We start from the raw sequence: 68,249 nt of genomic DNA, 5'->3' as shown, positions 1-68,249 counted from the left end.
GGGGAGGGTGAATCGTCTAGGAACCAGCCTCCGTTTCCTGGTGCGGTTCACTTCCACACAACCTCACAAAAAGGGTGCCGTTGTTGCCAGGACAGAGCAGGCTGCGAGGCCCCTAAACCCAGGGGTGCCACAACCTCTGCAGGAGATGCAGGAGGCGTCTCCTCCTGCCCTCTCTTTTCGGGCAGGGCTGCTGTAACCTCACCCTCGGGGTCTCCTCGACAGTGGAGGAATGAGCAATTCAGCATGTTTGGGTCAGGGGGGAGGCATGTGCTGAATGTGCAGAGGGGGCCAGGAATGTCGGGAGAAATCTCAGCCCTCCAGGAGGCCTGCAAAGCATTTAGGAAGCTGGTTTAGAGCGTGGCAAAGAATTTGTCCATGGAGCCACCCTTCCTTCTCCGGATTTAAAAACTTAATAAATACTTTATAGCAATAGCAATAGCAATAGCAGTAGACTTATATACCGCTTCATAGGCCTTTCAGGCCTCTCTAAGCGGTTTACAGAGAGTCAGCATATCGCCCCCAACAACAATCCGGGGTCCTCATTTTACCCACCTCGGAAGGATGGAAGGCTGAGTCAACCCTGAGCCGGTGAGATTTGAACCGCTGACCTGCTGATCTAGCAGTAGCCTGCAGTGCTGCATCTAACCACTGCGCCACCTTGGCTCAATATTAAACCAGGGTGCAGACCAGACTCCCTCCTCAAGCTTCAGCGTCCAACCTTTTTCACACTGCTGCTTGGAAGAGTTTGGATTAAGGCTGCCAAAGTCTCTCCTTTGGGTCTGCTGAAGTTGCAAAGCTGGACTCTTGCAAAGCAACACCGCCCGGGGGGTCAGAAAATGGGCCTCTGGGCATGCACAGAGGGGTTTTCTTTCCCCACTCTGAGAAAGCAGAAGTGGTGGGGGGAAGGGTTGGCCCAGAAAGGCTGGGGCTTCCGGCAAAGCAGCTTCCAGCTTCCTTTTGGGGCGGGGTGGCTGCCCCATGGCGTGCCTAGCCGTCCGCCAGCCCTTCCCATCGGGCGTATTAATAGCTCCGCAGAGAGCAAGGTCAGGCAAGGACAGCCGGAGCAGCGCCTGCGCCACTTAAAAGGGCGAGGGCTTCTTCACCCAGCCGCCCTTCCTCCTTGCTCGGGGCTCCCTTCCCGGCCCAATGCAAGCGACTCTCCCTTGCAGAGACTTTAAGAGGCCGACCTCTGCTTTCTCCAGGGGTTCTTACGGGGGGGGGGGGGCACCTCCAGATCTGGAGGTTGGAGCTGAAGACTTTTTTTATTTCTTTTCCCTCCCCAACCCCACAGATACGTTTGGCCACCAGGTCTGCCTTTCTGGTGAGGAGGGTGTTTCCTCCTTCGACTTCAGCTAGTCCAGAATGCAGCCGCGCGAGCGATTGTGGGTGCAATAGCAATAGCAATAGCAGTAGACTTATATACCGCTTCATAGGCCTTTCAGGCCTCTCTAAGCGGTTTACAGAGAGTCAGCATATTTCCCCCAACAATCTGGGTCCTCATTTTACCCACCTCAGAAGGATGGAAGGCTGAGTCAACCCTGAGCCGGTGAGATTTGAACCGCTGAACTGCTGATCTAGCAGTAGCCTGCAGTGCTGCATTTAACCACTGCGCCACCTTGGCTCTCGCTTCACCCACGTAACACCTATCCTCCGCGAGCTGCACTGGCTGCCTGTCGATCTCCGGGTGCGCTTCAAGGTGCTACTTATCACCTATAAAGCCCTTCACGGTAGTGGGGCCTGGGTATTTGAGAGACCGCCTACTGCCAATTACCTCCACTAGACAGATACGATCGCATCGATTAGGCCTCCTCCGAATTCCATCTTCCAGCCAGTGCAAACTGGCAACTACCCGGAGGAGAGCCTTCTCGGTGGCTGCTCCGACCCTCTGGAACGAACTCCCCGTGGAGATTCGGACCCTCACCACCCTTCAATCCTTCCGCGCCGCTTTGAAGATCTGGCTGTCCCGGCTGGCCTGGGGTTAAGATTCCAACCCCACCCGAATTGTGTGACTGTTGTGCTCTCTTTTAATATGTTGTATTGTTTCCATATTGGAATACTGTTTGTCTTTCCCCCCCCCTCCCTTTTTGAATTGTGAGCCGCCCTGAGTCCCCCCAGGGAAAAGGGCGGCATACAAATAAAGGAAATTCAAATTCAAATTCCTCTCCCCTTCTGTGCCCCTTCAGCCAGGGAGCATGGGCACCCCTCTGTACTTGAGAGACCGCCTGCTGCCAATTACCTCCCACAGACCCATTAGATCTCACAGGGTTGGCCTCCTCCGGGTGCCATCTACCAGCCAATGCCACCTGGCTATTACCCGGGGGAGGGCCTTCTCTGTGGCAGCTCCGGCCCTCTGGAACGAACTCCCCGCGGAGATTCGGACCCTCACCTCTCTCCAGGCCTTCCGAAAAGCCGTCAAAACCTGGCTTTGCCGGCAGGCCTGGGGGTGATGAGTTCCCTTCCCCTCTCGACATGTATGGTTGTGCGACTGTTGTTTACTTTTATTATTTGTATTTTGTTTTTTATATTCCCCTTTTTCCCCTTTTGAATTGTTCGCCGCCCTGAGTCCTCCCGGAGAAGGGCGCATATAAATAATAAAATTCTATTCTATTCTATTCTGTCTCCAGCCCAAGGGGCAAGTCCAGATTCTCAACGCTGCACCACACACCAGAGAAGCGACAACGCATCCGTCTGCCTTGTCACACTGCGCGTCCGCTGGGCCAGGGGTCGTCAACTTGCTCGGCTTTAAGCCGGGCGGACTTCGACTTCCAGACGTCCCCAGCCAGGAAGCGGGAAGTTGAAGTCCACCCAGCTTAAAGTGGAGAAAGTTGAGGCTCCTCTGGATACGTTTCCTCCACTCCTGGGGATACAGGGAAAGAAAGAAGGGATGGAGAGTGTTTTGCAAAACATTGGGGAGTGCCTGAACTCCTTACCTGTCCTTTAAAACCTTTGGTGCTTCCGTGCACACGCATGGCACATACAGTGCCTGCGCAATGCTCCGACGAGCAGCTGGAGCGTCACAGAGGGTTGTGGAAGCGTTGCTGGCAGCTACAATGCATGCGCGCACCATGCGTGCCCACGTGGGTGACGCCGGGCCCCTTCCAACCATACCGGTTGGAACGAGATCTGGAACCCACCACTGGATCTCCCCCACGAATGCTGCCAGTCTCGAGGGATGGTCCCTGCTGGAGCAATGATGCCACGTTCTGCCTTGACTGAGTCATGCCCCCCCCCGTCCCCTCCGCCACAGGGCCCATTGGGGAATGTGACCCCCCCTGGGGGAGACTTTTGTGAGCCAGCAGGTGAGTAAATGGGAGGAAGGCAGGAATCATTGACTGGCATATCCTGGGAGAATAGAAAGGAATTTCACAGTTCACCACCAGCCAGAACGGGGTCATGTAAATGTTAACCCTGTTAATTAATTGCTCAGCCCAAGACGGATGGATGAGCGGGTCTCACTACGAAAGGCCGAACGGCTATTTTTCTTGCTCGGCTTCTCCAGATGAAAATCCAGGCAGAGAACCAGGCGTTGTGGCTTTCTACCTCGGGGAGGCTGGTGGCCTACCCCCAGGGGAGATACCCTGAGTTTACTACCCTGTGCAAATAGCACACACCGAGGGGTAAATGAGCTGGACATCAGCCCTGTCACAGCAACACAGTCGAATGTGTCTTCCTGGGAAGGTGGACCAGACATAGCACCAGAAAAGACCTCCTGGCTAAATGAGGAGCAAATTCCAAAGTCTAATTCGTTTGTTGCTGCCGGCTTTGCTGGAAGCGATATTCCCAAGGAGCAATAAACATTGAGAAAACAAACTAGGTTCAACCAGGATAGGCCGAGGGAGAACTCAGGAGTCCTTCAAGCTTCCTGCAAGCAGCTCCAAGCCCTTTTCCCCCCCATCCCCATTTCATTGTGGTGGGGCAGATGAAGGAGTCTGGCTCCTGACTGTGCTCTCAACCAGGATGAGTGGCTTTCCCCCCATGTTCTTATTTGGAGTAGCTGGCAGTCAACGGTCCAGCCTGAATGTTCTTGTGAAAAACGTCAGATGATCAGTTTCAAGAAGCGAGAGGTGATTTCGCAGCAGGGCTGGTGGTGTAACCCCACCTCTTTCGGCATTAATAGAGAAAGGAAAAGTTGAGCGTTTATGCTGGGAAAAGAAATATTGCTCAATTCTGTAGATAACCACAATGCCAGGAACCTTCCGCCCCCACTGCTTTTATTCTCTCTCTCTTTCTCTCTCCCTTTTTCCCTCTCTCTCTTTTCTAAGGAATAATTATAAACAGCATATAAGAGCCAAGGTGGCACAGTGGTTAGGGTGCAGTACTGCAGGCCACTTCAACTGACTGCTATCTGCAATTTGGTGGTTCTAATCTCACCGGCTCAAGGTTGACTCAGCCTTCCATCCTTCCGAGGTGGGTGAAATGAGGACCCAGACTGTGGGGAAAATATGCTGACTCTGTAAACCGCTTAGAGAGGGCTGAAAGCCCTAGGAAGCGGTACATAAGTCTAACTGCTATTGCTAATTGCTATTGCTATCTCGTGGAAAGGCTCAAAGCATTCACATCTCTGAGGATCAGTCAGGAATGCCTGCTCCAACTAGGCTCAAAAAAGAAGATAGCAAGGAGACCATTTCCAAAACACCCAATCAGATCCATGCTGGTTGGGAATTCTGGGCCACAGCTGGAGGCGAGAGTGGCGGGTGAGCAAACTCTAGTATAAAATGCTCCTGTGTGGGATCTAGGTTGCACACTCCTCCCCTCCCTCCTCCTCCACTCCATGAAAAAGCTTTGTGTCTTCCCCGAAACTGGTCCCTGGGGCCGAAAACGTTGGGACCCCTGTTGTAAGACACAGCCCGACGATGTTCTGGGATCTCAGCAGAGGAATAACTTTGGCCTGTCTTCTCGGAGCCTTGAAGGTTCTTTCTCGCAAAGATTTATAGCTGCAATAAAGTCGATCTGCTCAGATCTTGGAAGCTATTAATGTAGCCTTTCCAACTCAAAGCCGTATGATCTTTGCTGAAAAATTCAGGAGGGGCCCTTGAACAGGTGTCAAGGGGGGCGGCTGACAGCAGCTTCCAGAACACAAAAGGACACAACTCACACGTACTTTTTTGGGGGGTGGAGGCCCTTCGTACACATGTGTGCATTTATGCCTTTGGCAAGCACACCCCGTGAAATCGGGGTTTGCCAAAAAAAACGTGGGGCGGCTAATCCAGAAGAGCAAATGGAAGCTTGTTGTAAGCCCAGTTCATGAGGTGGCATAACTCAAGAGGGGCAGACTTGCAACTGGAGCCAAGAGTAAATTCAGAATGAAAGGAAAGACCTAGGAATTGCTAACAAAGTGGAGGGAAGCCAGAATTCAAATGATTGCCTCTATTCAGAATATTTTTTTGCTTAAAAACTAGCTGAAACAATAGATTGGTATACGAAGCAATGGATGCTGGATCATAAATGGTGGGAAATCTCCCTTCTGATCATACCAGTCCAAGCGGAATACGGAAAAACAGGGCTGGAAGGGGCCTTGAAGGTCTTCTAGTCCAACTCCTTGCTCAAATAGAAAACATGGCACCATGCCATACAAATGCTTGTCCGGTCTCCTCTTAAAAACCTTCAAGGTTGGATCATCAACCTCTTCTTCTTAGACATTGCGCCTCTTGTGTGGGACGTTGTGTGTTCTTCACACTTGGCATGAGTAACAAAGAGAAGGTTGTTTTGCACGTTCTGAAAGGCAACACAACATGGACACACGAGGATGTAACATGGGCAAAGGGAGGTCTTTAGGAGGTCCAGCACCTACTGCGGAGACACAATGTTGGTGTCACCTCTAGTTGACAACCCGGGCGCCATGATCAAAGAGCAGTGGCAACCTAGTCAGAAGACTGAACAGATGATCCTTGGAACCCATCCATCCCCCAATTTATCTGATCCCAAAGCTTGTCTGGTTACGTTTTGACCAATCACACTGCCCTTTGAAACCTGATTTTGATCCCTGTTGTGTTCTGAGAATCGACCACCTAAGATCTCCAGACTTTTATTTGAAATCTCTGGATCTTGACTTCTTGTCCATCTGCTAACTGGGCTCCTGGTCCCACACTTCTGTTCCCAGATGTCTGATGGCTCGGGCACCTTCTCTACCCAGTAGTCCCATGGTTATTTTGCCACATGGTGATCTCTGACCTTCAAGGATGGGCCACTGTGGGCATGGGCTCCTTCTGTCATCCATCCTTCCATGTTTTGATCTAGGTTGCTCAATTCATATCCTAAACTGGCTTTTCCATTTATCGTTGGATTATATTGTAAGATAATGAACCATTAATCAGCGGAACAGAAGTTGCCTCCAGAGATTGTGGATGCTCCTCCAGCACTGGAAGTCTTTAAGAAGATGTTGGATAGCCATTTGTCTGAAATGGTGTAGGGTTTCCTGCCTAGGCAGGGGGTTGGACTAGAAGACCTCCAAGGTCCCTTCTAACTCTACTCTACTCTACTCCATTCTATTCTTCTATATTCTATATTCCATTCCATTCTGAATTCCATCTTCTCTTCTCTTCTCTCTCTGACCAGTATCCTATGTGCGTGCTTTTCTAAATACTTCTTCCCAGGAGCAGGGCAGACTAGCTGTCTAGCAAATACACAACCTTAAATTAAGGATTATGCTCAATGGGTTTCTCTCCTACTGTAGGCCGCTGAAGAAATAAACACGTTGGAGGCCCTCTCTGATGCCTCTCGGAAGATGATAATGAAGAGTGAAATTGAACGGGGGCCCCCGAAACAATTTTACACGGGCAGAATCCAGCTCCTTCGGCCTGCCAGAAACCTAATCGTCCTCTTTGATCTAAGCTGAGCACGCTGCCTGTAATTGCACCTTGCCACAAAAACCTCCCCTCTGTTGAAATGTACACAGGTATTCCTTGCGTCGGAACACAATGAGCACCTTGTTCCTGGGGGGCTTCGGCCGGGGCTGCGCAGATGGTCCTGGGCTGTTGAGGTGGCACGGGAGGAGGGGACGGAGGAGGCTGGCGGAGGCTTAGCAAGGCTTTGTGTCCTGATTCTCAGCTGCCTTTCAGCAAAACCTGCCCCGTTTGCGTCTCCATTCAGCCCTGGCTTTCTACCCAGGTCTGCAAATTACAGGAGGCGGGGCTGGTGGCAACGCTATGATTTTCTGACGCCATCCGTGCCCACGTCTCTCCCGGCTCCCATTATTCCTGCGGCTGGGTATTTATTTGTAGGTCTCCCATGATCTTGCTTGGGGGAGGATTTAATTACACTTATTGGACGGCTCTGCACCCTCTTTTCTCAGGCAAAAGGGGGCCGGTCTGATGCCAATCCTCACCGCTGGTTCCTTCTCGGGCAGCTGCAGCAGGATTCGGCAGGATGGGCGTGGCCCGAAGGTGGAGACATCGCATGGATGCAGTCAAGTTCTGTGCCTACAGCTCTTCTTGATATTCCAGCGTGGCCAAGTCTACCAGTCCAGTGGGGCGAGAGGCAAAGCATCGCCAAGAGAGATAGAAACTTGTTGTGACCCACCAGTGGTCAGTGGAGCTGGCAGCAGATTCAGAGAATAGGGAGGTTGGGGAGGAAAATGGGCCAGTCCCGGAGTCTGGGGAAGGCTCTGATGAGGGCTCTGTGTCGGAGGCAGAGAGGAGGGCAGAGCCGTATGCCAGTTATCGGCTGCCTTCAGAGTCAAACATCAGCGAGGCAGAAGAACAGCTGGAGCCTGTTCCCAGTGTGCACACGCGCAGAGTTGCCAGAAGAACAGCTAAAGAACAGGGGTCGACTTGGGAGTAAGGCCACAGGTGGACGGTGAATGGCCCCTCCCAGAGGAAATAAAAGAGGAGCGAAAGGGGAGTGGAGTTTGCAGGAGACAATTAGTTCCCTTAATTGGTTTGTGACTCTCTGAGACTCCTTGCCAAGTTCTCCAGAGACCGGCCTGGCAGCTCTCCAAGCCAGATAAGGTCTGTGACTATAAATCCTCCCTTGAAAGACTTTGATGTATGTGGATGAGCAGAATTCACAGTCAATTAATCAGAGGTTTTTTTGCCAAGACAAAGAGTTCGCTTCATGCTCTCGGGAAGCCTCGTTTAGAACAAAACTAGGAGGTCTCTCCAGATATGTGACGCCACATGGACAGAATGGAAATATTGAAAAGGCAGAATATTATATTTCCCTGGATCAGAAATGGAGAAACATGTTGTTGTTTTTTAGGCGGGAAGCAGGCTCACTCTTAATAGACCCCACCTTTGTCAATGGGCCACTCGGGGCCCTGAGCTAGTCTACTCTACATAACAAAGATAGGATTGGCCTTCTACAGAAACTCACCCCAGGGCACCTGGGAAGAAGCAATGCTCAACCAAACCTGGGCTCAAAACACAGCCTAGAGAGTTGCCCCCACGTGGCCCCATGGGAGTCTGACAACCAATCGGAATACATTTCCTACGCAGGAAGAGGAAACAGAGAGGTGGGGCCGAACAGATAGTATGAAGCCAGGAACCTTCAGCCCTTTTCCATCTTCTCTTCTTCACCCCAACATCTGGAAGCATCTGATGATCCCCCTTTTCTGTTCAGGAGCTCAAGCCACGTGACCCTCCTGTCCACCATTAAAACCATCTTTCCAAGCAGCCTCCGTGTCTCCAGTGTCTTTTTTCCCCACTTGGAGCTGAACCCAGAGGGACGTTTCTTCCAACGCAACCAAATGACCAAATGGGGGGGGGGGGGGGCTTAAGACATCAAGCCCACGAATTCCACGGCTAATCACAAACGCAACAAGTGCTTTAAAAGTGCCTCTGGATGCCCCCACTGACATCCTCATGTTGACATCAGTTGCAACTCTCATGTTTGATCAGGCTACGACATGAAGCAAAGGGAGCTTACTTGGGTGGGGGGAGAGGGAGGGGGGGGGCTGGGAGAAAAAAAAACCATAACCGAGATGAATGCGTGCGGAGGCCGTCTGGCTTTCCCCTGCAGCTGCAACTTAATTCCTTGTTTTCATGTACCCCCCCCCCCCCCGATGAAATAACAGGATTGGCCGTTGAGTTGCAACGGGAGGGGGACAAAATCCCATTTGCTCTGCAAAGCAGTTTATCACCCTGAAGAAAAAGGGGGAGGAGGGGGAGGAGGGGGGTTTGAAGGGGAGGGAGGGAGAGGAGAGGGAGCCGTGGCATTATTGCTCATTTCAGTGGCTTTGTTTCCTGATGGGCACAGCCAGGGATAATTTCCGAAGTCTTAACCTCGGAGCAGAGCGCAGGGGTGTTTGCCATCTCTGGCCCCAAACAATGAGAGCATTGTTTTCTGGGGGGGGGGCAATGCCCGGAGTCCAGATGCATGTCTAGGGTCGGCCCCAGCTGGCCCGTTCGGCCCCATGGCAGCTGCAGAGTGAGCGCCGTCAATTAGCTGGCATCTGCTGCACCACGTTTACCAACCCCGCGCCTGACGGCTCAGCGGCCATAGAGGCACGCTCAGCAGGAAGGGAGGAAAGGGACGAGTTGAGGGGGATGCGCCAGACCAGGCATCGCGCACACCTGAGAGGCAGAATAATTGGCTCGGCCTCTGATGAGGAAACCCAAACGTCCTGAGAGCAAAATCCTGTTCTGGAAGGGTTGCCACGTGGTGACAATCCTTCCAAGAATACAGTGGTTCCTTCCATTTCAGTTCATTGATTCAGGAGTTCATAGCAATAGCAATAGCAGTTAGACTTATATACCGCTTCATAGGGCTTTCAGCCCTCTCTAAGCGGTTTACAGAGTCAGCATATCGCCCCCCACAGTCTGGGTCCTCATTTCACCCACCTCGGAAGGATGGAAGGCTGAGTCAACCCTGAGCCTGGTGAGATTTGAACCGCCGAACTGCAGATAACAGTCAGCTGAAGTGGCCTGCAGTACTGCACCCTACCCACTGCACCACCTCGGCTCCTATTTCTTAGACATATATACAGAATCAGCCTCTTGCCCCTTCCTTCCTTCCTTCCTTCCTTCCTTCCTTCCTTCCTTCCTTCCTTCCTTGCTTCCTTCCTTCCTTCCTTCCTTCCTTCCTTCCTTCCTTCCTTCCCACTTATTTAGCAATAGCACTAGCAGTTAGACTTATATACCGCTTCATAGGGCTTTCAGCCCTCTCTAAGCGGTTTACAGAGTCAGCATATCGCCCCCAACAACAATCCGGGTCCTCATTTCACCCACCTTGGAAGGATGGAAGGCTGAGTCAACCTTGAGCCGGTGAGATTTGAACAGCCGAACTGCAGAACTGCAGTCAGCTGAAGTGGCCTGCAGTACTGGCACCCTAACCACCTGCTTCACCACTCCTACAGGGGGGTCCCTTCCCTCCCCCCACCCCCAATTTGATGAGGCATCCCTAAATTGCGAGTGTCATCTTTGCATTCCAGATCTGGACTCAGATACAAGCTGCCGATGCAGACCCAGAAAACTGTCCCCTCTTGGCGAAAGTGGACGGCCTGGGTTTGAACGTGACCATTCCTTGGTCCATAATCCCCCTAGTCCCATGAGCAAGCAGGCCGGGAGCGATGGGAAGGGGCATCCAGCCTGGGCAGAGAGTGCTGGATTGGGGAACCCTTGGTGGGGATGTGGAGGCTTCATAGAGGCCTCTCTTCCCCTGTCTGCCACCGTCGCTTTGATCTTGAGTTTAAGGCAAGGGAAAGGCAAATCTTGAGCGCCTGGCCCTCCTTCGGATCCAGCAGGAAAACCCTTCTTCATCTGGGGAAATGTGCAAGCAGGGATCCTGCAGCTGCGATTGGCCTGGCCAGAGCCAATCGGCTCCTTCCTTTCGTTTGACTTGCTCTCCCTCTCCTGCCAAAGTCAAATTCACTTCACTCTGCTCTGCTGCTCTCCGCTGGATCTCCCTCTCTCCCTCCGCTGGCCGAGCTGCCTCCGGGGCAGGCAGAGTCTCCCCGGGATGCAGCAGCCTCTCCGTGGTGACATCACGGCCAGATGTTTGGCAGAGCCACACCCCCAGGGGGGGTTGGAGGAGCTCTAACAGGCTGGCTCACTTCTGCCCACGCCAGCATGCGAGGGAAGAGCTGCCGGGGGTGCAGGAGGCCAGCGATGGAGACGGTCTGCTTCGAGTGGCCAGCTGTTCTGCGGGGGGTTTGCCTGTCTTGATGCCCTCGCCGGCAGCCTTTCCTCTTGAGAAAGAGGGCAGGAAAGGGGCGAGCCTTTTGCCCACGGAGTCCTTCTTGTGAAACCTGCTCTCTTCTCTTCTGCCCCTGCCAAGCCTCTGGAGGTGTGGGTTTTGCGCACCCCGAGAGGCGTGGAAAATGGCCACAGCTGCCTACTTCGCTGCCGAGTGCCTCGTCTCCATGTCCAACCGGGCGATCATCCACGGTCCTCCCGAAGAACCAAGACCTCCACCTGTTGGGGTGGCTTCCCCTCTCGCGGACTTGACTCCCAAGGAGAAACCCGAAGGGAAGGAGGCTGCCAGAGACAACGGGGCGGGGGGGACCTCAGTGTATGCCGTGGCCAGCATTCTGGCCGACCTCAACCAGCACCTCCCGAAGTCTTCCTCGCTCCAGCTGGAGAAGGTCCAGAGGATGGAGCGGGAGGAGGAAGCCAGCGCTCCTCTCTTGCAGGCAGCGCTCGGCCAAGACCTGGCCTTGCCAGCCAGCGACTCTCGGGGAGAGAGAGCAGCCACACCTACCCACTTGGCTGCAGAGAACCAGCCCGGCCCGAAACAAAGGAGCAGGAGGGGACGGTGCCAGCTCGACCCAGAATTACCCCAGAAAAAACACAAGTGCCACTACGTGGGGTGCGAAAAGGTTTACGGCAAGTCTTCGCACCTGAAAGCTCATCTGAGGACCCACACAGGTGAGCTCTCTGCTTGGAGGTGGTGTTGGTGGTGGTGAGGAGGAGGACGGGAGGGACTGGTGGACTTCAGACTTCCAAAACTAAAGTTGAGAGAGGTTGAGGAGAGTCCTTTAGCGCTTCGGGCTAATGTAGACCCCCCACGGCTGGGGTCGCCATTCATTAACCCGTTGTTAATGAATGCAGGTGGGGAATTTCTACCTGTCCCTTCCCTTTCTTCTCCCTCCTCCCCCTCCCTCTTGCCCGGTTCTCACCTGATGGCCAGCTCAAGACCCCCCTCCTGACCTTTGGCTCCCTGGCCCAGCAGAGCGGTTCTTTCTGAAGTTGCTAGCCTCTGGCCCTTGGGGGAGAGAGCAAGGTGGGGGCATGTGGTATTTGAGGGCTCTCTGCCTTGAGTATCAGCCACTTAACCCTTGGTCGCCTCCTCCTGAGGTTCTCAGTTGTACCCATTATGAGCGACTTTTTCTCCATTTCTCCTTGTTGGAGACTGTGGGAGGGGAGACCTTCCAGAACCTCGTTGTTGGCTAGAAACTTTAATGCTAGAAAATGTAAACAGGGCAGGTCCTGTTCTTAGTTAAACCAGGATGGGCATTTCTTCTCCCTACCTTCATTCTAATCAGAAAGATGGAGGTAAGAAAACCGCCTGTCTGTCTTTCTCCTCCCGCTTCAAACTTCCTGCTGGGTTTCAATCTGTGCCTCTCGTGGGCACTGCCTCGGTTTGTTCACATCGGTTATTCGGTGGAATAACTTTGCATAATTCCGGGGGGTGCCACCCAAGGAATTGGGTAACGAGGAGCTGGAAAATGCCTCCTTCACGTCTTATGGGACACCACCCAGCCAGAAGTTGCTCTCTGGAATATCTGGGTTTAGCAGAGGTATTTCTGCGTGAATACGGATTATGCTCTGGGTGTATTTTCTGTCCCCTGTCCTCTGCTCACTTGTGCCCTCCTTTATTTTCTTCTTTCTTTTTATCTTTCTGTCCTTCTTCCCTCCCTTCTCCCTTTCTCATCTTCTTTCCTTTCTTCCTCTTTCATCTTCCCACCCTCCCTCCCTCCTTTCTTTCTTTCTTTCTTTCTCTCTTTCTTTCTCACTTTCTTTCTCTCTTTTTCTCTCTTTCTTTATATCTCTTTCTCTCTCTCTCTTTCTTTCTCTTTGTCCCTTTCTCTTTCTTTTCTTCTCTTTCTTTCTCTCTTCCTCTCTCTCTGTCTCTCTCCCTTCCTTTCCTTTCTTCTCTTGCTAAAAGAAGGTGGCTGTCTCAAAATAGGACCTTCTCTGCTGTCCAGTCCCCTCTTGATTTACGGCATCCTGTAGTGATATCCTGTAGAAACTAAACTACCACTGAAAATCAAGACTGCATTTGTGGGACATTTCCTTGCAAGAGGCTTCTAGGGATATCGATGCGTATTATTATTATTATTTTTAAAAACCCTGTCCAAAAGCCAAGTCTCCTTTCCAGCAAGGGCGCCTGGCTCTTACATGATTTCTGCCGAGTGACGCTGGCCGGGCTGAACGGTGGTGCCACTTTCCAGGAAGAGCTGTTGTTCTTGTTTGCATTGTGTTTTCATCACCCTCCCTAACCGTAGCTTTCATGTGGAGGGAAGTTCGCCCGTCCCTCCCTTGCCACTCTGACTTGGCAGGCTGTCCTCAAATCACTCCTCCTCCTCCTCCTCCTCCTCCTCCTCCTCCTCCTCCTCCTCCGGCCTCAACTTCTCTTTTGCTTCCTTTCAGACCCAGCAGACAAAGAGGGTTGAAGCTCGTAAACCCGGCTGGATAGAGAGGCAGTTGAAGGTGGGGGGTGGGGGGGGAGGGGAGCTTGGCAGCTGGTGCCCTGGGGAGAGGGAGGGTCCGACCCAACTAGTTCACGTCACTCGGGAGCCAGTTGGAGACGTGGAAGTCAAACAGGGTCACCGGCTTTTAGCCACCTTCTTCTCATTGGGGCTGGTCTTGGGAAGAGATAGTAGGCCTTCTCCTTTGCTCCTTGGCGGGAAGCTCAACCAGGGGTGGTTGGGTTGGGTTGACTTGGCGGTCCAAGGGCAAAGGGTGAGCAAAATCAGGGCAAAAGGCAAAGGAAATGACACCCTCACCTTCGCGGGTAGAGTCAGTACTATACATGGTGTATCACCTTCAAAACTGAGCTCTTCCCAGGAGCCGAGACTCCGCCAAAGGAATGCTGCTATTTATTTAAGTAGGGTTGGTGTTTTTTTTTTCTCCATTCAGTTGAAATATTTGAAACTTAATTATGCTCTGCAAGTTGGAAAAGTGCTCAGCAATTCAACGGTTTTAGTTAAAATATAAACATACAAGGTTGGGAAGAATTCACATGAAAGAGATATTTTAAATCCCTGGTTTTTTTTTAAAAAAACGGAATTATGATTAACAAACAATATCAGGTTTTTGGATGTGGATTACCATAAATCCGAGAGGCATAATGGGGGAAAAGCAGATATAGAAACTACAGGAAATCTATTACCATGTAAATAAAGAGACAGGTATAATAATCAAAGGAGGAGAAATGGGGAAATTAAATCTATAATTCTACCAATCAACATTTCCTTTCCCCCATCCTCCTCCTCCTCCTCTTCCTGCTCTTCTTCTCCTCCTCCTCCTTCTCCTTCCTTCCTTCCTTCCTTCCTTCTCCTCTCCTCCTCTCCTTCTCTTCTCCTCCTCCTCCTTCTCCTCCTCTTCCTTCCTTCCTTCCTTCTCCTCCTTCTTCTCCTCCTCTTCCTGCTCTTCTCCTCCTCCTCCTCCTTCTCCTCCTCTTCCTTCCTTCCTTCTCCTCCTCCTCCTCCTCTCTTCTCCTCCTCTCCTCCTTCCTGCTCTTCTCCTCCTCTTCCTTCCTTCCTTCCTCCTCCTCCTCCTCCTCCTCCTCTTCCTGCTCTTCTCCTCCTCCTCCTCCTCCTCCTCTTCCTTCCTTCCTTCCTTTCTCCTCCTCCTCTTTCTCTCCTCTCCTCCTCTTCCTGCTCTTCTTCTCCTCCTCTTCCTTCCTTCCTTCTCCTCCTCCTCCTCTTCCTGCTCTCCTCCTCCTCCTCCTTCTCCTTCTCCTTCTCCTCCTCTTCCTTCCTTCCTTCCTTCCTTCCTTCCTCCCTCCCTCCTCCTCTTCTTCTTCTCCTCCCTCCCCATCTTTATTTCTTTCTTGCTTTCGTATTATGACATTTCCGCGTGGTCCATCGTGAGTGGAGAGTGCTGTTTCCTAAGCAACCTTCTGCTGTAGTAAATACAGAATCTCTGGGATTGCAAACAAACCGACACTACGCAAAACGAAACAATAATGACAACTTTTCTCCTAGAACCAGAGCGGGAACTGCCTGGCTAGGAGCGGATAGATTCCAACCGAATTCCCCTTTGAGAATGGCATGTTTCGTTCAAACATCAATCTGAGCTTGGTTCCTTCGGGAAGTTGCATGGTTTTGCGTGAACCTTGGCCAGGTGCTCGGAGGTTTCCTCGAATGCACCGAGTGATGAAGTAATAAGGGTGCAAATGTTGACTTAACCCAAGGCTTGTTCTAAGCTTCTTGAAATAGGCACCTGCTGTTGTCCCTGAATCCCTTAGCTGCCTATTGACTTCTGCTGATCTGGCCTTGGGTGCGCTGCAACCCAGGCTGCATCCACAGAGGGGTAGAATCACGAGATAAACCACTTTTGGTCAAAATACAAAAAAAAAGAGAAGATGTTGGGTCTCTAGAAAGAGTGCAGAGAAGAGCTGCAAAGATGATTAAGGGGCTGGAGGCTAAAACATAACAAAGAACAGTTGCAGGAACTGGGCATGGTCTAGTGAAGAGAAGGACTAGGGAGGACTTCCAATATTTGAGGGGCTCTCATAGAGAATCCCCAAAGTATCTGCAGGGAGGAGAAGGAACAGATGAAGACCAATCAAGGAGAGATACAACCTGGAACGAAGGAGAAATTTCTGGACAGTGAGAACAATCAGTGGGACAGCTTGTCCCCAGAAGTTCTAGGTGATCCATCCCTGGAGGCTTTCAAGAAGAGACTGGACAGCCACTTGTATGGAATGGTCTCCTGCTTGAGCAAGGAGGGTTGGAGTAGAACAGTGTTTCTCAACCTTGGCCACTTGAAGATGTCTGGACTTCAACTCCCAGAATTCCCCAGCAGTGGTTAGGACAGTGTTTCTCAACCTTGTCAACTTGAAGATGTCCGGACTTCAACTCCCAGAGTTCCCCAGCCAGCATTCGCTGGCTGGGGAATTCTGGGAGTTGAAGTCCAGACATCTTCAAGTGGCCAAGGTTGAGAAACACTGGACTAGAAGACTTGTGAGGTGCCTTCCAGCTCTGTTATTCCGTTCTTCTCCTCTATTGTCCCTCTGTCCACACGGGAGCAAAGTACAGGATAGGCACAGAGTGCGCCGTGTTTTAACAGCCAGTAGAAAGAGGATGTCTTCAGGCTTAGAAAAAGGTCTCATGGAACGGTTGATGATGGCCAGACAGACTTTCCACTTGCTAGACGGGTCTACTTTCTCTCCGCCCTCTTTTCGTTTCTCTCCAATTCAGTGCTCATAAAATGACTTTGTTGCAACAAGAACAAAGAAACCTAAACCACATCAGATGTGAAAAGCAGAAAAAAATAGATCACGGGAAGAATGAAACTGAAACCCTCCTGAAAGTATCAAGGGGCACAGAGAGCAAACAGAATTTTTTCAAAAAAGACAACAATTTGAAATCATAAAGCACGCACAAGTCCCATTTGCAAGAAAAAAAAACATGGTTCTCGTTTTACAGAGTGGATTGATACGTCACAATGTAAATCTGGGCTCCTTGATAAAACCTTCAAAATGGACTTTCGATAGCTACTTCCACCCGCTTGGCTTTGTTTATTCTCAATAATGCACTTTCAAAGCAGACTTTCTGCAGGTGTACAATTGCTGTTGTTATCTTTAGAAGATTTTGGTGTCTGTCCTGTCCCAGCATTCGGTTGAGAAGACGGCCTTGACATGTCCATGGAATATCTAAGACAGTGGGTGTCCAAGCTTGATAACTTGATGAATGGAAGACTCCAACTCCCAGAATTCATGCTGCGGAACTCTGGGAGTTGAAGTCCAGAAGTCTTCCAGTTGCTACGGTGGGACACCCCTGATCTAAGATCTTCCAACTTTTTCAGTGTTGATCCAGACCAAAACGATACTTGTACACACCTGGTATTTCTTCTTTTGCGGTGATTTTTATCATTGGGTCTGCTCTGAGAAGTAGACAGCAATGAAAGAAAGAAAGAGAGAGAGAGAGAAAGAAAGAAAGAAAGAGAAAGAAAGAAAGAAAGAAAGAAAGTTGGTCTAAGGCAGCAACCAAATTCTTCCTGAAAACAATTGCTTGTTCCTCCCTCTTCAGCATGTTTTATTGCAGGTGGACATACAAGAGGAATGAAATACGATTCCATTCTGGAACATTATAAGTCACTGGAGCAGGCAGGAATTAAGGACATTTTACCAATCGTCTTTCGGTCCGCCCACAAGCACTAAGATTCCATTTGCTCCTCTGCCTACGTTGGCTTCCCGGAAGCCATTCAGTGGGATGTGGATCAAGTGAGCAGTGAGTGGGAGTGAGGAAAAAAGCAGGAATCCCATCTGCTTTCAGGAAGGCAATTCCAGCCGGAATGGAGCAGAAGCAACAGGTGTTTTGAGAACTCAACAGAGGAGAAGATCTGTAACTCAGAGTTGAATTGTGGGGGTCCGTGTTGCTCTCTAAGCTTGGTGCTTTTCTTGTCCCAACTAGGGAACAACATCAATGCTAGAAGGAAGGAGGTTTGGGAAGAGAGAGAAAGAGGAGGAGAGGAGGAGGAGGAGGAGGAGGAGGAGGAGGAGGAGGGGGGGGTATTGTGGAGTCCTTGGTGCTCTCTGAGCTTGGTGCTTTTCTTGAAGATGTTTCATGTCCCAACTAGGGAACAACATCAATGTTAGAAGGAAGGAGTTTGGGAAGAGAGAAAGAGGAGGAGGAGGAGGAGAGGAGGAGGAGAGGAGGAGGAGGAGAAGTATTGTGGAGTCCTTGGTGCTCTCTGAGCTTGGTGGTTTTCTTGCAGATGTTTCATTACCTAACTAGGGAACACATTCAGTGTTAGACGACAGTGGGGTTGGTAGGGAGGAGGAGGAGGGTCGTGGGGTCCTTGATGCTGACTTTGGCTGGTTTTCTGGAGACATTTCATGACTCAACTAGGTAACATCATCAGTGCTCATGTGGGTGGCTTGCCTCCCACCGTAGCTCTGGGCTTGGTTGTTGGCTTGCAAATGTTTCATTACCCATCTAGGTAACACCATCAGTGGTAGCCCCCATTTGCATGCTGTCTGAAGGTTTGAATGTGGCCCCAATTCAAGAGAATATTTGTAGCTCAGGGTTGAACTGTGTGGGGTCCTTGGTGCTGGCAGATGTTTCATTACCCATCTAGGTTGTATGATGTGACCAGATATGGTAACGAAACTTCTGTAAGGAAACAACAAAGTTCGGAGAGCATCAAGGACCCCACAGTTTTGGGACTTTCTTGCATAGCGCCAATGAGCCCAGATTGGACCCTGGAATGAAGGAAGTCTTGCCTTCCTTGGGCTGGGATCTGAGGGACACAGGAAGGAGGTCTTCACTATGGAAGATTAACGTTCTCTTCTTCATTGGGTCTCCACACCTTCCTTGCTTATAAATGAACAGTGAGGAGGCAAGGGCTGGCTCATTAGATCCAGAAATGTCAACACTCAGCAAAAAAGAGAGAGAGAGAGAAGCTTTTTGGCACAGAACGCTACCATTCCTCAAGCAAGCGTGTTTTCCTTGAACAGCTGGGAGAAGATAAAAGACATATTTGGTTTTCACTGCCCCAATCCATGTTTGACAAACATTTGTCCACCTCAAGCACACCAGAAGTTGGTTACTGCAACATGCAAAGAAGGAGAACAGAATCAACAAGAACAAAAATAACACGAAAGCTTTCCCCTCTCTTACTATGTAGAGCAGGGGTCTCCGATTTTGGCAACATTAAGGCTTGTGGACTTGAACTCCCAGAATTCCTCAAGAGTGGTGAAGTCCAGAAGTCCTAAAGTTGCCAAAATGGGAGAGAGGACAAGCCCCTGGAATGGGGTAAGACCTTTCAACCCATGGACATCTTCTGCGCAAAGCAATAGCAATAGCAGTTAGACTTATATACCGCTTCATAGGGCTTTCAGCCCTGTCTAAGCGGTTTACAGAGTCAGCATATCGCCCCCAACAACAATCCGGGTCCTCATTTCCCCCACCTCGGAAGGATGGAAGGCTGAGTCAACCCTGAGCCGGTGAGATTAGAACCGCTGAACTGCAGATAGCAGTCAGCTGAAGTGGCCGGCAGTGCTGCACTCTACCCACTGCGCCACCTCGGCAGAAGACATAGCTTAAAGTATCTAAATGGTGTTCAAGGCATCAGAAACTATTTAAACCTGTTCGTGCCTTGACACCTTGGAACAGTGTTGGGTAGCTCCTTCAGACCCCAACACGATTCAAAAATAAACCCCAAAACCCCCCCCGCGGCGTCACAAAAATATGCCGTGTTTTCTGGCATTTCAAAGTTCTTGTTGGATATTTTTTTTTAAATTACTTTTATGTCTTTTTTGGCACCTGGTCTTCTCCAAAGTGGCTGCCTCTTCTAATCCCGGGGTGTCAAACTCAATTTCATTGAGGGCCGCATCGGGGGTTGTGTTTGACCTTGGGCGGGAGGGCAGAAGGGGGCATGGTGGGGTGTGTGGCCAGCTCAACATCACTTGTGTTGGGGCCGCCTGTGGTGGCCTGTGCGCTCTGCCCAAACTCTGTTTCCAGCTGCGATGGCTGCCTGCAACCCTCTGACAGTGAAAGCAGAGTTGGGAGTGCCATCCATGGACCCCACGAGCTCCGTTTCCGGCTGCAATGGCCTCCTGCAATCCACTGCCAGCGAAAACAGAGCTTGGGAAGGCTGCACACTCCCCTCCTGAGCTCCGTTTTCACTGGCAGAGGCACCGCGGGCTGGTCCGTGAGCCGAGGTGGCGCAGTGGTTAGAGTGCAGTACTGCAGGCCACTTCAGCTGACTGCTATCTGCAGTTCAGCGGTTCAAATCTCACCGGCTTAGGGTTGACTCAGCCTTCCATCCTTCCGAGGTGGGTAAAATGAGGACCTGGATTGTTATTGGGGGTGATATGCTGACTCTGTAAACCGCTTAGAGTGGGTTGAAAGCCCTATGAAGCGGTATATAAGTCTAACTGCTATTGCTATTGGTCCTTCACTGTTTCCAGGGCGGCTCCGCGGGCCACATCTAAGCCCCCCCACAGGCCAAACCTGGCCCCCTGGCCCATGAGTTTGACACCCCTGCTCCAATCCAAGAAACGTGCCAAACCCTCTCAATTTCCACAACTGCAAATCAGGCAGGCGAACAGGGGGTCTCTAACTGTGCAGCCCGTCCAGGAGGCTGGGTGTTGGCTGCCAGAAACGTTCGAAGTTGGCACTCGCCGTCACCCTTCCCTGACTCTGTTTTCAAAACCTGTTGGTTATAGTCACACTTTATATTTTGAGGTATGTGCTGATAAACAATCCTTCCGTTGGAATCTGGACACCCAGAGTGCCAGCCTGGTGTGGTCCCGGGTCTTAATTGCTTTGAGCTATATAATTCTCATTGTAACTGAATTAGCCGGAGACAAAAGGCGAAACCTGAAGAACGTTTTTTCTGTCCTCAGCCCTCTCTTTGTCCAGCCCCCTCAATTCCACTTTCTTTACTGTAACGAGGAGGCGAACGGCCTCCGGTATGAGTTCCTTGGCAACATTTGCTGGAGATAATGGCAAAGAAGTGCCAAGGGACTAATTAGCCTTGTTAACATATCAGGCTCACGGTGGAGACGGGAGGTTTTTCCCCCTGCTCTTTCGAAGAGAAAACGGAGAAGGCACCACGGAGGCTGATATTTGGAATCTTTTTTTTTTTTTTGTAAAGCAAGCAAACAAACGATATGCATTTTGCTCAGCAAGCAGGTTGAAGCAGATCCGCCCAGCTCTCTGGAGTTGGAAGGTACTTGTGGATCTTAGCAACTTCACTCCAGATCCTACGTTAGGGAAGGAAGGAAGAGTTTCAAGTTTAATTTTATTTATAGGCCGCCCAATCCCGGAGGACTCCGGGCGGCTTACAGAGAAGGGAGAGAGAAAAAAAAACAATAAAAGAAAATAAAAATAAAAAGAATGTTTTCCGAATGGGCTTACGGCAGCCAAGAGCAATTGTGGGAATGTCAGCAGGCCGTTTTTAATTCCATCTGGCCAGGAACTTATCCGGCACCGTGTCAATCTCAGATCCACCTGAGTTGAAACCCAGTTAATTCGAGGCCTCCATTGCTGGTTCCAACTGCTTTTGAATCAGGGAAGGGAACCGCGTATTTAATTGCTCCCTTTTGAGCTTGTAAAAAATTGTCTTCAGCTGCTGCTGCTGCTCTAATCCTGCTTCGTGGTCTCTGGAGAGTCCACACAATCAAGTATGTTTCCCAAAATAATATCTCACCTCACCTTCTTCAGCCTGCTGTGCTCCTAATAGGCGGGGTTTTAACTCTTCTGTTATCCAGTTGAAGCAAGAGAGGAGCTGCTGAAAGGAGGCATCGTCTTAGCGGGTCCTTCGGAAGTTGGGGTGTTTGGATTTTGGAAAGAGGTGGTCTTGGAGGTGACCGGAGGAAACTAACAGGGTTAATGACCTCCTTGGACCCTCTCCCTACGTCAGTGGTTCCCAAACTTGGCAACTTTTAAGACTTGTGGACTTCAACTCCCAGAATTCTCCAGCCAGCCTTTTCTGAAGGCCATGAGGGTGGGAGAGGTCCGGACCTCTGGGGGTAGCTGATTCCACAGGGTTGGAGCAGCCACAGAGAAGGCTCTCCTCCGAGGGCCCGCCAGCCGACACTGTCCGTCTGACTGCGTCCTAAGGAGGCCCACCCTGTGGGATCTTATCGGCCGTTGGGAGGTATGCGGCAGTAGGCGGCCTCGCAAATATGCTGCTCCTGAGCCATGTAGGGCTTTAAAGGTAATGACCAACACCTTGAATTGCGTCCGGAGACCAATTGGCAGCCAGTGCAGCTCGCGGAGGACAGGTGTAATATGGGTGTATCTCGGTACACCCAATATCGCTCGCGCGGCTGCATTCTGGACTAGCTGTAGTCTCCGAACGCTTTTCAAGGGTAGCCCCATGTAGAGCGCATTGCAATAATCCAGCCTTGAGGTGACAAGGGTGTGAGTGACTGTTTGAAGTGCGCCCCGATCCAAGTAGGGCGGCAATTGATGCACCAGGCGAACCCCCCTGGTCACAGCCGACATGCATGCCCTACATTTTAGGATGGGGAGGGACACAGCAAAATTTCTCTCCTCCTCCTTGACAAAAATTGAGCACAAAGCATTTCATTTAGACCCGTTTGAAAAAAGTAAAAAGTTTTTTTTTTTTACATTTCGGCACACATGTGTTGAACGCCTGTTTTGTCTGGCTGTGCGTGGCTGGGGCATGTCCAAACCTGGAACGCGAGAATGCGTCTGAGGTGGCCCACGTGACTCCTTTTTCTGTTTTATAACTTCAAGTGGGCCTCTGCGTCTCCCTCCCCGGTTTCACTCCCAAGTAATCCTGGATTAACTGCTTGGATCTGAAATGCTGCTGAGGGGAGCCGAAGCCACAGCCGAAACGGAGGGTATGCGCTTCAGGAATCCTTCTTAATAGAGGCTCCCTGGACGGTTCCAGTTTTGGTTGTTTACCCGTCTCCCTTTTTTTTTGGCTTTCGCTCGAGAGCAGCTCACGTGGTCGAGTGAGATCACGATCTTACTGTATGCTGGTGAGACAAAACAGCCAGACAGAGAAGGTTATTTAAGTGCAGGCTGAGCAAGCCAGACAAATCTAGCCTGTGTTTTGCAAAGCTGGTCGTTTCAGCAGTTCAAGTCCAGGAGATTCACTTGCGCCTAGCCTAGGGGGAGAAATTGGACACGTTAGCAGTTGGCTGAACTTGGGAGAAGTCTTCTAAGTTATTTCAACACTGAAAGGGAGAAACATTTCAAATTGTTCTGGAGAAAAAGATTGTGTAGCGCAAGGCACGAGTTACATTCTCTTGCACAACCTGGAGTGGAAGGGATTTCTGCAAGAGCAGACAGATTTTGCATGTTGAAGCTCCAGGGGTTTGGTGGGTCCTACGTAATTTACCAGAAGTACACAGTCAGCAGGGCAACAAGAAGAGACTTCGCTTTCTTTTTATCTCCTTCTTCAGAAGATAGTTTAAAACCACCGACCTCAATTGCCTCGATGCCACTTTCAGCCTTATCTGAATTTGCACACTTGACTTCAGCAGAAACCATGTCTTCCTATTGTTGGAGGCTGGTGGTTGACTTGCATTTCCTGCTTGAGGGCCAGAGAGGGGCCAAACATTTGAAGGGTGATGACAGCGCACGCAATTATCATAGTCTTGTCTCTCAAAAAGAAGTCATCGGCCACTTTCTAGAGTCACAAATGCAAAGTTACGCGGGGGAAACTGACGGTATGTTTTCCACATCTGGGTTATGAAGCAACTAGAACAGTGTTTCTCAACCTTGGCGACTTTAAGTCCTGTGGACTTCAACTCCCAGAAACCCCCAGCCAGCAGAGCTGGCTGGGGGGATTCTGGGAGTTGAAGTCCATAGGACTTAAAGTCGCTAAGGTCGAGAAACACTGAACTAGAAGGACATAGAAGGGACCGATCAATCCTTTTGGGACTCAACAAAATTATGACCAGCCTTTGGCTGGTCCTGAAGAAGTCAGCCAAGTTTGGATGAAGTCATTGTTTGTCTAGAGAACCATCTGGATGTCTCAGAACTGAAAGCTAAACTCAAATAAACCACCACACAGCAAAAGGGAGACAATGGGAAACCACTTCCTTATCGGGACCAAGACTTCTATCCTTGAAGCCACCAGAGAACAAGACCAACGAGAAGGCGGCCCAGTCCATTTCAGAGACTGTCAATGAAGCAACCCTCAGAAAACTTCTCTCCTTAAAGCCATTCCACACATTTGTGTTGTGTCTCCACAACAAAGGAAAACCAATTTCCCAATTCTCAACCCCCCCGCCTAAAATCAGAAGATCAAGTCTAAGGGAGGGTCCCTTTTCATTTCAGAGACTAAAAGGAACGAAGCGATGCGTTCTGTGTATTTGAAATGGGTCTCCATGTGTGAGGGAGCAATGGAAAGACGGTTATTTGTATTTGTATTTTATTATTTGTATGCCGCCCTTCTCCGGGAGGACTCAGGGCGGCGAACAATTCAAGGGGGAAAAAAAGGGGGGGAACATAAAAGACAAAATACAAATAATAAAAATAAGCAACAGTCGCACAACCATACATGTCGAGAGGGGAGGGAACTCATCAGCCCCAGGCCAGGTTTTGACGGCTTTTCGGAAGGCCTGGAGAGAGGTGAGGGTCCAAATCTCCGCGGGGAGTTCGTTCCAGAGGGCCGGTGCTGCCACAGAGAAGGCCCTCCCCCGGGTAATAGCCAGGTGGCATTGGCTGGTAGACGGAACCCGGGGGAGGCCAACCCTGTGAGATCTAATGGGTCTGTGGGAGGTAATTGGCAGCAGGCGGTCTCTCAAGTACCCAGATCCAATACCATGAAGGGCTTTATAAGTTACGGTTATGGCTCTCAGGTGCCCAATGCTGTCATCTTTAGATGGGGCTCACTTAAAAGAGGCTGCAAAACTTAACTGGTAGATTCAGCAAGCAGATCTTTAGTTGAATAATTGGGGCAGTATCTCTTTCAATTAGTTAATAGGGTGGTGGGTTCTTCTTTACAAAGCAGTGCATTCCTGGTTTGTTACTTTCCCTAGGGAAATAAAGATAAATGGTGGGCAATGACGTTTCCTTCAAAGAATTATTGAGAACATTTGTCTGCTGAATTTTGTTGTCTTTTTTTTTTTCAACATCAGAGAAAAAGGCACCCTAGGGCCAAACTTATTTTAATTAAGGCATGGGATTAATCTCAATTTAAGAGTAGGCCACGACTCACAAAGACCTACTGATTGAAATTGAAAGAGCCGAGGTGGCGCAGTGGTTAAATGCAGCACTGCAGGCTACTTCAGCTGACTGCAGTTCTGCAGTTCGGCGGTTCAAATCTCACCGGCTCAAGGTTGACTCAGCCTTCCATCCTTCCGAGGTGGGTGAAATGAGGACCCGGATTGTTGTTGGGGGCGATATGCTGAAAGGGAAGTAGGAGGGGAGTGTTAGAGGGAGGAAAGGAAAGTTGGAGGGGGTAGATGGGGTGTATGGAGGATGGAAGTGTCAGGTGGGGTTGTGAATGATGAGTTGTGTTTTCTTTTTTATTTTGTTTTATTTATTTTTTTTATTTTTTTTATTATAGCAAATACCCTGTATATAAGTGATTGTAAAATGGAATGTGAAAATGAATAAAATATATTTATAATAAAAAGCCAGCCCTAATAATACAACTGGAGCTTCACCTATTTTTTAAAACTGTGCTTCTTGATCCATTCAGAGGAAAATGCTTTCTGAGATATCTCGTTTCCTGACCAGGAATGATTTTAAAAAGTTAAATCAACATGTGGAATTTGCATTGGAAAACTGCTGTATTAAATGCCACAGAAGAAGAATTAAGTCAGTCCCTGAAGATTGGGGACTTCAATTCCCAGAACTCCCCAGTCAACAGATGATTGTTGAGGATTCTGGGAATTGAGCTCAGCACATCTTGAGGTTCTTCACGTTGCATAAAAAGACCGAGGGCATATTTCTTTGTGCAACCGATTCCTGGGGTTTTAAACTCTACCTCTGGCCTGAAAGGAATGTTACTCAAGACCAAATTGGCTAGCAGTTCTCTTCACCAGTCTTGGTGGACTGAGTCATCGGGGATGGTTTACAAAACAAGACATCGCCTCTGGCTTCGTTTACTCTACTTTCCTTAGATTTGCCTTCAAGTATTTCCAGAGATGATGGTCATGAATTTCTTCTCCTTTCACGGCTGGCTCAGTCTGGGGAACTTAACCAAAGTCTTAAATTTTTTCAAGTTAGGAGGGTCTGTATTATTGGTCCATTTTAATCAGGATGAGCAAATCTGCAATTCCTGGGGAATGTAACAACTCTACGGTATGAGTTACCCCGGTTGCCAGGGTGCTTCTGACCTTCAAGATGTTGGTTGTCACCTTTAAAACCCTTCATAGCTTGGGACTGGGTTATTTGAGGGACCATCTATCCTCAATCGTTGGTGTCTGTCAAATCTGGTCAGACAGGATGGGCATCCTCCAAATTCTGTGGGCCCTGGATCTGGAAGATATTCAGAAGAACAGAGTTGGAAGGGACTTTGGAGATCTTCTAAAACTCTGCTCAAGCAGGAGACCCTAGACCAGGACTCCCCAAACTTGGCCACTTTAAGACTTGTGGACTTCAACTCCCAGATTCTCCAGCCAGCATAACTTACTCTCTTGTCATCCCTTCCTCTGCAATCTCTCCACTTAGATCAGAGGTCTTCAAATTTGGCCACTTTAAGACTCGTGGACTTCAACTCCCAGATTCTCCAACCAGCATAACTGACTCTCTTGTCATCCCTTCCTCTGCAATCTCTCCACTTAGATCAGAGGTCTCCAAACTGGGTTACTTTAAGACTTGTGGACTTCAACTCCCAGAATTCCCCAGACAGCATAACTGACTCTCTTGTCATCCCTTCCTCTGCAATCTCTCCACTTAGATCAGAGGTCTCCAAACTGGGTTACTTTAAGACTTGTGGACTTCAACTCCCAGATTCTCCAGCCAGCATAACTTACTCTCTTGTCATCCCTTCCTCTGCAATCTCTCCACTTAGATCACAGGTCTTCAAACTCGGCCACTTTAAGACTTGTGGACTTCAACTCCCAGAATTCCCCAGCCAGCATAACTGACTCTCTTGTCATCCCTTCCTCTGCAATCTCTCCACTTAGATCAGAGGTCTTCAAACTTGGCCACTTTAAGACCTGTGGACTTCAACTCCCAGATTCTCCAGCCAGCTATGCTGGGAGTTGACGTCCACAAGTCTTAAAGTGGCCAAGTTTGAAGACCTCTGCCCTAGACCATTCCGGACAAGTGGCTGTCCAACCTCTTCTTGAAAACCTCCAGTGTCGGAGCACCCACAACATCTCGAGAAAAAGTGTGTTCCACTGGTTGATTGTTCTCCCCATCAGGAAATTCCTCCTTAGTTGGCTTCTCTCCTTGATTAGCTGCACCGGAGTGCAAACGTTCAGATGCTCTTAACCCAGAAGAGCAGATGCCACGCACAGCCTGGGCATCCGGGCAGCTTTCTCAGAGTCTCCCAACTGTTTGCAGGGCAATTTTGTTGGCATGCAACCGGTGGTTGGCAGCCCCCTTCCTCGGCCACGACAGCTGTTCCACCGAGGGCGGCTTTCTAATCCACCCACGTGTTCTCAGCGATGAGTCAGGCACAGGTGTGGCCCGCATTCAGAAATGGCCCGGATTAACTCTGCAATTAATCCTTGAGTACACACTCTTTGTGTGCCCTCTCAAAAGGTCCCACGGTTTTATCCCCTCCTATCCAGATCCTTGTGATAAGAGACTCAGTTCTCGCCGGATGGACCTCCACCATGGAGGTTCTTTCATGCCGCTTCCCGGATCGAGGGTCCATTTGGACAGCAAATTGAAAAGAAAATGCAGGCTCTCCAGCGCCTTTGCCAAGTAGACTAACCCTATGCGGTTAGTCCTCTAGTTACAACAGTTCACTTAGCGACTGTTCAAAGTTGCAACGGAACTTTAAAAAGTGACTTACGGTTGTTTTTCACACAACCGTTGCAGTGACTTGATTAAAATCCAGATGTTCGGCAGCCGACTCTCATTTATGACGGTGGCAGTGTCCCGGGGGGTCACGCGATCCCCTTTTGCGACCTCCTGACAAGCGAAGTCAATGGCCAGATTCACTTAACAGCCGTCTGACTGATTTAACAACTGGTTCCCTTTAACGACCGGTTTACTTTAACAGCTGTGGCAGGGAAGGCCGTAACGCGGAGCAAAATCCACCGAACAAAGCTCTCGCTTAGCAACAGAAATCTGGGGCTTCGCTGTGGTCACAACTCGAGGACTACCTGGAGACATGCTCCGGTTTTCACCTCTTTGGCAGTGTTTCCTGCTTTCCTGGCCTGCGTGCATAAAAATAGAGGAGGAAGAGTTTGCTTTGCTTTTATTGTTTGTCTACACAACTTTTCCATTACCCTCTTATTATGTTTCAAGCCAGGGAACTGATTGCCGCAAAACACAGAAACACCCTTTCTGGTTCTCATTAGCAGCCTCGGGGAGTCTGTCACGGGGCTACTGAAAAAAACGTGCAAAAGGCGTGAGCAATGCCAGCCTTTTCCCCTCACCCCACCCTTTAGGAGCCGAGGTGGCGCAGTGGTTAGGGTGCAGTACTGCAGGCCACTTCAGCTGGCTGTTATCTGCAGTTCAGCGGTTCAAATCTCACCGGCTCAGGGTTGACTCAGCCTTCCATCCTTCCGAGGTGGGTGAAATGAGGACCCGGATTGTTGGGGGCGATATGCTGACTCTGTAAACCGCTTAGAGAGGGCTGAAAGCCCTATGAAGCGGTATATAAGTCTAACTGCTATTGCTATTCTTGTGAGAAGGAGGGTTGAAATCTGAATTGGGAACTGCAGCTCCAAAGATGACAGGCTCCCTTAACGGGTCCTAAGACAGGGGTCTTTAAAGCTCCTTGGGGGGAGATCCTAAGGGAAGCCTATAGCAACAGCAATAGCAGTTAGACTTATATACCGCTTCATAGGGCTTTCAGCCCTCTCTAAGTGGTTTACAGAGCCAGCATATCACCCCCACAGTCTGGGTCCTCATTTCACCCACCTCAGAAGGATGGAAGGCTGAGTCAACCTTGAGCCGGTGAGATTAGAAACGCCGAACTAGCAGTCAGCTAAAGTAGCCTGCAGTACTGCACTCTAACCACTGCGCCACCTCGGCTCTCTATAGTGAGAGGGAGGAGGGAGAGGGGGAAGGAAGGGGAGAGGGAAGGAAGGAGGGAGGGAGGGAGGGGAGGTAGGAAGGAGGGAGGGGAGGGAGAGAGAGAGAGAAGGGGAAGGAAAGGGAAGGGAAGAGAGACAGACCATAATGTGAAACCTTCATAAAAGACCATCCTTCTATGCCGAGGTGGCGCAGTGGTTAGAGTGCAGCACTGCAGGCCACTTCAGCTGACTGTTATCTGCAGTTCGGCGGTTCTAATCTCACCGGCTCAAGGTTGACTCAGCCTTCCATCCTTCCGAGGTGGGTGAAATGAGGACCCAGACTGTGGGGGGGGGGGCGATATGCTGACTCTGTAAACCGCTTAGAGAGGGCTGAAAGCCCTATGAAGCGGTATATAAGTCTAACTGCTGTTGCTATTGCTATTGCTCTGAAGTTAATGATCTGGAGCAGTTCAAAGCTTGCTCCAGCCACCTCATTTCAGGCCCAGCTAGCTGAAGATCTAAAGCAGGGTTGTCCCCCCTTGCCAACCTTAAGACCTGTGGGACTTCCATGCCCAGAATTCCCCAGCGGTCCATCCTGGGAATTGAAGTCCAGAAGTCTTAAAAGTTGCCACGTTTGCGCACCCCGATCTAAAAGAAGGACCAGACTGGAGGAAGCGGGGAGGAGGAACCCCTTTGTAGAGTGTAGAGTTGCAGAAAAGGAGAGCATCTCTCTTCGTCTTTTCCTCGGAAGGTCCAGGAGAGCGAGTCCATTTGGTCAGTTGGCTCAGCAGAGTTGAGCTCAGGCCTCGGTCTGTGGGAAGTTCAGCTTCTGGAGACGCCAAGCCAACATGTTCTTTGAGAAGCTCCGTGATGTCAGGATGAGACCCATCCAAGAGGAGGGGAGGCAGAAGGATGCCAAAGCCAGGAGGGAAAGCCGAGGGAAGGAAGGAACGAAGGGGGAGGTTTCGTTTTCAAATCGTTTGTGGAAAAAACCGAGCCTCCTTTTCCAAGAGGCCTTCCCAGCTCCAGGGTGGCCCAGATCTCAGAAGGCAAAAATAGCCTTGCTGACTCCGAAGTTCTAGGCTGAAATCAAACCCTGATGACACACAGGCCGGAGTTTGTATATGCCGAAAGTCTTTGGCCTTTCCCAACCGGGAAACCCCAAAGATCAAGGAAAACCTTCCAAGGGGGGGGATAAATAAATGGCTGGGCTTAAAATAGCCTTGCGTTCAGTTCAAAGAATGAGGCCAATGGTTAAGATCTGCTATTTCTCTTTCTCTCTCTCTCTCTCTCTCTCTCCCCCCCTTTGATGCGGAGGAAAAGAAAGCCACCTTTTATCCAAACCCCAAATATCTCACTTGCCCCCAGGGGGGGGGGTTGAGGTTCAGCCTGCTGGTCAGTTTGAAGTGCCTGCACAAAAAAGCAGGGGAAGTGGGAAGATATTTGCCCAAAGATGCCAAGCCTTATTTAAGGGGGCTTTGTTTAAAAAGTCCATCGTGGTTTGCTTAGCCGGCGCAATTCCACACCCCCCCCCCACGCCCTCCCCAAAATCGTGCATGACTGGCCTATCACCGGACGGGTTCCCAGCACTTTTTCCTGCCGCAGAAATGAATATTCTGGCTGGGGTTGTTTTTTTAAAAATCACCAGAACAAGCCTAATTGGCAAACTCGGGGAATTCATGCTCTATTTTGGGGGGGTCCCCAACCGCCAGACCATGGCCCGTTTGGAATGGGGGCGCACAAGCGGCGGGCAGGTGGGCATCCGAAGCTCCACTTCAGAGGTGGGTTTCTACCGGTACGGTATGGTTCAGCCGAATAGGTTGTAGCTTCGGCGGACACGTGGAAGTATCAGTTTTATGACTGGCGGTGCCATCTTTATTTTTTGTTCTGCAGATAGCAATAGCAATAGCAGTTAGACTTATATACCGCTTCTTCATAGGGCTTTCGGCCCTCTCTAAGCGGTTTACAGAGTCAGCATATCGCCCCCAACAACAATCAGGGTTCTCATTTTACCCACCTCGGAAGGATGGAAGGCTGAGTCAACCCTGAGCCGGTGAGATTTGAACCGCCGAACTGCAGAACTGCAGTCAGCTGAAGTAGCCTGCAGTGCTGCACTCTAACCACTGCGCCACCTCGGCACAGAATGATCTTCATTTTTTAAAACTGTAACTTTTATTCGTTTTTTTTTTAATGTTGTGCGCACATGCGCAGATGGTTTTAAATGAAAATGCGCAGGGAGCACCGATTTTTTTACTATCGAACCCGTGGTGATGGCGGTCAGAACTCACCCCTGCTCCTCCTACGTGAGTGGCAGGTGTTTGTGCTCACATCTGAAGCTCCACTTGCCCCACGGAGCTGCCATCCCTCCCCCTCCCCCTCCCCCCGTGCTGGGCTGCCAATCTGGAACGTTTGGGGACCCCCCTGCACTGTCTCCCCCCTTCCACCCCTCCCTAGATTGGGAATGTTCAGGTCACCCTCCTCATACGACTGTTCACTGAGCGTTGGTTCAAAGGGATGATCGCTTCAGAAAAAAGGGATATTATGACTTCTCCTCAAAGTTACGACTGTCGCATCACTGCTGGGGTCACGTCCCTATAATTTGGGTGCTTCGTTTAAGACTGGTGGGCGTGTCCTGGGGTCACGTGATCAAGATTTGCGACCTTTCCAACAAGCAAAGCCAATTAGGGATGCCAGATGGGCTTCACGACTGCGTGATTTGCTTAGCAACTACAGTAGAAATGGTTGTGATTTTGAGTCTGCTCTCATGATGACTCACTTAACAACTGCATCACTTAGCAACCGAAATTCCCAGGGCCAAGTATGGTCATAGCAATAGCAATAGCAATTAGACTTATATACCGCTTCATAGGGATTCTGGGAGTTGAAGTCCGGACATCTTCAAGTTGCCAAGGTTGAGAAACACTGCTATAGGGTTTCCTGCTTGTGTAAGCGGTTAAGACCTCCAAAGGTTCTTCCAACTCTGCTGTTTTGTTCTTCTGCACTTTTTTTCGCGGGTGTTGGTTGTGTCCCGTGTCTGAAGAGCAGTAGCCCATCATCCTAATAGCCAACGCGCATTTCCAGGGGCCCAGCAACTGTTTTGCACAGGTGGCTTCTGAAGAATCGAGGCTGATGCAAGACATTTTGCCACACTGCTTGTTCCTTAACAAATGTGAGGCAACGGGTCCCAATGCTCTCTTTTGCTTTCTTTCCTGCCAGTAATAGGGCACTTGGTACTGTATAACCACATCCTCCCCACCATCCTGCTGACAGAGAGAAGGACAGCTCAGGGGATTCTGTAAAGAAGGGTCCTTCTCTGAGCTGGGCTGTTTTCTTGCAAACATTTCATTGCCTAAACTAGGTTACATCATAGCAATAGCAATAGCAGTTAGACTTATATACCGGTTCATAGGGCTTTCAGCCCTCTCTAAGCGGTTTACAGAGTCAGCATATCGCCCCCAACAATCCGGGTCCTCATTTCACCCACCTCGGAAGGATGGAAGGCTGAGTCAACCTTGAGCCAGTCAGAATCGAACTCCAGACTGTGGGCAGAGTCAGCCTGCAATGCTGCATTCTAGCCACTGGGGAGAAAGGAAGGAAGGAAGGAAGGAAGGAAGGAAGGAAGGAAGGAAGGAAGGAAGGAAGGAAGGAAGGAAGGAAGGAAGGAAGGACACTAGCAATAGCACTTAGACTTATATACTGCTTTACAGCCCTCTCTAAGCGGTTTACAGAGTCAGCATATCGCCCCCCACAATCTGGGTCCTCATTTCACCCACCTCGGAAGGATGGAAGGCTGAGTCAACCTTGAGCCGGTGAGATTTGAACCGCTGAACTGCAGATAGCAGTCAGCTGAAGTGGCCTGCAGTACTGCATTCTACCCACTGCGCCACCTCGGCTCGGTACATCATCAGTGCTCGAAGGGAGAGGGGTACTGCTCCTGAGTGCTCCCTCTTAGCACTGATGATGTTACCTAGTTTGGGTAATGAAATGTTTGCAAAAAAAAGCAAGCAAGTGATCCAGAGTGATTTAATGTAGCTGCAAAACTACAGATAGGGAGAGAAAGAGGCTGCCTTTGGAAGCCTGAACCAGTGGAAGAGTTCAAATCTATCCATCATGACAGGCCTTCTGCATATTATACCCAAGAGAACAGACAGTTGGGGGTCATGGGAGAACATCCTGTTGGGAGAACATAAATAGGACTTATTCCCTCTGTCACCTCCTCAACTGAAGGCCACAAAATTGTGTAACCACATGGAATAAACTCTGAAACCTTTTGGAGAATAGGATAGGGGAGGGTAGAGGGAAAGCTTCTGACAATTGTGCGACTCACAGCTGAGCCGCGTGATTGTCGGATGCTTCTCTCCTGCTTTTTAAAGCATTTCCCCCCCCCTGCCTGTTCACCCAAATCGGCAGGGGAAAAAAATGCTTTAAAAAGAGAAAAAAGTTGGCCACGCCCACCCAGTCACATGACCCTCCCCGCCAAGCCACGCCCACAGAACCGGTGGAGGGGGGGGTAGATTTCACCACTGAATTGAGGGTCTTTTTCGCATAACGGAGCAAGGCAGGGCAGGGCTGACATGCCAAGGTTGAGAAAGACGGGGCCAAGGGCGTGTAACCTAATCGAGCCACCCTCCAACATTACGGGGAAATAGAGCAATAGGATCTTACCCCACAAGGCACAGTGGGAGGAGGGCTGTTTGAGCCTCAGCTTTGTAGCAATGATTTCTGCCCTTTTGGGGAGACAAGAGTTGATGTGAGCATCCAAAGGAAGTGCAATTTCGTTCCTCAATAGGTGGGGACTGGAAGAAGTCCTTTAGCTGAGCTGGAAGAGCCAAAATGTTTTGTCAACCTTCTGCAATTTATTTCTGTTTGCTCATCTTCCTTGCTGTAGAAACTGCCGGCTACTTGACCAATAATCCTTTCTTCTGCATTTATGAAGGTGGGGTGACACCCCCTCTCTCCCCACCCCACCCCGTTGTTTGTTCTCTGAATTTATGGGCTTGCTATATTAAAAAGAGCGTGTCGGATATAAATCAAGGGACAAAAGAAATGGACGATTTCATCGCTGCCCCTCCTTCGTTTTGCCCACCCAACACCAAGCAAACTTTGCAGTGTGTTTATTAGTCCTTCAGCTACAGGAAGGGAAAAAATAATAATTTTGAGCTGCCCTCCCTAGAAACAGGCATTCGGGCTGCCCAGGAAGATAAGCTCATCAACCAAGATGAGGCGGAAAAGCAATAGAAGTGTTTTATAGCATCGTGGACAATATCTATAAAATTAGGCAGCCTTTGGCCATCTATCCATGATCACCCACACCCAACTGTAATACACGATTAGGTCTTGTTCTCTTCTGTTTTAATTTTAGTTTAATGTTTGAATTTGTTGTGGCCCACCAGTGGCTTGAGGAGCTGGCAACAGATTTGGACAGTGAGGAGGTTGGGGAGGAAGATGGGCCAGTCCTGGAGTCTGGGGAAGGCTCCGAGGAGGACTTTGTGTCAGAGACAGAGAGGGGGCCAGAGCTGTCTGACATTTATCAGATCGAAGTCAGACATCAGTGAGGCAGATGAACAGCTGGAGCCTGTTCCCAGTGTGAGTTGCCAGATGAAGGGAACAGCTAAAGAACAGGGGTCGACTTGGGAGTTAAGGCCACAGGTGGACGATGAATGGCCCCTCCCAGAGGGAATAAAAGAGGAGCGAAAGGGGAGTGGAGTTTGCAGGAGACAATTAGTTCGCTTAATTGGTTCATGACTCTCCGAGGCTCCTTGCCAGGTTTTTCAGAGATCAGCCTGGCAGCTCTCCAAGACAGATGAGGTCTGTGGCTGTAAATCCTCCCTTGAAAGACTTTGCTGGATGTGAATGAGCAGAATTCAGAGCCAATTAATAAAAGGGTTGTCTTGTCAGGGCCAGGAGTTTGCTTCCTGCTCTCAGGAAGCCTCGTTCAGAACAGAATTCTGGTGGGTGACCGTAATAAAAGACCGTTTCTCCTTTTTTTTGTGTCCCTGCAGGCGAGAGGCCCTTCGAATGCCGCTGGGAAGAGTGTAACAAGAAGTTTGCCCGTTCCGACGAGCTGGCCCGGCATTTCCGCACTCACACGGGCGAGAAGAAGTTCTCATGCCCGCTCTGCGACAAGCGCTTCATGCGGAGCGACCACCTCACCAAGCACGCCCGCCGTCACGCCAACTTCCATCCCAACATGCTGAAGAGACGGAGCGGCTGCAGCTCCAGGACGGGGTCTCTGAGTGACTACAGCCGGTCCGATGGGTCCAGCCCCAGGGACAGTCCTGGCAGCTCCCCCTAAAAATCTCCCCGCACCTGCACGCTGCTTGCCACCTTCGCGTCCAATTCTTTGGAGTTCTCCGTCGCCTCGTAACGCTTTGCTCCCCCCCCCCCTCTTTAAACAAAGCAAGAGAAAACGTGGCCTTGTTTTGAAGGGAATAAGAGGGTGGGGTTTTTCTCCTGCAAGATTGCTGCAGAATTTTTTTTTGGGCACAGTAGGACTCGAGTTTTATACGTTTTTCTCCATGGTCCTTCCAGGAATCTTTTTCTGGACATTTCTTTTTGCTCTCTCTCTGTGTGTGTTTTTAAGCCTTAAGAAGATGCTCTTTTGTATAGTTTTTCTTTTTGCTCAGGTGTCAAAGGGAATTTTTGTAGGGAAACAAAAAAAATGCAAAATGCAAAACCAGGAATGTCTCTACAGCCAGGTTGATTCTCACTTTCCTCCATCGAACTCTCCTCTTACTCAGGGATATATGTCTATTTATGTACAATGAAGACGCCTCCAGCCACAGCCTTGTTTGATAAAAACCGTTTGCACTCTTAGAACCTGCCCTCCGGTCCTGTCCTGCAATACAGCAAGGAAGTCAGGCCCATCTTTGCACTCAAACGATTCGATTTCACAGTTGGGGTGAACGCTTGGAGGGATTGGGGGCCCTCTCCACCACAATTTCAATCAACCAGTCCTCATTTCCCCCCCCTCTTTTTTTGGGGTCGTTTCAGGCTGGAACGATTCTGCCGCCACCAACTTCCTGTTGCAAGAAGAAGAACCGTCTGTATAAAAAGTTTATACTCGAAAAAGAATTGCAAGGGGGTAGGTGGAAGATTTTTTTTTTTTTTTAAAAGAAAAACTTGAAGTAGGTGCCTTAATTGCTTGTTTTTATTCTAAATCTAGGAAAATATATTTACACTGGGGAATATTTTATTGACGCATCAAAGGGGCGGGATGGTGCTCTCTGTGGGATGACAGCTTGTGACAACTTCGAGAGATGAAGTTCTGGGCTGAACCCCTGTATCTGCTTCTCTGTGGGCCTCGCGCATGAAGTGGGCATCGATTTGAATAATGTTCCATATCCTTCTCTTTGCAAACAAACAAAAAACTCATCTGGAAACTGTGTTTCAGAGTCTTCCAGTCTTCGTCAAGGTATTTGTGCTGATTTCCGGCCCTTTTTGACTTACAAGCCGAAGAGTCTACGGAATTCTGCATTATGGCAAAAAAAGTCCATCCATAATCAGATGGAAACAAGCAACGGTGATCCGGCAATACGATCTTTTGGAGGACGGTGGAAGCAACTAGAAAGTGTTAAAAAGATGGTGTTTTAGCTCAAGAGCAGTTCACAATTTTCCTCGCTGTCAGTGTAGCGTAGGGTCTGAAGGATGTACTTAAATCTTCTCCCCAACCAGCAAAAACTCTCGGATCTTCCGACAGATTTCCCTTTGTCCTATCTAGCAGTTTGGACCACTTAATCCCTCCAGAAGTCCCTCCAAGCAGAAGGATCTCCTGCATCCAGGTGGAACCGAGGGTCATCGTGAAAGCTAGCCTAAAAGAGCTAGCTTTCTTGAAGGTCTTGGGACTACTTAAAGAGTTTAACTCAACAGAAGAGATCTGTGGATATGTAAAACTCCCCTTTCATGAGTGGGGAGATGATTCCTTTCAAAACTGGGCCCCATGTTTGCTTGGCATGGATGGACGGATGGATGGACGGACGGACAGACTGTGCCCAAGGTAGATAATGCAGCCCCTCCTGAAGTGGATGTTCTCTAGATGTAACATTCAGAATTCCAGCTGTGGAGGTTGCTTTCTCAACAGATGTGGAAGGTTTTGATAAGACTCATCTCTTGCTTTTGAAGTTAAGGTCGGGGGAAGCCAGCCAGAAGGTTGGGAGATGTGTCTTTCCTAAAAACCTTGTTGCTCTTGAACGTGGCTTCTTCCAAGATTATATTTCAATGCGCGGAGTGCTTTCCCTGTGATCGTGTTCCATTTTTTAAAAATATATATATACTGTTAATATAAATGCAGCCGACTGTAGCACAGTAAAGCAAACTCCATTCTTCAAACTACTGTTTACGATTGATACAATCAATACATTCCAAAGGTGTTCCAACCAAGACTTTCCTTCCAATTTTGCAATAATTCCACTTTGCCAGGTGACTTAAAACACACGTGAGCACATAGTCGTAACCGTACTGTACATAGATTTGCAAAAAAAGTAATATGCCACCCGTTAAAGCGTAGCTGGTAGGTGCTATTTATCAAGTCCTCATCCCCTTGTACTACCATCTGTTGTATAAAAACGGCTCTACTTCTAGATTATATTCCAGTATTGATTTCAAAACACAATTTGAAGTTAGCCCTGCTTTCTGGGTGGGTTCAACACCAGGCATAAACCGATCCAACCACCATAACTAAGTTCTCAAGATGATGCTTATTGTCATCATGATAGGTTCAGAGGAAGAAATGCCCTCTGTCTCTATCCCATGAGAAGTTTCATTTGAGGTTCTCCAAAACCCTCCAACCTCCTTTGATAGCTAAGGATGGAGGGCAGTTATCAAAGGCAGGACTTAGAAACACTCATAACAGCTAGCAAAAAATATTTATTACCTATAGCAAGGTGTCCTCGTGAAGATATACGTAGCGAGCAACAAAGGTTTGGATTGATGGTGACCAGGAACAGAGAGATGGCTACAGAAAACAGTATGAACCCATCTACCCCAAACCTCTCCTTTTATTAAATTACCAGCAGAACATTGATTTGCTCTCCAAGAGCACCAGATCTCTCTTCCGTTTCACAAACTTGCAAAAATAAATTCTACCGTGCCTTAAATGGTCTCCTTCCACTTGGGGTCAGCCAGATGTGTTAGGAAGTACCACCCCAAACCCACCTGGAAGGTGGGGAAAGGGAGATGGCCTTAAAACCCAACCCTCCAGATAAGATCTTAGCCTTAATCTTCAAGAGACACTAGCCATTGCTTAGACTAAGTGCTCTTTTTTCCTTTTGTGGCTCAAGAAACAGGCATTGAATCACCCAAGGATTATGCCAAAGAGCTAACCCCCCCATGGTGCACTCTGAAGATAGCCAGCGTGGTGATGTTCCTAACCTTGCTTGAATGATTGGAGTTGTATAAAGTAAAAGAAGTGATCTCACCCATAAGGAACGGGCCACTTCCACCAAATCCACGACTGTATCCCTTTGGATCAGCAGGGTTCTTATGATCTTATTCCAGGATTTTACATTGTTGTTCTGCTGTCATTTCATTAACTGAATCCAGCTGCCTTTCTTTAGGCCAATCTTGGTCCTGGCCACCAAGCCAGCCATGGGCCCTTTCTTCCTTCTTTTGGTGGACAGAGATATCTCGATCTGAGATATTGGTTTAGTGGTGGTTTAGTGGTTTATTCGACTTGTAGGCCGCCCTATTCCCAAAGGGACTCAGGGCGGCTGACGAACCAGGAGGGAAAGGGCACAAATACAAAAAGAGTAAAAAACAGAAACAACACAACAATGCAAAACAATTTAAAAAGTCACAACGAGCACAATCAATTCGAGTAGGGGTGGAACTCAACAGCCCCAGGCCTGCTGGAACAGCCAGGTCTTAACAGCTTTACGGAAGGCCTGGAGGGTGGCGAGGGTCCGAATCTCCATGGGGAGATCGTTCCAGAGGGCCGAAGCAGCCACAGAGAAGGCCCTCCTCCGGGTGGTCGACAGCCGGCATTGGCCAGCAGATGGAATCTGGAGGAGGCCTAATCTGTGGGATCTAATGGGTCTATGGGAGGTAATTGGCAGAACTGACTGTTTCTTGGGTCAAGGCTATGGCATTAGACAGGCAACGGAGAGGAAAAGCATCCACGTATCTCTCCATTTCAGGCTTCGCATTTAGAGTTCAGTGGCAACATGAGCCATGCGCTTCTGAGGCTTTTCAGAATCCTTTTTGTGCTCATTACCATTTCACATCGAACAGTAAATGTAATCAAAACACTCAGGGTTTGCTAATCATTGTCTCCTGTCTGGCGACAGGGCCTCATTCTAGCTTTGTTGGACGCTGTTTGATTAATGTTGATTAGGCTAAGCCGGGTCCTAATTTGATGAAAATCCTGCTGGAGATTTTTCACGGGAAAGAGCAAGGCAAGAAAGAGACCGATCTCGTTCCTGCTCTTCAAATCCCCTGGTCTTGGTTTGCTTCAATTTAGGGGTTGACCCTGAACTTATTTAGATCTCTCCTGCAAAAGGTTCTTAGCTGTTGCACTCTAGAGCAGAGGTGTCCAGCCTTGACCACGATAACCCTCGTGGGCTTCAGGTGTTCTAGGAGTTGAAGTCCAGGGGTCTTAAAGTGGCCAAGGTGGGACTCCCATGTTCTATATCAGTGATGGCGAACCTTTGTGGCCCAGAGTGCTGAAAAGGTTGTGCGGAAATGTCGTGTGTGTGCACGCTCAACGGGGGTCATGCTCCAAAAAAGCCAAACTTCTAGATTCTGGCTCACATGCGCACTTGACAATCAGCTGGCCGGCACGTATGCGCGCACTGGTTTTCAGCACTGCCCTGCGCGTAAAGGGCAGCTGACCATCATGCACGCATGTGCGCCAGAAACCCAGAAGACAAACAGTCAAGGCTGTGCGTGCTGGGTGACATGGCTTTGTGTGCCACTATGGGCACACATGCCATAGGTTTCATCATTAGGGCTCTCTAGGATCTCCCATAGCAACTGATCTCTGATCTCAGCCATAACTCATCTTCCCTCTCTCAAGTTCCATTCCCAGTCAAGGCTCCTTACTGGATCTCCTGTTTCCCAGTCTGCAAACGACCACCTGAAAAAGCAGAAGGTGGACTTACTCTCCGTTGGGAAAAGTCTCACCATCTCATCTAGCCAACAGGTGGAGGAGTTCAGGAATTAGACAATATAGACAGACGGCCTTTAAACTGCTGTTGTGGTCCTATTTTCCCCCTGCTTTTTTGCCTTGGGAGCTGTTTACAACTGTGTCATAAAAAGAAGAAAAGATGTGTATCGCTATCTGTCCATGTGTTATTTTACGTTCACAGGGTTTTCTATTTATTGTAACGGAGAACTTTCCTTACTGCGTTATCACTCGCTGTTGCTTTCCGCTTTCCATCAGGGCATTAAACCTCATTACCTTAAGGAGTTGAAGTGCTTAATCTGAATAAATTATGCAGATTAAGCAGTTCTAAATCAGGGTGTCAATCAGTAAGGCCTTTGGGCTGCAGGCCCACTGGAGTTCCCTCATTGTTAAGTAGGATATCTGGAACTTGGAGCGCTGTCCTTCTGGAAATAGGTTTTATGTATATAATTATAAAGAAAGCATACTCTGTATATAACTGCTGTGCTTGGCTTCTTCTAATGGCTTGCTCCTTTAAGCAAGCAAACATCTGCGCCTCGGTTTCCTGAATTTGAATTCCAGAATTTGAACCATGGAAACTAGGAACAGTTTGGTGGTGAGGACAGTGGAATTGGCCACAAGATATTGGTCTCCATTATCCACCAAATTAAGAGCCCAAGTTCTCCCTCAACTGGACTCCTTCAGGCTGCAGAGATGGCTCAGGAGTCAAGGTAGCTTCCACATCTGGATGAGATTGTTGTGCCTTCTTAGGAAAATGCAAGCTGGGCATCAAGCAGCTGAAGGGAGGCATGTTGCAAAAAAGTGTTTACCACCTCACTTAGCTGCTGGTCTCAAGCAGCACCTTTGAAATAACAAGATTTTACCTGGGTCTTCTTACTTGAATGCAGAGTCTCTCAACCTGGTCAGCTATAAGACGGGCGGACTTCAACTCTGAGAATTCCCCAGCCAGACCAAGTTGAGAAGCACTGCTTTAATGGGGTACATTCCCAGCACCCTCCCTGTTTTCAGAGTACTGTAGCAAAAGGCCCAACAGAGAATATCAGTAATAACTCTTAGCTACAGATGTGGTGAATGAAAATTATCTGAACTTATTTTTTCTCTCTCTGATATTTCCCATGACTATGGAAGAAAGTCTGTTGAGGGCATTATTCAGCACAGCGTGGCTGAACTTTGAGATGTAAAACATTTTTCTACATCTTGGATCTGGACATCATACTAGGTGTAACCTGGAGAAGTGCCTATAAAAAATAATGCTCTTTTAGCAAAGGACATTCAGCAATCTATACATCCTAGATTGGTGTCTTGAGATGTATTCTATTGCAGGTCCCCAAAAAACTCTACCAAACACTGGCTAGAAATTCTGGGACTTCTGCTGTAGAACCTCTTTGAGAAGGTTGACTTAATACAAAGCATCCTTCATCTACACATCCACTGCTCCACCCATGTGGTCTTAATAGTCTCTGTACCCTCCAGAATTATGTGGCCTTGGCATGGATATACCCCTACATGATGGAGCAGGAAAGCATCTTGAGATGGTTAAGAGTTGCATCTTGTCTCCTCATTTGCCATGTCCTTTCAGTATTTATTGTCCTTTTCTCTGCTGCTTTTTGGAATCTCCACTCTTGCTCAGGTTTAGATTATGAGAATCTGGAAAAGTTTTCAATCCCTGAAGGATTGTTTCTGTTCAAGATGTCATCTCACAGCCTGGAATAAGGAATCTTCTCCGCATCCTTCTGAAGTCTTTTTTGTTTTTGTTTTTCTGATGTGCTGAAACCTGCTAAAGATTTCACTTGGGAGCTGGTTATAAAATTATAGAGGTAAGAAGGATTTCTGGATGGAAAATGCACTTAAGGTCCAAGGCCCATCCAAATCTCCTCCTTCGTGAAATTGTTCTGAAATACTGCATGGAATTTCTTGTGCATTAATGTATAGAGTGCTATAGATAACTAGATATATACTCTGTGTCAGTACAGGAACAAAAACATCACACAATTACACAAGTTTACATACATATTATCTTCCCTTTGGGGCAAGATCTTGTCATGGTTGTCTCCTCATCCGTTTTCTCCAGCATTAACTCCGTGTTTTCATGGGTCACTTTTTAAAGATGGTTTCATGTTTTACTGAGTCACTACATCGAAGTATTGCAGTTGTAGAGACATCTGTCCGACTCCCATTCACTCTGCTGTAATCTTTTTGAAAATGGTTTTTTTTTTTGTATTTCATAGTTTTATATATTGTGACAGTGTCCCTATGCAACCACAAAGAGAAGGCAGAAGTAACAAATGTCAAGCGTCAACTTATATGCATGATTAGTGATGTTTGCATTTTAAATAAAACCGATGAATGAGTAAGAAAATGTCCGTTTCATATTTATATCGTCTTTGGAGTGTGTTCGCAACACGGATCTGAACGGTTCCTCCTTCTCTACAGTCCACCTCAAAATTCTCCTTCTTAACTGATGTTGAAAGGAATTCATTTCAAGAAGGTTCTTCACTTCTCTGGCAGGTTTCAGCCCTGAATTGGCCAACCGGTTGAGTCCCTCAAGAGTCCTTGATCCTCAAGGTCAAGCTGAACTCTTGGTGTCCACATGAACACAACCCAACGTAGTAGATGGCCAAATGGTTTGCTAGTGTTGCCCAAAAGTTATAACAAATAAACAAACAACCTAGATTAATCTACTAGGGCTATTTGGAAGGTCTCTAATCCAAGTATTAATTTATTTCTTTACTCTCATGAGCAAAGAACTGACATGATGTTGGTTGTGATTGCTCATATATGACCTTCACTGTACATTGATCCTAGATCAAGGTGGTGGCGTTTTTTAAAGGAACTCTGGGACGACTGGCTGGGGAATTCTGGAAGTTGAAGTCCACCCATCTTAAAGTTGTCAAGCTTGGGGAAAAAACCTAATCTACAGGGTGTGGAGATCTGAAAGGGAGGACCGTCTCAGCAACATTGAGTGTTGTGGATATTAGTTTGGGAGTGATATAGGAGACGCTTTCTTAATCTATTCCCTTGGGGTGATTGTGCATTTTTTGTTGACGCAATGTTCCCTTTTTCTTGCTTTTAATCATGTGAAGCTCTCCCCAGGCCCCTTGGAGTGGGGCAGTCTGGACACTGGATAGACAAAGAAAGAAAGAGAGCCACACAAAGCCACAGAGTATGTTCACTCTCCAGAAGCTGGGTTTCAGAATGGGTTTCCCCGAAGGCGACTGCCTCCAAACAGCAGAGCCCATCTTCCACACCCAAATCAGCCAAGCTGATTTCAATGAACATGCTCTTAGCAGGTGATTCCATGGGAGTGACTTCATTGCCCTCGCGCAACACTGTCATTAACTCTATGGAGACTCCTTCTCCGCCAGAAATAATGAGGGTGGGATTGACAATGGAACATTCTCCAGCCGCTGGTTTGCAAGGAAACTACCCCAGAGTACAGCGGCCTTGGATCACAGGAGACCAATTAAGGCTCCTGCAACACAGCACAGCAGAAGGAAGAGTGCTGGCGCAGAAAAGTGGAGGCTCAAACACAATGGAAACATCTCTGTAGGAGTTGGAGTAGGGCCCGCTGGCCCCACCACTCAGCAGAGAAAGATACTTCCATTGGATTTGGCTTTTGAACAACCATCTCCCATCTTATGCTATGGAATTTGTGCATGAACCCCACTAGCTTTTTTGCAGACCCCGGGAACCCTCTTTTGGAGAGACTCAACTCTCATAGATGCGCCAACTTTTTTGGGCAGAGAAGGACAGATTGAAGGATTTGGGGTGTGATCCCAACAATAGCAATGGCCATTCTTCCCACATACAGAGAAAGAGGACTCTAACTAGGGAAACAGATGTCCCCCCAGGATGAAGAAACTAGGAGAGAAAACGGGTGATCACATCCCCCACACTCAGGCATGTACTCCTATAGACCAGCTTCCGTAAACAGAGCTGCCCAATCACCCTTAAAACCTGTTTACCTAAGTATGAAGAACATAATGACTGTACATCGACAGTATTTATGAACTGAAAACATCTCTTAAGAAGATTAGCCCTCTTAGCAAAAGCTGAACCACCACCCCACCAAAAATCAACCCACTCAACCAGATCGAGGAAAGAGGAGCGTGAAAGGGCTGTTTGCTTACATACTCAACTTTTCTTTCCACTTGGGGGAAAAAACCAAAGGTTCCTTAGAGGTAGGGGGTTATGGGGGGTGGGGGAGGAAGGAGAGGAAGACTAATAGATCCTTATAATGAAAGATGGAATCTAGGACTACACAGATGGCAGAGGATCTGTTCTGATGCAATTCCTTCCCCCAGTCTTAGACTATGACCTGTTGTTCATAGGACAAGAGTTGGCCATGGTTTGGAACAAGAGTTGGCCATGGCTTGCCCTGAACTAAATTGGAGTAGAAACCTGGAGCAGCTGTTGGCCAGTGTCCAACCAAACAGATCCTTTAACAACATAGGCTTCCCAACTCAATCACTCTCACAAAGAGTTCTTCGCCAGGAGGGTAGGGAATAGGACAGCCAAAATCCATGATGGGACATCTTGAGGATTACGTGGAAGATGCTTTCATGCCTGGCTTGATTATTCACTGGCTGTGGCTGTGAAGTGTGGTGAAATGATACTGAGAGGTTTCACAGTGCCATGGTCAGTTGGGTCTGGATTTTCCCTTTGGCCACAAAGGAAATACGAAGATCTGAACCTCTCTTGCTTGATTTCCAAGGATGTTTAAATCTGGACTGGAACTGTCTCTATTCTCTATTCCTTGGTAAATGCCTGTGTGTGTGTCTCTTTAAGGGGTAAATCTTTACACTTTCCCAGGCTTTACGTTGTGGGTAGCACACCAAATGAGTCATCCCTGTGTGATCCTGGAGACATAATTGCAGAGACACCAAGCAAAACAGAACAATAGCAACCAGAAGCTCAGAAACTCCTCCCCTTCCTCTCTTTCCCTCTTGCCACAAATACATTTTGCACAAAAATGCTCTCCACATACCGAAAGAGTCCAAGTGGAACAGAAACAAGAATGAGGCAGACTGAAGTTCCATTTTTCTCATTCTATTTCTGGGACTTTCCCCGTAGCTGGACTCTCCTCCAAGGAACACGGGTCAGTTCGCTCTGATCTTCCCAACTGTTTCCCACCCTTTTCTCAAAGGCCACGTGCGCAATTCCCGGTTTCTTATTAAATTAAAAACACAACATGGATTCAGTGTTTCCTTAGATGTTGTGCAGAAGGACCCAAGGTTTGAAAGGGGCCACCGGGAATATGCAATTCTGCAGGAATGCAACCGCCACCACTGAAATGGCATACTTCTAGTGAGGTATCCTTTCCATAAATACATTTGCGTCCTTTAGGACTCCATTTCTGCACTTCCAAAGAGAAGATCTGGAAAGATGGAACATGGCTTCCCGCTCAAGGCGAGGTTCTCGGAGAGAGAGAGGTGAGTTGGAGAGGTTGACCAAGGTCATCCAACAACATGTTCCTGTTGGACATCACAGGAGTTCCACATGGCGTGAGAACAGTTAACTCTGGTCAATTGTAAAGGTCAAAGGGATAGTTTTGCCACCCCCTCCCCCCCCCAATATCTCAAAGCCGTGTAGGACTCAGCTCCCTCCTTCTCATCCTTTTGATTCATCTCCCCTGCCCATATTTAGCTCATTTTCAATTGAGAAAGGCGGCTGTGAGTCCTGCTTGTATCAAAGATGAAAGGGCTCACTTGGTGGTCCTTCTTTGGGGTGGTCTCCACATGATGCTGCTCCCTGAGGTGGGAAAGGAAGGGGTTTAGAAATGCAGTCACATGAGCATGAATGCCTTTTCTGTCACGTTCGGTTTGCAGTAGGGAGTGGGAGAAACAGGAACTAGGTCTTCCCAGCCCCCTTTGTAGAAGCTGGGAAGGTATCCAAAATCGTCTTTTTCGTTGGGGCGTTGGGACTTGCGTTGTTGGGAATCAGAGCTTAGTGCTTCCTGTGGCGCGTGCTTGACTTGGGCAGCCGTCGGATGTGAAAGAATCCAGCGAGACTCGTCACTCAACTTCGTCTTTTGGATTGAAAGGGAATTGGAGAACATCAAGGTCATTGGATATCTTCTTGCCCAACCCCCTGCAGGGATCCAACATGATTGACAGATGGCCATCTGGCCTCTGCTTCAGCACCTCCTTCAAGGAGAGATCACAACCTCCCAAGGTAGAGCCGAGGTGGCGCAGTGGGTAGAGCGCAGTACTGCAGGCTACTTCAGCTGACTGCTATCTGCAGTTCAGCGGTTCAAATCTCACCAGCTCAAGGTTGACTCAGCCTGCCATCCGTCCGAGGTGGGTGAAATGAGGACCCAGACTGTGGGGGCAATATATGCTGACTCTGTAAACCGCTTAGAGAGGGCTGAAAGCCCTATGAAGCGGTATATAAGTCTAACTGCTATTGCTATTGCTATAGTCTCTCCCTGTTGACCAATTCCTCCTCTCTGGATATTTTTCCCCAGGGTTTTCCAACCAAAATCTACTTCTTGGTCATGTGAATGCAATGGCCCCTACTTTTTTTGCCAGTTTATTTATGGAAGACTCATGGCTAGGATCTACCTAAAAAAACCCTCTGCCTGCCACCAGCTCATGATTCACATCCCAGTGAACTAACAATAGCAATAGCAATAGCAGTTAGACTTCTATACCGCTTCATAGGGCTTTCAGCCCTCTCTAAGCGGTTTACAGAGTCAGCATATTGCCCCCAATAATCCGGGTCCTCATTTTACCCACCTCGGAAGGATGGAAGGCTGAGTCAACCCTGAGCCGGTGAGATTTGAACCGCCGAACTGCTGAACTGCAGTCAGCTGAAGTAGCCTGCAGTGCTGCATTTAACCACTGTGCCACCTTGGCTCAATGCCTTTGCACACAGCCACAATGCCTGTCTTCTCTTGACCTAAGAGTAGCCCGTCTTCCAAAGCTGTGTTAGAAGCGCCACCATAGACACCTACGAGTCAAATTGAAACTTCTGAAGTTTCCAAGGTCCCCACCCATGTTGACTCTAGGCAGCAGAATGGAAGGGCTTCTCTTATCCATCTTTCCAGTCTATAGTCTACAACTCAGCAGATCTAACACTGCTTAATTTGGGGGGATCAGCCGAGGTCAATTAGGCGCTGCCACTTAACCGTGGACAGGTGTTGTGCAGGATCCTGATGATATCAACTCTCCTTGTCTCTGGTTCTTGGGTCTAGATGCAGCCGGCCACTTTCTCTTCGATTAGAATTCTTTGTTTCGGGGAGAGACGGAAAGGGGTGACTGGGAGGGGGAAGAGATGCAGAGAAGGGCGAGGGAGAAAACAGCAGACAGATGCTGCACTCTTTCACTTGGGCGAAAGGTCTGAAGGCTCCTTTTTTTTTCCAGGAGCTTCGTCTTGAAGAGAAAGTTTTTGGTTGAAAAGGTCGTTTGTTGTCTGGTCTTCTTCCTTCCACCCTCCCTTGTCTAACATGGAAAATACAAAGGGGAAACTGGCTGCTCAGGAAGGAGAAGGAGGTTTTGTCTGACACACATCTGTCTCAGTCTTTGCATTCAGCCAGCCTCCTGTCACACGAAAATCAGGGCTGGTGGTGTTTCTTTTCAAACGAAATGGTTGCTATTCTCAGTTTAACCATCGCGAAGTGATGGTGCACGGTGGAATTTTCCTTGCCTTCTCCACATTTCTTACCCTTTTCTTTTCCCACCGTAAATTCTCAAGGTATTTATATAGTTTTTCAAACCTACCTTTCCCCTTTTGGACCTGAAATCATAGTGATTTTCAACGTGTGTTTACAGGAACGCACAACATCTCTCCTTCTAATTATATGTGTCAAATAACCTGTCGAGAGGCCGAAGCTGGGAGGGAAAGAACCATGCTGGGCTCCTGTTTTGTCAGGACAAAATGCCCTGGGATTTTTGGTGAAACTTGGTTGTGGTGTGGAATCCCGAATGTCTCCTCTGGAGAAGAACATCTTCATGGTGGTGGATCCCAGATTTCTAGAATCTCCAGACAGACAGCTGCAGCTGGAGGCTTGTGTAGGTGATCTGCTGGAAAAACGCGATCGAGGAGGGATCTCTATGAACCCCATGAATCGCAATTGAGGAGATTGAATAACTCCTGGGTTCAACTTCAGGGCTACAAAAGTCGTAGATATATATATATCTAAGTGTCACAACCCCTGGTAAGCCCCAACCATGGGAGGAAGCTAACTGCTTCCAACATCTGTCAATCGGCTCGTCACAAGAGTCCATCACGACAGAAACCCAATATTTTTACTGTTGCCTTTGTTATATTTGTGTTTTTTTATTTGTGCTGATAAATAAATAAAGGGAGACTAGTATAGATCTATTTCAAGCTATTTAGCTCTCATCAGCTAGCCATACCCTTACTGGGATTCGAACCTGTGCTTCCCTGGCTTCAGCTGATAAGGAGGAGACCTGTGGCTTAATGACTAAGACGTTTGCCTAATATGTAATACAGCCCAGGTTCGAATCCCAGTAAGGGTATGGCTAGCTGATGAGAGCTAAATAGCTTGAAATAGATCTATACTAGTCTCCCTTTATTTATTTATCAGCACAAATAAAAAAACACAAATATATATATATATATATCAAGTCATGAAATAAACAGACTGATCATCAAGAGCAGCTCAGTATTGCTCAGGAGAAGAAGATCCTCCGGACAAAGAGAAGAAGCTACACAAATGAAATCATCTCAGGCCGTCTGGAAGAACAATAAAGTACTATAAATCATAGTGTTTAAAATGCAGAGACCGTTTTATACCAAGAGCAGGAAGAAACCCTGTTGCAAAACAGCAACTCGGACGCAGGGGTGTGAGGCCCATCCTGGAAGGCAGAGTCCCATCTAAATTAAGTGACTAAATTATCCAGAGGAGTCACTCCATATTATTTCTGGCTGGAATATATATATATATATATATTTTTTAAAAAAACAGCATCAGACTTATGCGGTAGAAGGCACACAAGGGGTTGGTTTTCATTTTCCCATCTCCCTGTAATGAGACTAACATCGCCATCTGCTGAGCTAGATGTAGAAAGCCTCTTTTTTTTTTGAAGATGACATTTCCAGCTAGTCTCTAAATCAAGAGGTCTTCAAACTCGCCAACTTTAAGACTTGTGGACTTCAGTTCCCAGAATTCTCCAGCCAGGTAGTGTCAGGCCTGCAGCCCTCTTTTTCTTCTGGGTCTTTGGCCACCCACACTTTCCATTATTCTACTATGCATTTTCTACGGTGGGGAAATGGGACTGTGGGGGATTGTACGGAGTGAGATGCTATGTAGCAAACTTAACAAAACTTTTAGATGCTATTTGGAACCATAACAGCTACGCTGGCTGGGGAATTCTGGGAGTTGAAGTCCTCAAGAAAGTTGCCAAGTTTGGAGACCCCTTCTCTAAACCCTTCGCCTTTGGTAATGTCTAACTTACAGCTCCTCCACTCGAAGTATTCAAGCTGTGGGGTCTTTGGTGCTCTCTGAGCTTGGATGTTTCCTTGCAGGCATTTCATTACCCAATTAGGTAACATCATCAGGGCTAGTCGTGTTGCCTAGTTGGGTCATACAATGTCTACAAGAAAACAACCACCTCAGAGAGCACCCAGGACCCATTTCAATCCCAAGCTACAAATGTTCTCCTTTATTGGTAATTCAAGGTCTCTTTACACCCCCAACTCTCTTATCTATATCATCCCACCCTCACCTCCAAAATGATTTGCTCAGTTATCCCACTGTTTGATGCATATGGAATTCCTCTCAAATCCTGGGGAGAAACTGGGGTTCCTCTTTTCTTTCTTATGATGAAGAAGGCACTTCTAGAAGCTGAAGGGAGATCTCATTGCAATTTCTGGTCCAGAAGCTGAAAGGAGATTTCATTGCAACTTCTGGTCCAGAAGCTGAAAGGAGATTTCATTGCAATTTCTGGTCCAGAAGCTGAAAGGAGATTTCATTGCAACTTCTGGTCCAAAAGCTGAAGGGAGATTTCATTGCAACTTCTGGTCCAGAAGCTGAAGGGAGATCTCATTGCAATTTCTGATCCAGAAGCTGAAGGGAGATCTCATTGCAACTTCTGGTCCAGAAGCTGAAGGGAGATTTCAATGCAACTTCTGATCCAGAAGCTGAAGGGAGATCTCATTGCAATTTCTGATCCAGAAGCTGAAGGGAGATCTCATTGCAACTTCTGATCCAGAAGCTGAAGGGAGATTTCATTGCAATTTCTGATCCAGAAGCTGAAAGGAGATTTCATTGCAACTTCTGGTCCAGAAGCTGAAGGGAGATCTCATTGCAACTTCTGGTCCAGAAGCTGAAGGGAGATTTCATTGCAACTTCTGGTCCAGAAGCTGAAAGATTTCATTGCAACTTCTGGTCCAGAAGCTGAAGGGAGATCTCATTGCAATTTCTGATCCAGAAGCTGAAGGGAGATCTCATTGCAATTTCTGATCCAGAAGCTGAAGGGAGATCTCATTGCAACTTCTGGTCCAGAAGCTGAAGGGAGATCTCATTGCAACTTCTGGTCCAGAAGCTGAAGGGAGATCTCATTGCAACTTCTGGTCCAGAAGCTGAAGGGAGATCTCATTGCAACATCTGATCCAGAAGCTGAAGGGAGATCTCATTGCAACTTCTGGTCCAGAAGCTGAAGGGAGATTTCATTGCAATTTCTGATCCAGAAGCTGAAGGGAGATTTCATTGCAACTTCTGGTCCAGAAGCTGAAGGGAGATTTAATTGCAATTTCTGATCCAGAAGCTGAAGGGAGATTTCATTGCAACTTCTGGTCCAGAAGCTGAAGGGAGATTTCATTGCAACTTCTGGTCCAGAAGCTGAAGGGAGATCTCACTGCAACTTCTGATCAGCAGCCACCTCAAAGGTCCTCAGTTGCAAATGCAAGAACCTTCTCCCTGCTTCTCTATGGATTTCAAAGGTTTCGTGCAAAGTTGAGAAAGGTTCAACCCAAGCCAGCTTGGATCCAATTCATGGGTTAATTGCAGCCTCTGAAACTGCCTCCTCTTTCTTTCAAACTCTTTATATAAGTAAGCCTTGACTTGGCACACGCTTTGCATGACGATGAGTCAAGGAAAGTTCTGTCTGGGGGAAGTTTCCCAACTCTGCAGGAAGCCTCCTTGAGTCATTTGTGTACTTTGAGACAACTGGAACACACCCACTTGCTATGTCATAACCAAGGCTCAGAAACGGAGTTTAGAAAGCCTTCTCGCCTGGAAAACTCTGGGGAGCCCAACAACTATCCTCTAATTTAGTCTGCCAGCCAACTGTGGAAATAAATGGAATATAGCTGCGGATAAATTGGGATATGGGGTTGGGGGGAAAAATTAGCTGGGCAGCAGAACGATGAACTGGAAATTGACTATATGCCAGCTAGAAGGACCATGCCGGGCTGGAGAACTTGAGCTGCAGCCAAAGACGGGCTTATGCAAGCATCGGGTTGCAGGCTGAGAGATTACTTCTCACTCTGGTGCACCAGGGGATTCCAAGAGGTCATCTCTTCTCTCCCCCTTAAGTCCTGCTTAAATAAAGCCTCTCGGGACATCTGGGCTATTAATACAGTTCCCGGTTTCAAGAATTTCTAGCCTTTTAGCATGGTTGGAGCTTCCTTCATGGGGCAAATAGGTCAGGGGGTCTGCTTGCCCCCGCCTCCAACATAGATGCTCAGATGTTGGTTTGGAGCACATGTCCAGTCAGCTGGCTGTGGCAAACCAGGTGCAGATCTGAGGACTTCCCCAGAAGCTTCAGGCCACAGAGATAGGAACCGCTGATATTGATGAATTTTCCCCCAGTGTTAAATCTGGGTCTCCATTGCCCCTGTTTGCTTTCCACAAGTGCTTTCTGAGCAAGTATTTCCCACCTCAATGCTTCACTTTCATTCCCCGCTGGAAGGACCCTGTGTTAACAGAGCATGTGTCAGCTTCTGCTTTGCTATCGCTTCAGCTGCCATGAAACGGGGAGGGAGGGCATGGTATTTGGGAGGGGTTACTCATTGTGCTGGAGGAATGTTCTGGAGTTCACCGGCTGATCAGACTACGCATGCGTGGGTGTTTCCCGCCAGGACTAACGGCACTGACATTCCATCTTAGTGATGCCTTTTGAAGTTATCTCACACCTGACACTTGGAAGACTTATGATTGGACTGGGACTATGATGCCAAGGGGTGGGGAATGGGCTATTCTATATATCAATTGCTTTCGTGCCTAATTAATCAGACTTCGCTACGCTTTGCCTTTTAACCATTCTTAATTAGTAAAAGTACACTTGATTTTCCACACATGGAGTCCGGTGGTCTTTCTTTCCTAGTTAATTAATGGAGAGGAGCTGACAGCATGGGGAGGCAGGGAATGTTGTGGGTCCCATCCCCGAGGGAGATACACCTGGGGGGACCCAGAAGAAGGGCCTTCTTGGTGGTGGCTCCCTCTCTCTGGAACCTCATTCCCCCAGAGATTAGAACGGCCCCCACTCTAATTCTCTTCCAGAAGGCGCTGAAGACCAGCAAGCCTGGGGAATGTAGAGCGGGATGGAGCCCATTGGGTGGCTCATGTGATCAGCTGTCGCTGGGGCGAGATGGTGGTTTTATTACATTAATTTGATTTTATTACATTAATTTATTTGACTTAGTATTAGTTTTACTGTATTTAGATGTGGTTTTTATATTCTGTAAGCTGCCTTGGTATTTGGTATCTGGTATTTGGTATCTATTTGCTTGGTATCAGCAAATAGGTGGCAATATATATTTAATAAATAAATAAGCAAACAGCCAGCCCAGGAGATCTCTTAAATGTTGGATTTAAGGAGCCGAGGTGGTGCAGTGGTTAGGGTGCAGTATTGCAGGCCGCTTGAGCTGACAGTTATCTGCAGTTCAGCAGTTCAAATCTCACCGGCTCAAGGTTGACTCAGCTTTCCATCCTTCCGAGGTGGGTGAAATGAGGACCCAGACTGTGGGGGCGATTTGCTGACTCGATTTGCTAAAAAATCTGTAAACCGCTTAGAGAGGGCTGAAAGCCCTAAGAAGCAGTATATAAGTCTAATTAATAAATAAATAATAAATGAATAAATTTCCAGCAGCTGGGGGGAAAAAACCTCCCTGGTCCGTGTTAAGTAAGGCAAATTCAGAACAGTCCCTAGCAGAAATATCTTCTTCATCTGCACTTGTCTTTTCTTTACAAATGTATCGTCTTTAGTTGCAGGAATCCATCCCAAAGCAAGGGTAAAGGCAGCGTTTCTCAACAGGGTGGACTTCCAACTGTGGGGAACTCTGGGAGTTGAAGTCCACCCTGCTTAAAATTGAAGTCCGCGTCCCTTTAAAATGGCCAAAGTTGAGCAACATTGGAGAGTACGCTAAAGCAGTGGTCTCCAACCTTGGCAACTTTAAGACCTGTGGACTTCAACTCCCAGAGTTCCTCAGCCAGCAAAGCTGGCTGAGGAACTCTGGGAGTTGAAGTCCACAAGTCTTAAAGTTGCCAAGGTTGGAGACCACTGCACTAAAGGTTTCCTTGCTGTCAGCACTCTGGATGAGTCATTTGATTGCAGGCTTAGTTGCTAATTCGTGGTGCCTTTGTCTACAATGGATGGGAAAGTCTTCTGGCACCATTTTAATAACAAGTTAGCTCAGAACCCTGGAGGGACTATTCCACACACCAGCCAGTTAACTCCTTCAACCAGTAGCTCCCGCTTCACTCCGTTGAAGTTGGATCTATCTCTGTTTGAGAAAAGCGGTTTCTCCACTCCCTGGACGGAGCTGGGAGGTGGGATGGTTCAGTCAGCTCCCAAAGGATGAGAGCAGAGAACCAGTTCTAGATCGTTAAGAGAATAGAATAGAATTTTATTATTTGTATGCCGCCCTTCTCCGGGAGGACTCAGGGCGGCAAACAATTCAAAGGGGAAAAAAAGGGGGAACATAAAAGACAAAATACACATAATAAAAGTAGGCAAGAGTCGCACAACCATACATGTCGAGAGGGGAGGGAACTCATCAACCCCAGGCCTGCCGGCAAAGCCAGGTTTTGACGGCTTTTCGGAAGGCCTGGAGAGAGGTGAGGGTCCGAATCCCTGCGGGGGAGTTCATTCCAGAGGGCCGGAGCTGCCACAGAAAAGGCCCTCCCCCGGGTAATAGCCAGGTGGCATTGGCTGGTAGATGGCACCCGGAGGAGGCCAACCCTGTGAGATCTAATGGGTCTGTGGGAGATAATTGGCAGGAGGCGGTCTCTCAAGTACCCAGGTCCAATACCATGAAGGGCTTTATAAGTTACGACTAGCGAACCTGCTTCTTCCATGGGGCCATCAGGGTAGGTCCTCCAGGGCAGATGGGTAGACCTCTCTGCTAGAAGGATGGGAACGCTTCCCAAAGGTAGCCGTGGCAACTCACCACATTGGCCAAGAAGATGAAGCAAGAGCATTGAAGCGCTGTCCAAAATATCCCTTGTTGCATCACAGCTTTTCAGTAAGTCTCTTTCATAACAGCCTGGGCTTTTATTGACTCAGATGGAAGCTTCGAAGGTCATTTTTACCACCTCCGGATGGGAAGCCACACAAAAAGTGGGGGGGGGAGAAGTTAATAGATCGCAAGGGGGCCAAGATTCCTCAAGGGTAGATTCAGCTAACACGAAGCATCTCCACAATCCTTTCCTTCATTTTAACCTTGAGCAAAGAAGGCGGCCGAATTGGGAAATGATCAGTTTATCTCTAGGGCTCCGAGCTGATGAAATGCTGTGGGAACGGAAGCAGCAGCCACTTGAAGGCCTCTCACTTCCCCTTCTCACAGATCAAGAGCTGGTCTTCTGAAAGGCCGTGATGAGTTTCTAATTCCTCCTCTTCCTCCAGCACCAGATCAGAGCCCTGGCCCAGTTACTTGAGCAGCGTCCGCAGCTCTGGAGATCCTTAACCGGAGATCTCTGATACTCAAGATCCTTTCAAACGTCTCAACTTCTGGGATCTTCACAAAGCATCAAAGGTCCATGGTTAATGAGGGAAGGCCAGGGGAAATTAAAACAGACCAGGCCTGGGCCTCAATATTGTGAAGTGTAGAATTTAGCTATTCTAAAGGCGACTTCAGGTGCTTTTTTTTAAAAAAACCAATTCTAAATAAATACCATTGAGTCCCCTTCTGGGAAAAGGGCAGCATAGAAGTATAATAATAAATTCAATTCAATCCATTGATCAAAATAGACAGGAATTCATCTGCTAACTCTGCAATCCACTTAAGAGACGGCTGTAAGGCACAGTGAAGCGGTATATAAGTCTAAGTCCTACTGCTATCTATTAAGGGTTACCTTAGTCAGGAATGGCAAAATTATTTGTATTGGTATAAGAGAATATTTGCAGTTTAGGGTTGAACTTTGGGGTCCTTGGTGGTTTCCTTGCCAATGTTTCGTGACCCAACGAGGGGGCATCATCAGTGCAGAAAGGAGTGGGGATATATTGTACGTAAACAGAGAGCAAACTCCACTCCCTCCTACAACCGATCATGTTCCCTGGTTGGGTCATAAAACATCTGCAAGAAAACCACCCAGCTCAGAGAGCAACAAGGACGCCAAAATTCTTTGCAAAACGTACATCTCAAGAAGGCGTGATCCAAGATTTTAATTCCACTGGAGACACGAGGCCATTACCTGTGTTGAAGTATGTCAGATTAGATCTGTCTTTCTCTCTGGTTGCAGAGGGAAAGGCATTGAAAGATCCCCTAGAGGAGGCCCAGGGGTATCGAGAACACAATAACTCAATGTACAGGTAGTGTGTGGGTTGTGGTTTCCTTGATTCGCTACTGAGTCACTACACAGTAGCCTCGAGGCAGCTGCAAGTTATTCTGGTGTTCTGTATCTTCCAGTCCATCAGAGATCAGAATTATGACTTTTACCCACGGGGAAAACCAGATGAATGTTATCTTGGAATTCTACCCCCACCCTAGAGAAAGCAGCTTCTTTGGGGGAGCAATTGTGTCATTCTTCCACCAGACCTGCTCTATGTTCAATAGTACAGAACAGAGCAGAATAATAAAGCTTGAAGGGACCTTGGAGGTCTTCTAGTCCAACCCTTGCTCAAGCAGGAGACCATATACCCTTCCAGACAAAGTGTTGTCCAATCTCTTCTTTAAAACTTCCAGTGTTGGAGCAACCACAACTTCTGGAGGAAAGCCGTCCCACTGGTTAATTGTCCTCACTGTTAGGAAATTCCTCCTTCATTTCAGGTTGCTTCTCTCCTTGATTAATTTCCCCCCATTGCTTCTTGTCCTGCCTGCTGGCGCTCGGGAAAATAGGTTGAACCCCAAATGGGTTCTGGCTGGAGAATTCTGGGAGTTGAAGTGGGTGGTAAATATTGGAATGAGATGCAACGACAGGTTTCATGGATAATTCTCCTATTTTCATTTGTTGCATCACGTCAAACCTGCGTTCAGAATTGCCCGTTGCTTTTAATGGCTAAACTTTTAAGAGTTTGAAAACGAGGTTTCTAAAAAAAGGTAAGAGGGAAAGGAGGATATAAAAACCACCACGTGCAGCTTTTCAATAAAAACCGTTCTGTATTGCAACCTTCGGTAGGCAAACACAGACAAAATGCATTCAAATTGTTTCATAACACTTACAAAGCTTCCTTCACAAGGTTATTACTACCACAGTTCCCACACCAACTTACTAAATTGACAACGACTCTATAATAATAAAGGCGCAAAATATTGCTTCATAGCATATTTTGAAAATAATATAAAAATAATTTTCTATATTATAATTTAAACTTGGCTTGTAAAATTCCAACACAATACAGCCTCTTATGTCTACAAACAAAACATTTACAAACACCTTCCTTTAAGGGATTCTTGTTTTTCTTTTTAAAAAAAAAAAAACAGTATATTATCATTATTTTTTCCCTTGGTTTTTAAAAAAAGAACCACCGTGTGTACAGGAAAAAGCAAGTGTGCAAACACAATTGACTGAAGTAATTTGGATTCCAGGCCACGTTCTATTCTGCAAGAATTCTGTAAATTTTGCCAGGCCTTCAAAGCTAAACGGTCCTACATTGCAAGAGATTCAAACCTCCTCAAGGGTGAAAAGCCTTTTGGAATGATGGACAGCTATCATTTTTTCATTGCTGGTCCATTGCTGGTCCCAAGATCAAGCATTTTCCCTCAGAATGAAGGAGAATATCACCAACCCACCACTTATTTCTTTAGACCTTCACAATAGACCAGTGTTTCTCAACCTTGGCAACTTGAAGATATCCGGACTTCAACTCCCAGAATTCCCCAGCCAGCATTCGCTGGCTGGGGAATTCTGGGAGTTGAAGTCCGGACATCTTCAAGTTGCCAAGGTTGAGAAACACTGCAATAGACTCTTTGAGAACAACAGAAGTGAATGTATACGGGTGATTTACAAAGAGCCGAGATGGCACAGTGGTTAGGGTGCAGTACTGCAGGCCACTTCAGCTGACTGCTATCTGCAGTTCAGCGGTTCTAATCTCACCGGCCCAAGGTTGACTCAGCCTTCCATCCTTTCCAAGGTGGGTGAAATGAGGACCCAGACTGTGAGGGCGATATGCTGACTCTGTAAACCGTTTAGAGAGGGCCGAAAGCCCTATGAAGCGGTATATAAGTCTAACTGCTATTGCTATTGATTTAAAAAGAGGCATATTCTTCTACTGCCATTGTCATGAACACGCGACACTCCTGATTTGGATCTGACATTCTAAACAATATGATTTTGGATTTTTTAAAGAGTAGGTTTAGATTTATTCCCATTTATATATTCTGGTTCTCGTTGAATATTTTGTAGCTGTGTGCATTTTCACAAAGATCTTTAATCAGCAATATACAGCATTTGCCCTGAAGAGAAGTTGGGATGTTGCTACTTGCTTTCAACTCAACAATTAAAGAGAAACTTAGGAAGCTGAGCTCACAGCCAACATCTCACTCTGCATTTCCCCAAAACTTTTAGGCGCACTTTCTTTCCCTTCTTCAATGTGCAATAAGAAATTCTGGAATCTCCCCATCACTGCTTACAGTGCTTTTCAAAATTTGGGGGGGCTTCATCCCTCATATGACATTTAACAACAGGTATTTTTTTTTCAAAGGTAGAGATTGACTTTCATTTCGATTGGCATATACACGTAACTGCACAATATTTTCCTGTAGAATTTGAATTTTTTTTTTCTCCACTTATCTTCTCTGCTGACAAGAGTCGCTCCCCAGGAAACGAGACAGACCTTATTCACACCCTGAGCTGATCCTGGGTCAAGGACATGATATAATCTGGAGAATGAGACTGAGGGTTGAGTTAGAACAAGGTTCCTCCACTTTGGCAACGTGGGAATTTGTGGAGTTGAAATCCACGCGTTTTTCAAGTTGCCGAGGTTGAAACAAGCTGAGTTAGAAAGAATCCATATTGAGTTAAGACGAATTTGCACACAGGGTTACCCGAGCTATTGCTACACAACACGTACACAATAGCTCTATCGCCTTTCCACAATGTCATGGGGAGGTCCAAACACATTGTCTTTCATTGGTCATCTTGCAAATCCCCTGCATGCTTTCCTCCCATTTTAGATATTTCAGTTAGGAACGATGGGGGAAATTGCAGAGGCATTGCAAGTGAAAGCATGACGTGTTGTCCAAGGACGTAGCCATTATTAATTGTTGCTGTTATTGTTTATTTTGCAAGAAGAACAATGAGTAATTAACTGAAGGTGGAGAAGGGCACCAGCCTTGGAGAAAAACCTTGCTTCCCAGTTCAACTTTTGCTTCTAATGACCTGCTGCCAGACTCCCAGTAGATGTGCTGGAAAGCATCTACCACGCACACAACACAACTTCTCTGTAAACACGAGAGGATCATGTTTTATTCATTCATTAGCCCTTTGAAGTACTTGTTTTAAGTGAGTTATTACAAAGTGATAGGTATCGTTTGCTTACAAACCTTCCCTTAGCTCTTTTGCTCTGTAGAAGGCAGGCTAAACTTTTTGCATAATTTTTGTCTTTTAATAATATTAGTAGAATGGCTCAAACCTGTCCAGAAAACCGCCTACTTTCTTCGATGCAACTCCCCCCTATTATTTATGTATATTTTAAACATAAATCTTTTTTTAAAAAAAATTCATCTGTAAAAACATTGCTTTGCCCAGAACAGTTAGCAACACTAAGTACATTCAACCACTGTTCCAAGGTCTGACACACCAAATAAAGAGGATAATCCACCAGAAAAATATTCTTGCACAAGTGCCACTGAAATGACAGGTGTGTATGAAGTTGTCCTTGAGTGACGCCTGTGCATTTCAGCCGGGCTTGTGTAGAAAATCCTCTGTTTTTGCACAACAGCCTCCGGAAATAACCCACCCCCAATTCCGACATCTACATTGGGACTGAGTTTTTTTTGCACAACTACATTCTTCACTTAGAATTCACTTCCAGAAATACCCCTAGCCCTTAACACACTGAATTGTCTACAATATCCACTTGTCCCACCCCTGACCCAACTCACAAACTTGTACAACACAAATGGAATAAAACAGTAGTAGCATAACGGATTGTGGGTATGTTTGTGTCTTTGTATGCACATATATTCACACTTACAAAGAGAGAGAGAGGGAGAGGGACAGAGGGAGAGAGAAATTTTCTGGTAAAATCTGGTTTGGCTTCAATAAAATACAATCCTTCAGGAACAGAACGTTAATTCTACATGGAAAAAAGTTAACAATTTATAGTTTTGAGTCTTTTAAAAAAATATCCACATAATTTTTCATAAAAGTTCTAATTCCAGCAACTTTTCATATATTCACGTATTTCTACTTTTCTTCCTGTAACTGTAAGTAGTGGTAATACTGTGAGGGACTCAAAACTTTTCTTTTTTTCTTTTTCTTTCTTTCTTTCTTTCTTTCTTTCTTTTCTTTCTTTTCTTTCTTTCTCTCTCTCCACTAACTATTGACTTCTTGCTATTTCAAGGATCTGCCTTTGCATAGCTCTACTCCATGATAATTATAGTCTTTGCAATAATTTAAGGATTAGGCTTCAAATCAAATCGTGAAGAAGAGAAACAGTGGAATGATTCAAGTAGAACCATTTTGCTCCAGGGCAGAGAATCAATTACTTCATGCCTTAAGACTGGTAACATATCTTATATGTTGCTTGCTTGTGCACCTGTTTTTCTACATCATTCTGAAAAGACGTCATTTGTGGCGGAAAGATATCTTTGAAAAAAAGACAATTTTTTAAATAACTACCTAACTTCACCTACAGAGATTCTTAGCCATCCAGGTCACAGTTGTCCCAAAGGTGCTTTTTAAAGAGCCAATGGGGTTTTTCTTGGTTTTTCCTTCAGAACTGGAGAAGCTTCTTGGACGAGAAGAGAAACATCTTCAAGGAAAGTCAAAGAAAGACCAGTTGCCTCTTGAGAAAAACAACTTCGGAGACTACAATTGGTCCAGAATGCAGCCACACGAGCGATACTGGGTGTACCTAGATACACCCATGTTACACCTATCCTCCGCGAGCTGCACTGGCTCCCTATTGGTCTCCGAACGCGCTTCAAGGTGCTGGTTATCACCTTTAAAGCCCTACATGGCCTAGGACCCGGATATCTCCGTGACTGCCTCCTGCCACATACCTCCCAGCGTCCGATAAGATCTCACAGGGTGGGCCTTCTCCGGGTGCCGTCGACTACACAATGTCGTCTGGCGGCTCCTCGGGGGAGAGCCTTCTCTGTAGCTGCCCCGGCCCTATGGAACGATCTACCCCCTGAGATCCGGACCCTCCCCACTCTCTCGGCCTTCCGAAAGTCTGTTAAGACCTGGCTGTTCCGGCCGGCCTGGGGCTGCTGATCTCTGATTGAGCTTCAGCCCCATTAACATTGAGTGTATGTTGTGTCCCTTCTTAATCCACTGTTTTGTATTTTAACTTTTTTAGTATTTGTCTTTTAAACTGTTTTTTATGTAAGCCGCCCGGAGTCCTTCGGGATTGGGCGGCATACAAATCTATTAAAACTTCAAACTTTGGGTTCACCTACAGAAGTATTGTGGGAATAGTGAAGGCTGTTTCTTCACCAATGTATCAGTAATAATAAATATTTGCTTAATTCACCCTCCCTTAAAAACAGTGTCCAATTTTTATGTCTGTCTGTCTGTCTCTCTCTCTCTCTCTCTCTTGCACACACACGCACAGATTATGAAATACAATCACAGGTTGCTCCATCAGGTACCATAGTTTCTTTGGCTAAAGAAATGAATCAGCAATCACCACAACCAAAGAGGAACATCAAGACCCCACAGCCTTCTTCAGCCCTGGGAGGGATGAACTGGACACCAAGTTCAAGGCTCAGACATCCCAGCCCCACCTCAGCTGAATATCTTGGTCCCAAAGTGGAAGCACAAAAGACATGGAAAAGACATTCTCCAACATGTTCGTCCTCCCAGATCTTAGAGGAAACATTGATAAAAAAAAGCCAATTAGTATTAATATAGAGTCCTCCCTCTCTCTCTCTCTCTCTCTCCCTCCCTCCGATTGCCCAAAGACTAGGAATAAACTAGGAATCAGAGTTTCTGTACACATCCTGGTACTCTCCTTGTGGGTGGGCCCATAGATGTGATAACCCAACGCCATTTATGGGGAAAAGTTGGTCTTAACTGAGAACTGCCACACCTTTCCAAAAGACACAAAAAAAAAACCCGGTTGTAGTCAAGTATTATTCAACCTTCCGAAATTAAAATACTTCTTCCAAGATGCCGAGGAAACGTTCTCATTCCTTTTCTAGGCCGGCATGAACGCATCAGCGATTGGCCCTCCAGAGAAGACTGACAACAAGGTGGGTGAAACGCACTAGTGAATAACTATGGGGAGTAGGCACCATTGTTTTATATTTAGGGAGGCAGAAGAACCAAATATAAAATGATGCGTGGTCAGGAGAGGAAATTCTTACACCTGGGTGTAAGGATCTTGAATGAGCTTTTCAAAAATCACGTGGATGTTTGAAGGTGCTTTCAAGTTTAAGGACAAATGGTTTCCCTCCCCTTTTTATGGATGGGATGGAATCAAGAGGGACGGCCGTGGATGAGGCTGAGATGTTAACTTAGGACAGATGTAGACAAAAATTCTCCTAAGAGTTAGGTTGTATTGCTCTGTATAAGAATGTAGCTCATTCTTATGCCCTAACAGCTTAGGTCTGCCAATGAAGAAGATGCGTACAAGACAAAAATGCAACAGAATAGGAAGGAATCCAATTATGGATTGCATCGTGGTTTTTATAACAAACCACTGGCTTTGAAAAGTAGGGAGAAGATCAAAGTGGTTCCTGCCACTTCTTTCTTCAGATCTTCCTGATTAAATCTAACTTGAACCAGAAATGAGGGAGATACCACGACTATTCTTCCTTACAGGTCAGTGTTTCTCAACCTTGGCAACTTGAAGATGTCTGGACTTCAACTCCCAGAATTCCCCCAGCCAGCAAATGCTGGCTGGGGGAATTCTGGGAGTTGAAGTCCGGACATCTTCAAGTTGCCAAGGTTGAGAAACACTTGTTATAGGTGGAATGGCTTTTTCTGAAAGATAATGCATACAGCTGAGGAGTCTACCTGAACTCAAGAAAAGTTATTTGAGCAAGAAAAGATTGGTGTGGAAACTAGAATAGCTTCTCGGACTGTTTTGACTATTTCATCCACTACGCGTGGACATTTTAAAATGTTCTTCCCTTATTCGGTCTGCCTGCTCCAAGACTAGAGAGGCCACTTCCGAAGGCTTAACATCTTCAGATGATGGAGATGGCCACTGACCCAAGATGTTGACAAGGGCTAAATGTTCAGATATACCAAATTCTGGACAAGGGTATTCAGGCAGCTGGCAGTTTGGAAGATGCTGTTCTCAAGAAACTTGGATTGGCAGCAAGGGTGCCATCTGTCCTTATTTTGCAGCAAATGAGATTTCCCTTTATTGTCCTCTGCTAATTCTTATGGCTGATTTTAACTCTGATTTATGCTTTTGATGGGTTTTACTATTTAATGGTTGCTGGCTGTAGAAAAGCTATCCATCTGTAAAAGAATTAATCAGGCTGGTCCCATTTATACGAGGTGAGGCGAGGTGGCGCAGTGGTTAGGGTGCAGTACTGCAGGCCACTTCAGCTGACTGCTATCTGCAGTTCAGCGGTTCGAATCTCACCGGCTCAGGGTTGACTCAGCCTTCCATCCTTCCGAGGTGGGTGAAATGAGGACCCAGACTGTGGGGGCGATATGCTGACTCTGTAAACCGCTTAGAGAGGGCTGAAAGCCCTATGAAGCGGTATATAAGTGCTAACTGCTATTGCTATACAACCTGTGACAAAAACAATTCGGTACCTCTAGAAAAGTTATCCAGCTGGTTCCGTAATCCACAATCTCGGGAGTTTTTGAAGTAATTGCTGAAATAAATCCAGCTGCTCGTTCTTTTTCTGAACTCAAATGTCGAGGGGGCCACGTTTGACAACAGGTAGGGAAAAAAAGCACCCCGAGAAAACCCACAGCTTGCTTTTCAAAAAATAGGTGTCCATAATTTAACATCAGTGCAAATGAATACAGACCATTTTTTGTCAACTTTTCTGGAAAGGGAAGGATCTGGGTGGCAGGCTACAGAAAATTTGGAATGAACTAACATCCCAGGGAGGGGGGGGCGGATCTAACTAAATAACGCGGCAATAACAGTATTCCTAAAATGTTTCGGCCTGGAGGGCAAGGCTACAAGCTGACCACATCAGGGTCTGCAGTATCCTGATCCTAAACTGTAAAGTGCTTGTTTTTAGTATGAGGGTTAATATTTTAATATCAGCCAGCAAGGATGTGCAATGGAAGGGTAGACCTTTTCATTTTGAGCAATTGTTGTAGCCCAAAACCGGACATCACTTAGAACAGTGGTCTCCAATCTTGGCAACTTTAAGACCTGTGGACTTCAACTCCCAGAGTTCCTCAGCCAGCATAGCTGGCTGAGGAACTCTGGGAGTTGAAGTCCACAAGTCTTAAAGTTGCCAAGGTTGGAGACCACTGACTAAGAGGAATGAATGAACGAATACGCTTCTGCTGGGGGGTGAGGAAAGCTGTTGTCGCAGGCCCATGCTTTCATTTGTGGGTCTGTAGGTAGGGGAAAGGGGGTTATAAAAACCACAGTTGTGTCGCAAGGGTGTGAGTGAGTTAACATGTGCTAAACACGCCTTAACGATGCTCGCTTCCTTTAAAAAGAAAAACGGAGAGGGAGGAAGAGCGATGGCGCATGACATTTCTTCTGTGGAGATGATGATCTACAACATGGGAACTGTGTGGCCCTTCTGCGACGTGTGGACTTCAACTCCCAGGGTTCAGCTTGTCGACGCGCGGATCTGAAGTCCACACGTCGTAAAATGGGCCGGAGTTCCCCGCCTCGGACCTCCCGCATGAGGCAGACACATTTGTACACTTACCACATCTTACACATCTTCTATTTTTATGACTTTTCCCCTAATCTTTCTACTACCTGAGTGATGTCAGTGTGAATTCAGGCACCATTTAGTAAAGTTTTGACCACACGGATACAGCACTGACAAAGAAGTAAAGATTCCCCCTCCGATTACCAGCGAATGTAGAAAAAGACACCCAACGAAATGGGAACCCACCAACTCTTGATTCCCCGAGGATCCTCGCTCTCTCTTTTTTTTCCTTTTCTTGTCCCCACCATCCCTGGAAAAAAAATAATTAAAAAGCTAGCGCTTTCTAGAATCCCCCCCCCCTCTAGTCCTACCTCTTCCAGTCCCTTACCACATACAGTATGTCCTAAGTAAGAAAAAGAAGGAAATAAATATTTATTCGGCGAGAGCTCCACGGTCTTCAATGCCGGGACCTTTTACTCTCCCGCTCGCGCCGCTTGAGTTCCTCCTTGTAGCAGCAGGAACAGAAGTTCTTGGTTTCGGGACGGCCGTAAAAGGAGCAATTCTCCGTCTTGCAGCGGTTCTGCTGGATGGCGTACAGAGGGCAAACGGCAGTCCGGTTGCGGTTCTTCTCATTGTTCAACCAGGTCTGCGGCGCGTCTTCGTCCACGTACTCTAAGCTGTCTCTAACGTCGTTGCTGTTGTTGAACCCATTGGTGTACGTTTGGGACTTGGGCTCCGCGGGCAGAGCATAGGCCAAGGATTCCACCGTGTTGATGGTGCGGATGTCGGCTATCCGGGCCGGGCTGTAACTCTGCGAGGACAACGAGCGGTTTTGCTGAGGGTAGGTGGCGCAGCTTTTGAGGGTGCCCACCACGGGCTTGTAGGCGTCGTCTTGGAAGCTGGATGGCTTGGCGTTGAAGTCGTGCAAGTGAATGACGCTCTGCCTTTGGACGGGGGGCGTATGGCTATAATGGGCAGACACTGGGATGGGCCCACTCTTCTTGGCACCGTTGCTGGGCGACGAAAAGGAAGCTGGCGTGGGGCTGGAGCGGTCTTTGAACTTTAAAACCAGCTGAGTGGTATGGCTTTGAGGCAACACTGGTGATGCCCTCCCCTGAGGAGACGAGTCCAACTTCTCCTTGGAAAACCCTTCTTGGTCCAGTTTTCGAGACGAGGAGCCGCTGAGAGCCGCCGCCGCCGCTGCCTTCTTCTCCGCCTCTTTCCTCTTCTGCTCTTGCTCGGCGCTGAAGCGCTCTTGGGCGCTGCTCAAGTAGTGGCCGATCATCTCCTCGTGGAACTGGTGCCGATGGCTGGTCAGGAGAAGGCCGGCAAATATGAACTTCCGCTCTCCTTGCATGGCGGCTCTCAAGATGTTGAGGCTCAGCTTCACGTCCGTGCTGTATTTCCAGGAGTCCGGCGGCTTCTCGGACGGAGATTTTGAGTTGGCTTTTTCTGCAGGGGAGATACTCGCCTTCTCCGTGGGTGACGGGGTAGTCTTCTCCGAGGGGGACGTGCTCGCGGAGCGGCCCGATTCCTCTTTGCTTCCTTTACGCGACTTCGACTTCTTCTCTTTAGCCTTCTCCGTCGTCTCCCCGTTTTTGCCGTTCCCGGCGTTGGCTCGGTTGATCTTCCCATGGACCAGCCCACCAAGGCCACCCATGTTCTTCTTCAGCTTGATGCCCAGAGTCTTGCTGAGGCTTCCAAGTTTGTTAGCCACCGAATCCCCTCGGTTCTTCTCCTTGTCTTTCCTCTGCTTCTCTTTCTCCTTCCCATTTTTGCCGTTATTGCCGTTGGAATTACTACAGATGGAGTCCCTGTCTGAATCCATGGAGTCTGCCAGCGACTGGACATCTTCTCCAGCTGAGGCCGTAGGAGACTCCGGTTGAGCCAACGGCGCCTGGGAGGGAAAGCAGGACAACCATTAGAAATGGGGAGTGATTGTACACAAAGAACCATTGTGTACATTTGAAGGCAGTTTGTCCAAACCCTTCGCTTCTGAAAAACCAATTCATCTTTAAGCCCATGGGTTGTTGTGTGTAACATCTGGTTAACAGCACATCCGGATGAAATACTACAGGGCAGTGGTGAAATTCAATTTTTTTTAACTACCAGTTCTGTGGGCGTGGCTTGGTGGGCGTGGCAGGGAAAGGATACTACAAAATCCCCACTCCCTCCCCACTCCAGGGGAAGGATATTGCAAAATCCCCACTCCCTCCCCACTCCAGTGGAAGGATACTGTAAAATCCCCACTCCCTCCCCACTCCAGGGGAAGGATACTACAAAATCCCCACTCCCTCCCCACTCCAGGGGAAGGATACTACAAAATCCCCACTCCCTCCCCACTCCAGGGGAAGGATACTGCAAATCTCCATTCCCAGCCCTTTCTGGAGCCAGCCAGAGGTGGCATTCACCGGTTCTCCAAACTACTCAAATTTTCCGCTACCGGTTCTCCAGAACCTGTCAGAACCTGCTGGATTTCACCCCTGCCATAGGGACAGCTGGCTTAATATTGGAGGGGGAGAGGAAATTATGTGGTTTTTCATTCAACGTGTTCTAAAAATTTTCACCAAGCTTTTTCAGCCATTGGCATCTGGGATAAGGGATGTTGCAGTGGAAGGAATTAGATGTTAGCACTTTATACAGTTACAGACTGATTTAATCGGGTTAGGCATCATGCCCCATCTGAAATACGGCTGGTGCTACAAGCACAGTCCAACTCATCTATACAACTGAAAACTGTGAGCGATTCCTAGAAGCTTCCTAGACTTCTTCCTGTAGTGCTGTGGGGGGGGTGTTATTCCTGGCTGTCTTTTTCCCCTTGTGTTAATGCCCAGCCCTGGGTTACCAGTTTCTGAGCGGATACTCAAGCCGAGCCATGAAACCTTCCTTCTCTCTCAACCCAACAGGCAAAGGAGAAACGATACCCGTGTTTCTGACGGCATCCGGATCCAGGTTACGTTCATGTAACTGTGCAGAAGGTTAAGCTTTGCTTCCAGCGACAGAATCAAACTGGGAACACAAAAGAGAGAGCGGGGAGAGAGAGAAAAATGCCACACCGTGTCATACAGGTTACACAGAAGGAATCCCCGTAGGTGTTCACACTGCAAAATGATCTCTCCAAACCGCAATCTTAAAAGTAAGGATAGGACCAGGAAGGCGAGAAAAAAGGAGGCTCCCCCACGAGGATTGAAAAATGGACCCCATTTGTGTCTCCTCTGGTGAGACCCAATCTGGCTGTGATAGCAATAGGAATAGCACTTAGACTTATATACCACTTCACGGTGCTTTTACAGCCCTCTCTAAGTGGTTTACAGAGTCAGCCTCTTGCCCCCCAACAATCTGGGTCCTCATTTGACCCACCTCGGAAGGATAGAAGGCTGAATCAACCTTGAGCCAGTCAGGATCAAACTGCTGACAGTGGGGCAGTGTTAGCCTACAATACTGCATTCTAACCACTGGGAGGGAGGGAGGGAGGGAAGGAGGGAAGGAGGGAAGGAAGGAAGGAAGGAAGGTAGCAATAGCCCTTAGACTTATATACCACTTCATAGTGCTTATACAACCCTCTCTAAGCGGTTTATAGAGTCAGCCTCTTGCCCCCCAACAATCTGGGTCCTCATTTGACCCACCTCGGAAGGACGAGTCAACCTGGAGCCTGGCGAGATTCAAACTGCCAAACTGCAGGCAGCCGGCAGAAGTAGCCTGCAGTACTGCACTCTGACCACTGCGCCACCTGGGCTCATGATTGTGTTACAAGAGCACTAAAGCTCCAATTGTTCCCTCGGGTTTGCAATCCCCACAAAGCCAACCGAACGTCCTGGACACACGCAGGGACCGTTTTCGAAATCTTTAGAGAGACTAAAAAAGAACCTTACTTGGCCAATTTGATGTTGTCACCGTCATCCGTGCCCCATTCCCAGTCTTTGCCTGGGTCAACCGCAAAGTGCATAGGCAGTAACTTATGTTCAGAATCGGTCAGAGGGATCACCGCTAAAAGGAAAGAAGAAAAGATCAGGAAGGAAGACGACTTGGGGAAAGGGAAGAGAAGGGAAGGGAAAGAGAAGAAATGGCTGAAGAACGAGAGAGGAGCGGGGGGAGGGGGACTACATGCCTAGTGGCACAA

At 47.8% G+C, this 68,249-nt stretch overlaps 2 protein-coding genes across 3 annotated transcripts in view; one reads left to right on the top strand and one right to left on the bottom strand.

The window, feature by feature from the left end:
- The first annotated feature begins 10,893 nt into the window (after nt 1-10,893).
- On the top strand, nt 10,894-35,788 carry KLF13 (KLF transcription factor 13). Its single transcript, XM_014060246.2, has 2 exons — nt 10,894-11,801; nt 34,686-35,788. The coding sequence occupies exons 1-2, from the start codon at nt 11,255-11,257 to the stop codon at nt 34,976-34,978; spliced, it is 840 nt and encodes a 279-aa protein (XP_013915721.2). The 5' UTR covers nt 10,894-11,254; the 3' UTR covers nt 34,979-35,788.
- Nucleotides 35,789-63,753: 27,965 nt separating this feature from the next.
- Nucleotides 63,754-68,249, bottom strand: part of OTUD7A (OTU deubiquitinase 7A) — a 50,025-nt gene continuing 45,529 nt past the window's right edge. For both annotated transcript variants that reach the window (XM_087703963.1, XM_087703964.1), the window contains 3 exons: nt 68,002-68,116; nt 67,054-67,138; nt 63,754-66,026 (listed from right to left, as the gene is read on the bottom strand). In XM_087703963.1, coding sequence (XP_087560089.1) covers nt 64,587-66,026; nt 67,054-67,138; nt 68,002-68,116 — 1,640 coding nt within the window. In that variant the 3' untranslated portion in view covers nt 63,754-64,586. The remainder of the gene's footprint in view (nt 66,027-67,053; nt 67,139-68,001; nt 68,117-68,249) is intronic.

The sequence above is a fragment of the Thamnophis sirtalis genome, unplaced genomic scaffold, assembly GCF_051295495.1.
Source record: "Thamnophis sirtalis isolate CommonGarterSnake01/CBP01778 unplaced genomic scaffold, rThaSir2_p1.2 scaffold_2, whole genome shotgun sequence".
Taxonomy (NCBI): Eukaryota; Metazoa; Chordata; class Lepidosauria; order Squamata; family Natricidae; genus Thamnophis; species Thamnophis sirtalis.
This window is presented reverse-complemented; position numbering and strand designations above follow the sequence as displayed.

Coding starts and splice junctions, on each gene's coding strand:
- KLF13 (XM_014060246.2), top strand. CDS start 11,255: ATGGCCACAGCTGCCTACTTCGCTGCCGAGTGCCTCGTCTCCATGTCC. Junction 11,802..34,685: donor TCATCTGAGGACCCACACAG/GTGAGCTCTCTG, acceptor GTGTCCCTGCAG/GCGAGAGGCCCTTCGAATGC.